General features: G+C 40.4%; 1 protein-coding gene across 7 annotated transcripts; it reads right to left on the reverse strand.

Annotated features, from left to right (window-relative positions):
• Window positions 1-4507: 4507 nt before the first annotated feature.
• On the reverse strand, window positions 4508-53061 carry Rmdn2 (regulator of microtubule dynamics 2). Of its 7 annotated transcripts, none has more exons than XM_045137386.1 (13): window positions 52170-53061; window positions 44486-44954; window positions 34541-35383; window positions 29560-29737; window positions 27364-27466; window positions 25913-25973; window positions 19296-19371; window positions 17878-17955; window positions 16111-16209; window positions 13193-13246; window positions 13031-13111; window positions 8573-8622; window positions 4508-5682 (listed from the first exon to the last, which is right to left on the reverse strand). In XM_045137386.1, exons 2-13 carry the CDS (start codon window positions 44935-44937, stop codon window positions 5643-5645), a joined length of 2115 nt encoding a protein of 704 aa, XP_044993321.1. In that variant the 5' UTR covers window positions 44938-44954; window positions 52170-53061; the 3' UTR covers window positions 4508-5642. The 7 variants fall into 7 exon arrangements, 6 of the variants coding, with proteins under 6 accessions (XP_044993321.1, XP_044993320.1, XP_044993322.1 ...); XM_045137385.1 differs by lacking the exon at window positions 52170-53061 and adding an exon at window positions 50759-51491; XM_045137387.1 differs by lacking the exon at window positions 52170-53061 and adding an exon at window positions 50751-51491.
• Between the last annotated feature and the right edge of the window lie 19028 nt (window positions 53062-72089).

A 72089-nucleotide genomic window follows, 5' to 3' on the forward strand; every position in this document is an offset into this window, starting at 1 on the left:
GAGGCTCAGGGTAAAGAGAGCCCCTTCCCTCTACCCACTGGGCTGCTGGAACTGAAGACCCGTGTGGATTGAAACCCCACAGCTCCTCAGGAAGCTTCCAGGCCTTCCGACGCCATCTGCAGCGCTGGGTATGGACTGTGGAGGCCTCTGGCCACGTGGACTGCGCAGCCGCCGGTTCCTGGATTCTCAGGCCTGCAACTGCTTTTGGACTACAGTAAGGTAATCCAATAAATTCCCTTCTTAAAATAATTCATTCTAGCAGTTCTGTTTCTTAGAGAACCCTGACTAATACCGTATGAAATAAAATAAGATAAAAAAGACAAGTTCAATTTTAGAAGTATTTATTGAGCACAGGATCAAGATGAGTTTGGTGTCTGTTTATGTGATGAATATGTGGAGTAGAGATAATTATTCAAAGAACCATGAGCGTGAATAACAAACTAAGAAGCATGGACTGTGATGTGAGAAGTCAGAGAACTTAATGTTTCAGTGTTACCAGCTCAATCTCCCTACACATAAGATTTCAAAAGGTCTGGTTTAATGACCTTACCCAGAGATGGGAGTAAAAGGAGAACTTCTGCCAAGTTGTTCATGTAATGACTAATTTAAATCCAGAATAGAAGTAAAATTTTCTAGCAACCAACAAGAACACATTTTTAAAAATTTGTTTTTATTTTTGTTTATTTATTTGAGAGCGACAGACAGAAAGAGGCAGAGAGAGAGAGAGAGAGAGAAAATGGGCACGCCAGGGCCAAGAGCCACTGCAAACGAACTCCAGACGCGTGCACCCACTTGTGCATCTGGCTAACGTGGGTCCTGGGGAAACGAGCCTCAAACCGGGGCCCTTAGGCTTCACAGGCAAGTGCTTAACCGCCAAGCCACCTCTCCAGCCCAAGAACACTTTTGACTGTAGAATTAGCAGATATGGGGGGGGGGGGCACTGAGCTAGTAGTGAGCACAGCTGAGTCAAGGAGGAAGATATTCAACAGGCAATGAAAGCCTGCTCAACATCACTAACCAGAAAAGTGTGAGCGACCGGCATGGTGAGATACCACCCCTAGGGGTGCACCCACTGGAATGGCCAAACCACTACGGTGGACAGTGCCAAGCAGTGGCAAGGATGGAGAGAAACTGGAATGTGCACATGTCTGACTGAAATGCACAATAGCACAACTACTTGAAAACAGTGTGGTAGCTTCCTATAAAGTTAATGTATACTCACTGCATGACAGGGCAGTGTCACGTCTGGGATTTTATTCCCTCTGCTCACCCTCTCAGTAAAAACCCACCGGCAGAAAGCCTTGCACATAAGTGCTCAAGCTGGTGATTCATAATAGCCACAAACTATGAACAACTCATCAGAAGTGAAACATTTGACAGTTTGACATTCTCAAGTCAGAAGTTGCCCAACATGGGATGAACTCTTTATAGACCCGATATCCTAGATGAACTCAAAAATTTGCTCAGCAAAAGAGCCAGACTTAAAGAGAGCACATGTGTAATTCCATTTCTATTGTTCTCTAGAAAACAATTAACTTAATAGTGACAGGAGGCAGGTCGGTGTCTGCCTCAGGATGGGGTGCAGGCAGGTGGGAGCCTGAATGTAAAGAGACACAAGGCAAGTTTCTGGGATGATGCATATATTCTGTATCTTAATTGTGTTATAAGTTATATTGTGTATAAATTTGTCAGAATTCATCAAACTGTACCATTGAAACATGAGCATTTTGATGTTCATAATTTATAACTGAGTAAATGTAATGTACAAAGAGACAGCCTTTTTAATAAGTGGAATATATGGAAAATCTACCAGAAATAGTAGGTGAACTTAAAGGGATCACAGAATACAAGATAATTCCATTTCTGCATGCAATGAAACTCAGAAACAAAACACTGTAACTTGTAGTATCACAATGGGAAATATTTGGGTTAAGTTGGACAAAATATGCAAAAGACTTGTATGCTGAAAACTGTAGAACATGGCTGAAAGGAAGTAAAGACTTAAATAAGCATAGACATATATTATACTGAGGGACTGAAAGACTCAATGCCTGTAAGATGGCAGTTTTCTTCGGAGGTAAACAAATCTTATAAAAATATCTGTCATTTTTGATAGAAATTTTAAAAACTGATTCTGAAATTCATATAGAAATGCGAAAGACCTAGAAGAGAAAAGACAGTTAACAAAAAATAAGTTGGCTGGGCGTGGTAGGGCACGCCTTTAATCCCAGCACTCGGGAGGCAGAGGTGGGAGGATCGCTGTGAGTTCGAGGCCACCCTGAGACTACATAGTGAATTCCAGGTCAGCGTGAGCTAGAGTGAAACGTTATTAATATTGCTTGATTTCAATGCTGTGAAGCTGCAATAATCAACACATTGTGGTATTGACATTACGAATAAAATAGATCTATGCAAGTCCAGAAATGTTCTTCACTGGTTTGTGTCCAGGATATAAAAGCAATCCAGTGACGAAACAGCTTTCTCAACAAGTGGTGGTGCCAGGAGAGCTTGGTGTGCAGATATCAGAGAAATTTCAGGCTTTAAGCTCTAGGTGTAGACAAACATCTTAATTTAAGTAATAGGGAAAATCTGAGTACACACATCAGACAAGAGGTATGAATTGCAGACAAACACACAAAGACAGGCTCTCCATCCTTTTCCTTTAGGGAAAAACACATTAAGACCTCAACCAGGTATCACAATATACCTGGTCCAGTGACTAAAAGCAGTAATTATGCCAAATGTGGCTAAGAGGCCACCCAAGGAGGACTTTTCTATGCTGTTGGTCAAAAGGTAAAATGGTGAAGCTGCTTTGGCAAAATTTTGCAGTTATTAAAATGATATGGATGTTTATCAACCATGCTTTCTACTTCCAGTTTATTCAACAGAAATGAGAGTATATATCAATTCAAAGATTTTATTTGCTTACAGATTTATTTATAATTACTCCAAACTGGAAACGGCCCAAATGTCCATCAACAAGTTAATTGAGAAACAAATTGGTGTATGTACATAATAAAATACAACTCAGATGTAAAACGTGAATATGGATACGTCTCAAACAATCACAATTTAATAGGCCAGACAGAAAGGGGTGCATGATGTGTGCTTAGGTTTACATGAAATCGCAGAAAATGCAGCCTATAGTGAAAGAAAGCATGCCACCAGTAACTGCAGGGATGGAGGCAGGGGAGTAAGGGGCATGAGTAAACCGAGATTTTTGGAAATGTTTTTTGATCATGGTGGTTTCCCAGGTATACACATCAAATATGTGCAATCACACCTCAGTGGACCAGTTTTAGAAACTCGACTGTAATGCTTTAGCTTCAGGCACCAGAAACAAAATATAGGTTGGGGAGCCCCAAAATCAGAGAACTTCAAGATATACTAACTTTGGGGCTGGGAGACGGCCCACGATTCACATGGTTACTTGCAAAGTCTGCTGAGCCGAGTTCGGTTTCCCAGTGCCCACGTAAAACTGGACACAAAAGTTGTGCATGCATTTGACACTTTGCAGTAGCAAGAGATCCTGGTGTGTGTGCACATGCTTTCGTGTGTGTGTGTGTGTGTGTGCGTGTGTGTGTGTGTATACAAATGACATTTTAAAGATACTAAGTTTATTTGCATCTAAATTATGTCTAGGCTGTAAAATACGTAGTGCGTCGCTCTCTCTCTGAACCAAATAGGTCAAGTCATGAAACCCAGGCTTCACCATTCTCTCCTACTGCTTTTCTCTAATCTTGGCAGGGTGTGTGCATATTTGTACGTGTGAAGGTGAGCATGTGAGAGAGACGTGCTGTATGAGAAGGCACATGCATTAGATGCTCTCTGGTTGCTGGGACCAAATACCTGACAAGTAGCAGCTTAAGGAAGGAGAGGTTTGTTTCAACTCCTAGCTCAAAGGTGCAGTTCATCATGGTGACAGGAACTTGAACCAGCAGGTCATACCACATTCCAAATCAGGAAGCCTGCACTCTCCTTTTTATACAGTCCCGGACCCACAGCCCATGAAATGATGCCACCCACAGTGATGGTGGGTCTTCCTACTTCAATTAACCTAATCTAAAAAAAAAAAAAAAAATCCTTGGGCTGGAGAGATGGCTTAGCCATTAAGCACTTGCCTGTGAAGCCTAAGGACCCCGGTTCGAGGCTCGATTCCCCAGGACCCATGTTAGCTGGATGAACAAGGGGGCGCACGCGTTTGGAATTTGTCTGCAGTGGCTGGAAGCCCTGGCGCACCCATTCTCTCTCCCTCTGCCTCTTTCTCTGTCTGTCGCTCTCAAATAAATACGTAAAAATAAACCAAAAAAATTTTAAAAAAATCCTTAACACATATGCCAAGAGGTTTGTTTCTACACTGATTCTAAATTTTCGAGCTGACAAGTAGAGCTTAGCCATCTCCATGTACAAGATTGTCAGAAATGGACGATGTGAAATGAGGAAATACATCTAGAAAATGCTAGAGATCCGAAAACCCAATGTAACTATTCCCTATCTTTTCTTTTTACCTTCCCCCCTCTCTCTTTTTTTTTTTTTTTATTTCTTCAGGATACCTCTCTACTTTTTCAAACCTTTTCCTCTTTTCACTTTCCTACACTGCTCTTCTGCTTTTTAGGGGTTCAAGGTAGGGTCTCACTCTAGCCCAGGCTCCCGGAGAACTCACTCTCTAACCCCAGGCTGGCCTCAAACTCACGCTCCTCCCACCTCTGCCTCCCAAGTGCTAGGACTAAAGGTGTCGCCCCCACGCTACGTTTTGTCTTTTATCCCTGCTGCCTCCATCTCCCCCACTTGCCACTGGTATTGCACAGTGGCCCAGACCACAGCATGGACTCTGGAGCCATCTCCCAGTTCTCAGTCTTTTTTTACGCTGGGCTAAGAATACCATTTAACACCTCAGCTTTTAGCTTCCCGATCTGCACATGAGGTCAAGTCAAATGTTCCTTCTCCAGAGTTCCTGTGAGTGTGTGAGGATGAAGTGACGTGATAGAGGGAGAATACTTAATCACTATTCTATGCCCCACTCTATGCCAGACGTATTAACTCCAATCAACAGAATGTAAAAGTCTAGGCTCAAGGCGAATCTCAGAAGACAGGAGGTGCCAAGGCCTGGAGCCAGGTTCAGGCTTGACCAGTACAAATCTTTGCCCCCAATCATGTTCCTCACACACCAGAGCTTACACTATTTAAAGGCAAAATGAGAAATTTGGTGAAGATTGTATTTATGGTCCCTTTCAGCTTATACCATTGCTCTTCATAAATCAAAAGTATGAAAATATCAAATAAAAAAACATTTTTACAACTTTTGGACACTGACAAGTGACATGGTTGTTCAAATTACAATGAAAGCCATTTTTTTTTTAATGTAGTAAGAAGGCAAGCTAACAATGCAATAATAAGGTCTATCATAATTGTTAAAACTGTAGTGTAACACTCGGTTACTTCTTTAATTTTCTTTTGAGAATTTGTAACATACAGTTTGGATTTTTATCTTTTGAAGACATTCAAAGTTCTGGATCTGAACTCCCGTTTTCCGGGGTTGTCCGTGAAATCTCCCAAGAGGTCAGCAGCTCGAGTACTTTGTCAGTGAGTGGAAGGTGTCCTGTTAGCCTGGCCTTAGTGGTCCGCCAGGAGCAGTTCACATCTTAGGAACACTCTCCTTTGCTGTATCCAAAGTCAGGCCTCCTGAGTGGTGAGTGAAGCAACCACAGACAATTAGAGTCCACACAGCTCACTTTATGTGAAATCCCCTGGGTGGGGTGTAATATTTTACATATAATGCTATCATATAAGACAATTACTCAACTTTTTACAAGACAGGAAAGTTTAATGTGGAAGCTCCTTAGTTGCCTTGATACACATACTTCTTGGATTATGTGATTTGGTGAGTACTGCAGATGTAACCTACTCTGGAACTGAGCAGTGCTAATTTGAGGAGGCATGTCCAGGATGGGATGAGGGGGGAACTCCCTATGTTAACATTCTATTAGAGAACTGCACCAAGGGTCAGAAATTTCCAATACCCTAATAACTGAAGTATTCCATCCCTCTTTATTAGGTTAAGTGTGTATCTACAGTTATACTTATTATGCAATCAGTGGACACCAACTAGTCCCCTGAAAGCATACTGACTACAAGAATCAGCCACGGTGGCGCACGCCTTTAATCCCAGCACTCGGGAGGCAGAGGTAGGAGGATCACCGTGAGTTCAAGGCCACCCTGAGACTACAGAGTTAATTCCAGGTCAGCCTGGACCAGAGTGAGACCCTACCTCAAAAAACCACAAAAAAGAATCAAATAGATTTTTTAAAATATTTTATATATTTATTTGAGAAAGAGAGAATGAATATGGGTGTGCCAGGTCCTTCAGCTGCTGAAAATGAATTCCAGACACATGCTCCCCTTTGTGCATCTGGCTTACATGGGTCCTGGGGAATAGAACTTGGGTCCTTTGGCTTTGCAGGCAAGTGCCTTAACCACTAAGCCATCTTTCCAGTCCCCAAACAGAAATTTTGTTAGAAAAAATGAACAATTATGGGGTTATAGAGATGGCTCAGCAGTTAAAGGCACTTGCTTGCAAAACCCGATGGCCTAGGGTTCGATTCCCCAGTACCTATGTAAAGCCAGATGCACAAAGTGGCACATGCATCTGGAGTTTGTTTGCAGTGTCAAGAGATCCTGGTATGTCCATTTCCTCCTTCTTTCTCTGCTTGTCATTAAATAAAAATTTAAAAGTAAATAAATGAATATTGACTATGATGTGAGTCCTACATCTTTCTGTCAGGACTATTGTATATTTCTCATAGTTCCCAGCAAAAGTCATTGTTGTTTTTCTGCTAGGTTGAGCTGCTTCCATAAAGTCTACAGTGTGATTGATTATGTTGTTTACTAGCTAGAAGAATCTGCTTCAACTTGTATATTCTTACTCAGCTGTTTAAAGCCATCCAGAGGTATCCACAGCACTGTGGACTCTGACAAATTTATGACGGGGCTCATAGAACGCTACCCCATCTGGCCAGCAGACCCGTTGTAGAAGAAAGTGGGGAAGCGTTGGAATGGTTCAGTGCCTCTATTGGCAACTATAAAAGATGAGAGGGGAGAAACGGTTTCATTTGATTAACCAGTATCTCCAAGTCAGGGTTTGAAAAGTTTGAGTTTATGTGTATGTGTATACGGTATATGTATTGGTGCTAGCAAGCAGGAAATTCAAGTTTTACTCTAATTTCCTGGATGATCAAAGAATTCCAGGGAATATTTATAGATCACTTCTAGCTAGGGTAAAAAATTTAAATTGTGTTTATTATTAAAAATTGGGAAATACAGTAAATAAAATACAGACTTACAGAAACAAACTATAATTACGTAAGTGTACTCCTATAGGTATTTTTCTGGTGTATTTTCAGAGTTAAAACTATATGTATATACTATTTTGTCTTATGCTTAAGACAGTCTGTGCATTTCTCTCTACTATTTTAAATTTTTTTTGAGATAGGGTCTTACTTTGTAGCCCAGGCTGTCCTGGAACTCATGATTTTCCTAACTCTTCCTCCTGAGAGGATCACAAGAATGTGCCACCAGGCCCAGCATGTAATTTTTTTAATGTCAAAATTATGTTCTATTATAATCACTAATATGATTAACTGTTCTTCTGTTGTGTACACAGTCTTATATTGCTGAAAATACACATAAACCACTTGTGCTTTTCTCTTTTGTGAAATTCCTCTGAAAGGGAATTGCAAGATTAGAAGTTAATATATTCCTAAGGTCCTAGATAGAAGGATTGTAACAAAATACCCACTTATTAAGGGTATATAAAAACACGCAATCTTGGGGCTGGAGAGATTGCTTAGTGGTTAAGCGCTTGCCTGTGAAGCCTAAGGACCCCGGTTCAAGGCTCGAATCTCCAGGACCCATGTTAGCCACATGCACAAGGGGGCGCACATATCTGGCGTTCGTTTGCAGTGGCTGGAAGCCCTGGCATACTCATTCTCCCTTTCTGTCTGCCTCTTTCTCTGTCTGTCTCTCTCAAATGAATAAATAAAAATTGAATAAAATTTTAAAAAACACACAATCTTATGGCACTCTTGCTAATATTGAATGTCCTCCCTTTTTATTTTTTGCAAAGTTAATAGTAAAACAGTATAATTTTATTCACATTTCTCTGGTTAGTTGTTATACATCTTCTTTTTCTACTGACAATTTTTGGCATTGTTACCATTTTAATCCATACTAATGAAATTACTATGGTTTATAATATGTTGACTAAACAACAAAATAGTCAGTAGAATTAATTTTATTAGACTGAGTTCAGTATATATTTTTTACAATTTACTGACAGAAAATATAAAGTACACATGTTCATAGCTCATTATATACTGACACCATAGAAAGGAGGTTCTACAAATAACATGATTTTTTTTGGAGGGCTACAGTGGGATACATTCTCTAGAAATATGATTTAATTTGAATATAAATACATTACCTTTACATTAAAAAGGATATAAAAATACGGTTCTGGTTAATTTAAACTTTAGTAGACTGCACGGGTTTGTTGACAGTAAGTTCTTGTATTTACCTCTTCAAGGAAGTGATTATTTTTTTCACCTCTTTTTGTGCATCTTTGTCCTATAAAGACAATGCAAAAATATAATAAAATTCCACACACTTATTCTGATCATCTAGATACTTTAAAGTAGACTGTTCGTGACAATGCAAGCATATGTTTTGAAATGCCAGTACGAGGCAAGTGTGGGCTGCACAGGCCAGCAGGACGCAGGTCTAGAGTGGCGGTGTAAGAAGCTCTGTCCAGGCTCTCCTTCGCTGAGGCTTAGACTGGTGGGGATCAGTAAGGGGAAGCCTTTCATGAACACTGATGCAAGGGGCCCCACAGTGTGTTAACAAGTAACAGATTCTTCCTTCGCTGAGAGGTGTGAAGCAGTTCTAGTTCTAGCAGCAAGATCTGAGGAAACCAGAGAATACTCTGCAAATTATACCTGTGTGACATAAGTGTCACACAGGTTTCATTAAATGGCTCATGTTAGGGATTACTATTTCACGAGTATGTCATAGCAGCATGATTTATGTCACTTTAAAATATTACTGCATTTTTGGGCTAGAGCAACGGCTTAGTGGTTAAGCGCTTGCCTGTGAAGACTAAGGACCCAGGTTGGAGGCTCGATTCCCCAGGACCCACATTAGCCAGGTACACAAGGGGGCGTACATGGTTGGAGTTTGTTTGCAGTGACTGGAGGCCCTGGCACACCTATTCTCTCTCTCTCTCTTTCTCTGTCTGTTGCTCTCAAATAAATAAATAAAAATGAACAAAAAATTAAAAAATATTATTGTACTTTTAAAATACAGTTTTTCTCTTTAGATTAGTACATCCATTACTATAAAACCACAATATTAAAGTTTTTCCCTATGAGCTTTTTTGGTTTACTTTAGGCCACTGAATTTTAATGCTGCCTCTAGGCAAACAAATTCTACACTACTGTATAAGTCAGTATTTCAGTCAGCCATTATTTTACATTGGCTTGGTCATGGGAATCTGTTACTGGATTTGTTTTTTAAAAGAAATGTTTCTCAAAATCTGAGATTACCTCCCACAAGTCAGGAAGAGTTCACACAAATAATCAAATTGCTACAGTTTCAAATTCTGGGAACATAAAGCTGTCCACACACATGCATCTGAGCTCTAGAGACCTAACGGCTGACAGTCCCCATACCAAGTAGATAAGTGATATATTTAGAGTCCCCTGCCAGGGGACAAAACACATCCTACAACTGTGATGATAGAAAGAAGTCACAAATGCACAAGCAGCAGGCAAGTATGCTATGAAGGGTCACATGCAGGAGAGAGAACTAAAGGCTGGGCTGTCTTCACTGGAACTAGTGGTATTGCCAGACATGTTGGCAATGGATAAACTAGCAAGCAAAATCACAAACTGGGCATGTCTACACACAACTCACTGTCTCCTGTGTTCTCAATGCAGAAGAAATTGAAATATTCCTGAGAGTATATTTACTACTTGGAAAAACATCTTCCAATAATAAAAGTGGAGGTATCATTTTAAAGAAAGAAAATAATGTGGCAACTTTGTTCAGACTATTTTTTAAAAGATTTTATTTTTATTTATTTATTTGAGAGAGGGAAAGAGAGAGAGATGAGATAGAGAGACAGACAGAGAGTGCGCACCAGGGCTTCCAACCACTTCAAACAAACTCCAGATGTATGCACCACGTTGTGCATCTGGCTTACATGGGCCCTGGAGAATCAGAGGTCCTTTGGCTTTGCAGCCAAGTGCCTTAACCATTAAGCAATCTCTCCAGCCCCAGACTATTTTTTTTTTTAGAGGTAGGGTCTCACTCTAGCTCAGACTGACCTGGAATTCACTATAGAGACTCAGGGTGGCCTCGAACTCATGGCGATCCTCCTACCTCTGCCTCCCGACCAGACTATTTTTAAAAAACGTATTTTATTTTATTTGAGAGACAGAGAAAGAGGGAGATGGGGACATTGGGCATGCCAGTGCCTCTAAGCTGCTGCATATGAACTCCAGACACGTGCACCACCTTCCACATCTGGCTTATGTAGGTAACTGGGGAATTGGATCTTGGTCCTTAGGCTTTGTGTCTTAACCACTCAGCCATCTCTCCAGCCCCTCAGACTAATTTTTATTACAAAAATATTTTTTAGGGCTGGAGAGATGGCTGAGTGGTTAAGCGCTCACCTGTGAAGCCCTGGCGTGCCCATTCTCTCTCTCTCTCCTTCTATCTGTCTTTCTCTCTGTCTCTGTCGCTCTCAAATAAATAAATAAAATATTTTAAAAAATGTATATTTTTTAAATATCTAAAATTTTTAGCTAAATATATCACTAATTCTGCTTACTATCACAGTTCATAGTGCTGTTTTTATGTCTGTGGAGTCAGTGTTTTGATTCCTCCTAATAATATGTACTGAGTGGTATAATCTGGGTGACATATTCAGCACTAGGAACAGAGTGTGAATGACAGAGACTTGATGCTATTTTAATAAACAACCACAGTCAAGTACCTACTCACAATTGTGCTCAACGACAGAAGGATGAGTGTGAGGGGATTTCTTGCTAGGGAGGGTCAAGGGGGATTTCACTCAAGAAGTGGCATTTACAGCCAGGTGTGGTGGCATATGCCTTTGATCCCAGTACTTGGGAGGACTGCTGTGAGCTTGAGGGCACCTTGACACTACATGCTGGATTCCAGGTCAGCCTGGACTAGAACAAGACCCCACCTCAATAATCAAAAAAACTGGAGATGGAGACAGAGATGCTGGTTGGGTCTGAGATGTTTTCAAGAAGAGGAAATGATATGTGCTCTGGGTGAAGGGCAGAGAATAGAGAAGAGAAAGGAAAGGGGAGGGTCTGTGAAACTTGAGAGACTTCTAGGAGCCGAATCAGAGCCTTTAGGACACAGTAAAATGTTTGAAATTTACCCTAACGGCAAAGGGTTTTAAGTAGGGATAGTGACAATTGAGGCTTATGTTTAATCTGCTGCTTCGGGAGCCAAGCATGGTCTAGTGGGAGATGAAACTCTGTGGAGGCAAGCTAGGAGGATCTATGATTAGACTGGCCTCAAACATACAGCAATTCTGCCTTTGCCTCTCAGGTGCTGGAATTATAGGCGTGCAGTCCTGTATGTAGCTTGTTCTGCATCCTTTATCAGCTGATGAAATCCCCTGAGGATCTGAGGCACAGCGCCAGGACCCCTGTGGAATTTCAGGGACCCAGAAAACACACGAGCAGCCCGCGACCTTGATCCTGTCACTATGGAAGGGACCCAGGGAGCCTGGCTGGCCTTCACTGGAGATGCATGCCTCTGCAGCTCCAGAGTGCCCTGACTTCTCTGTGTACCCTTCCATCCCAGGCCGTCAGCTCTGCTGCCTCGGCTTGTGCCTGTCCACCTGACTGACGCCCTCTGCCTCACTTCCACACTACACAGATCCGCAAAACCTCTCTCTGCTATCTCCTGGTATCTGCTGGGAGAAAATGATTTCCCCCTTTTACAAATCTCCATAATGGATTATTTGCACAGACTTAGCACTCCTGCCCTCTAGCTCACACCACAGACATCTAGACAGAGCTGTCGGCGCTCTCAGCAGATAGGCTCCTGGAGGGCAGCAGACCTGTCTAGATGATAACAAGCAGTGGGAGCTGCAGTCCTCCAACACAGAAGAGGAGGAACTTTTTACTTTAAAAAAAAAAAATTTTATTTATTTATTTACTTTTATGAGAGAGGATCAGCAAGCACATGAGAGAGAAAGAGAATTGGTACGAGATGGCCTCCAGCCACTGCAATGGAACTCCAGAAGCATGCACCGTCTTGTGCGCATGTGCGACCTTGCACACTCGTGACACCCTGAGCATCTCTGGCTTACATGGGACCTGGGGAGCTGAATATGGGTCCCTCAAAATGGTTAAATGGCGTGAAACTCCAGCTGAGCTCAGTTCTGGAGATCCAAAGTACCAAGTGGGGACTACAGTTAGTAATATAGCCTCATGTGCTTGAAATCTTCCAAGAGAATATACCTTGGTGATGTAAGGATAATTTTAGCAGTAACAGTGTACCACTAGTGATAAACATGTCTATTAGCTTGGTTGTGGCCATTTCGTGGTATTTACATATATCAAAGCATCAAGTCATACATCATCTTAGATATAACTTTTATCTGTCAGTTATGCATCAATAAAACTGGAAGAATAAATATACATAACTAATTTAATTAAGTTAAAAAAAGACAACTGCAAGTCAACTGAGACAGTTTCTCATTTAACTTCGGGTGGCAGTGCTCAGTTACTGTTCAACTCGCCCCTCTGGGAATAACAGGGAGTACTAATGCTGAGTTACGGTGCTCAGTTACTGTTCAACTCGCCCCTCTGGGAATAACAGGGAGTACTAATGCTGAGTTACGGTGCTTAGTTACTGTTCAACACACCCCTCTGGGAATAACAGGGAGTACTAATGCTGAGTTATGGTGCTCAGTTACTATTCAACTCACCTCTTTGGTAATAACAGGAAGTAGTAATGCTGAGTTACAGAATTTCCAAGCATCCTGAGTTTTCTCAAGATCTATGTGACACTATAAATGAAAACATATTAAAATATCAAAGTTGCACTCAATGTTATAGCATCAAAGGCATCTTCAAATGGTCTTTATTACCTTGGCCAAGTACATGTAGTTGGATATAGAATAACCAGGTTTTAGTTCTTCAGCCTGATTTAAGAGAAGGCAGACAAGAGGGTGTCAGAGAAATATTGTAACAAGAACACTGGTCATAACAGAAGGGGAAATAGCTCAATAAATCTGATACTATTAAAAAAGTTCCTCAAGAATTGAGGTTGTTTGTTTCACATTGGTACAATTTTACCAGCTTAAGTATCTTTTGGTTACAAGCATAACTTTTACACTTAGCCATTAAAGTTAAATTGATTACTATGGTCAACAAGTTTCCAAAACAAGGTGATTCTTTTATATAATCAGTTCTCTGACTTCTCCTTCTGTTCCTTTTTCCTTTTTGTCTTTGGATAACAAAACAGCCGACAGCACACTCTCCCCAGGGCAGGCCCCACACACCCCGCAGGGGGCTTAGGAGGTGAGAGGAGTAGGGCATGACCCACACTTCTTGGCAAGTATCTTCCACAGATTACGATTTGATTGCTTATGAACAGATTTCCTAGGAGCCAAAATATCTGAAGCCCATCACCTCCAGGCTCCAATACTCCTAAGAAAAGATATTGGTGGAAGTAATAGTAGATGAGTCACAGATAGAAGTAGGTGTCACTATACGAAGGACAGCAGTATTCAGCATGATGTTTTTCTGAAGGGGGCGTTTCTAGAGGGGCTTTTAGAACATTCTCATAATACCAGCAAAAGAATGTTGGAGATGTGTTACGTGATCTTAGCTACTCTGGTTCCTTGAAGGCGGGAGCCACGGTAGTCATTTCTGTATTCTCTAAATTTAAAAGTGTGCTTGGCATTTGGTTGGTGCTTAATAAACACTGTTGAATAAAGAAGCTGTGCTCTAATATCTCAACCTCTAGAAGGAGCTTTCTACCATTTTAGGGCACAGAAGAAAGCTCTGCAGCTGGTGAAACAGCTAGTAGAGACCAGCGGTAATATAATCTCCCTAGATATTGTGAGGCTGTGGAGAATCAGTTTCCATTACAGGAGAAAAATAACTAGGGAAGATTTGTATTTAGTTAAAATGTTCACTATGCTAGGCACTGGACCAAGACAATTGCATAGATTATTTTATAGACTCCTTTCAAAAGCTGTATAACACTTGTATAACAGGTGTTACTACGCATGGCTTCACAGATGAAGATGGAGAAATAAAGAAATATGCTCAGGTTATACAAACAGAAGAAAAGGCTCAGGCCCCAGCTTCGCCTGTCTGACTCTCTAACCATTGTTCTTGATGCTACAACACCCAGCCGGATGACTCTGGAGTCACCTTCCTGGTCCTGTGATGTCCATGGTAGGATGGACTAGGGGTATGAGCTCCCACAACATGGCCTTCTGTGTGGCCCAAGAGCTACAGCTCTTGGAAACTAGGAAAACTAGGGTGGACTCTAGGCCTGGGCTCTTTTTGTGCCCTCCCCTTTACTTCTTGGATTTGTTTATTTATCTGCAGCCTAAACTCTCTGGACACCAGGTCCTCCGTGACCTCATCTGCTGTTGAAAATTCAGGGAGAAGTATTCTTGTTTTCTCACTTCTTTTTGGTAAAAATCACAATACATTTTCAGACACAATAATGTAATGTTCAACTGGTAGAGACCCCAACATGGTTTGCCAAGGTGTTTATAAAATTTACAGTTTTGAGGTTTTATTCTTTCCCTTTCCTTCCCCTTCTCCTTTTCCCTTCTCTTTCCCCTTCCCTTCCTTCCTTCAGCACTCACTCGGTGTTAGGCACACTCTAAAACATTTACTTGCATTAATGCATTTAATGCTCACAGCATCACTATGAAGTAGTACGTCCATGTGACCAGTTAGGTTACGAGAGGAGTTAACTAACTTGTTCAGTGTTAACCAGTGTGGCAGAGCTGAAAGTGAACCAGGCAGTCTCATCCTAGAATCTGTATTCTCTACCTCTACATTATTGTGTCACTGACCACATTTTATTTTATCTGTGTATTACTTCAGACATATTAGCATGTTAAGAACTTTTGTAGAGTATTCTGAAAGCCCAATCTTTTTATTTTATTTTATTTTATTTTAATTTAATTTATTTTATTTACTTGAGAGAAAGAGGCAGGTGTAGAGAGAAAGAGAGAATCGGCAGTGGCAAACAAATTCCAAACGTATGTGCCATCTTGTTCATCTGACTTACGTGGGTCCTGGGGAATCAAATCTGAGTCCTTTGGCTTTGTAGGCAAGTGCCTTAACCACTATGCTATATCTCCAGCCCTGAAACCCCAATCTTTAAGTATAACTTTGATATTATAAGGAAACAAGTTTCAAGTTCAAATAGAATTTTTTCTAATTAACTTGGCACCTTTTGTGTAAATTATTTATTTTAATTATACCATGACCCATTTTCTAATAGAATTTACATGAGGAAAATCATTTTCCATGGCAAAGAAATAGGGTATAATGGTCTCAGACTTCACATCTTGGTTGTCCCTGTGTGAAGCTTTATTAGCTAGTTCTTTGATTCTTTTTTTAAAATTTTTTTATTTTTATTTATTTATTTGACAGCAACAGACAGAGAAAGAGACAGAGAGCGAGAGAATGAGAATGGGTGCACCAGACTGATAGGACTGAAAACAAAGCAAGTCTCGCTGCTTGGATTTGGTCATCAAGACTGTACTCAAACCTTCATTAGGCTGCTGATGTACTCTAAAAAGAGTAGTATGTGATTCTTAGGTCTAAGAACACAACTCCTGATTGAAAAGGTTTGTATTGGGAGCATAACCTGAATCCTGAGAGGCTTAAAATATAACAAATGTAACATTATCAAGACGGATTCAAGCTGGAGCTCCATACATGGAAAGGAGAAATACTTCTTGGGCAAAGGATAGCAGGGACTGCTACAGATGGTAGCTAATCTGATGCTAAAATAACAGAAAAGATATACCTTAAGGAAATGGTACAAAGCTTCATGAACAGTTGCAGATGGTATTTTTCCAAATAGAGTAGCGGCCATTTTCTTCTCAATCCAGCTGAGTTTTGAGACCTACAGATACAAAGGAATACCACTCTAGAAAGCTGTTTACCTTATGAGTGAATAATCTACCTCCAGTACCATGTGTACATATATCTGTATATTTCTAAGTACAGAACCAGATTATAAACACATACAGATATAACATTAATAAAATGCCAATAAATATCAATTGTCACTCTTATAGTAATAATATATTTTTCCTTTTTTCATGTATAGTGTGTGTGTGTGTGTGTGTGTGTAGTATACGCACATGTATATGCAGATGCACTTGCAGGCAAGCAAGGTCAGAGAATGTCAGGTACCCTTTATTTCTCACACATGTATTCACTCGAGATAGAGTCTCTGAACCCACAGCTGCAGTTTTGTCAAGACCTCACAGTTCTCCAGTCGATGCTCCCCACAGGACCGCTGTTACTGTCATATGTGGCCATGTCCAGCTACTTATTGGGTCCTGGGGAATGGAACTCGGGTGACTTAAGGTCCCCTCAGGTCCTCATACTTGTGGCAAGCATTCTTAACATCTGAACTATGTCCTCAACCCCTTCTTTGCTTTTAATTCCTGAAAATCTGTGTTTGAATCCCATTCTACTGCTTATTAACTATGTGGCTTGTAAGACTGTTGAAAGAACATGCTGCATATGTGTGTACTATATGAGATGCTTATAAGAGCCATCATCGCTATTACTTTCTCTTTTCTTTTAAAAATATTTATTTCATTTATTTAAAAGAGAGAGAGACAGAGTATATGGCCACACTAGGGCCTCTAGCCACTGCAAATGAATTCCAGATGCTTGTGCCACTTTGTACATCTGGCTTTACATGGATACTGGGGAACTGAACTCAGACTGTCACGTTCTGTAACTGTTTAACTGCTGAGCCGTCTCTCCAGCCCCGTATTCTCCATCTTCAGTACTGTTTTCTTTATTTGTAGTGAGTCATCTCATCAACACACTCGTGAGGAGATGCTTATCTTACGTGCAGAGCACTGAGCTGGCTGCTGAGAAGAATACAACATAGAGGTGCCTGAGGATGCTTTTCTCAGGAGCCTTTGGACAACTTGACATCAAGAGAAAACACATTGCAAGTGAAAGATATGAGTTAACGGAAGATAGTACTACCAGTGCAGTATTTCAGAGAATGGAGGCATTACTGTATACTTTATAACATATACATTACTGATGCAGTCAGACTCAGATTCACATTGCTGGCAGAAATCACCTGACCAAGAGCACATTGTAGGAAAAGGTTTAGTTTGGCTTATAGGCTCGAGGGGGAAGCTCCATGATGGCAGGGAAAACGACAGCATGAGCAGAGGATGGGCATCACCTCTTGGCCAACGTCAGGTGGACAACAGCAACAAGAAAGTGTGCCAAACACTGGCAAGGGGGTTCTGGCTGTAACATCCATAAGCCCGCCCCCAACAAAACACCGCCTCTGGGAGATGTTAATTCCCAAATCCCCATCAGCTGGGAACCTAGTATTCAGAACACCTAAGTTTGTGGGGGACACCTGAATCAAACCACCACAATTAGGTGTGGAAAAAATACTATTTTTACAATATTCCCTATAGCAGGCAACAGGTCAATAAATGAAAGAATGAATAGCTTCCTAAAAACACATCAAAGACCCATATTGTATTCAAATAAGAATCATAAATAAATAAAAGCTTCAACTTACAGTATAACAGTATCTTCCTTTGAGGTAATACAAAAAGGGTTCTTCCGGTAAAAGTTGGATGGCTATATCTAGATGATCCTGAAAGAAACACCAACACAAAAAGTCATTTCTATATTTATAACCCTAACCCCACTGAGCAGGGTCTCTAGGGTAACAGGAGCTGGGGTGAGGAGATAAAAGAGAAAAATGTATTAAAATTAATATAAAATAAAAATTAATATAAAACAGCTGGAAATACATTTCACTGGGAGAATATTTACATGGGACCCTAAGTTCAATCCCTAGTATTGAAGACATAAAAACAAAATTTACACAAATAAATCTATAATATCCCAATGGAAAAATGAGTAAAGGCTGTAAAGAGAAAATAGCAAATGAAGCCGTGGGGAGATGGATCACGGGCTAAAGGGGCTTCCTTACAAGGCCTGACAGTCTGGGTTCAATTCCCCTGTACCCAGATGCACCAGTGGTGCATGTGTGTGGAGTTCAGGTGCAGTGGCATGCCCATGCTTTCTCTCTCTCTCTTTGCAAATAAATAAATAAAATGTTAAAAATTGAAAAAGAAAATAACAAATGCCCAAAAATAATATAAAAATGTATCCAAATCTCAATACGAATCAGTAAAACTCAAATGACAACAATGAGTTTTCCCACTAGAAGTTCAGTATTAGTGAGAGCAAAAGGAAGTGTATACTCTTATGCATTTGCTGATAGTATATAAATTGAAGGCCAACTTGGCAAGAGTTGTTGTTTTTGGTGAGAATACAGTTATTGTGGTAGTTTGAATAGATGGCCCCCAATATATTCAGTGTTTTATTACTCTGTAGTTTGCATTTACAGCCACCTGGGTGGATCTTTGGTGTGGTGGTGGGTTTCAGATTTCAATCTAAAGATATGCAAAGTGTGCCTAGCTGGAGCTCCTAAAGTGTGCTGTGTGGCTTTTGGCTTTTTGGCTTGTGCTTCTCTCTCTCTGCTAGGTCCTGTGAAGGCAGGCCAGCTTCTTCTGCCATTTATGGAACTTCCTCTGGATCTGTGTATATCCCTTCCTCCATAACTGTGCCTGGTCTGGAAGTTCATCTCAGTGAATCTGAAGCTGTCTGCTACAGAACTGGGTACCAGGAGTGGGGTGACATGAACCTGCATTTCATAAACTTCTAAAGTAAAGTAAAGGAAATAGCTTTTGAAAAACAAAACAAAAGACACTCATCTAGATGTGAGTTATTGCAGGGACTGGGATAAGAACAATATTCAACCATCCAAACAGTTTGACTTCTTTTGCACAGTGCTATTTAGAGTGCTATTTCATTTCTTATTGTCTAGGTGATAAAATAAGAAAATTCCTAGAGCTTAATTGTTGAATAATCTCATGTCTGTCAGTGAAACATACAGATATAAACACTTTGAATATCAGAAAATACCTTGAAGCAATGTCCATAGTTGATTTTATTTTGTAAGCCCTCAAACTCAGAGACCTGGCCACACAGAACTGCATACCTGAAAAGGACAGACACAGTCATATGTTGATCAAATGTAGGACTTAAAATACATTACTAAAGCACTCATTAATATTTTGCCTTTTTTGAGGCAGGTCTCATCTTAGCCCAGGCTAACCTGTAACTTACTCTATAGCTCAGGCTGCCTTTAAAATCACAGCAGTTCTCCTACCTCACCTTCTTGAGTGCTGGGATTAAAGGTATGGGCCACTCCCTAACTCATTAATATTTTATGAGTTTTATTTTTAATATTTTTAAAAATATACTATTTATTTGAGAGAATATGTGTGTGTGTGTGTGTTAGCCTGTTCCACATCCTCCTGCCACTGCAAATGTATTCCAGACACACATGCCAGTTAGTGCATCTGGCTTCACATGGGTACTGGGGAATCAAACCTGGGCCATCTGGCCTTGCAAACAAATGCCTTTAGTTGCTGAGCCACCTCTCCAGCCCGAAGGTTTTACTGCAGATGCAAGGCCCTAGGCATTTAGCATTACCCTTCCTTACCCTAACTGAGCATGTTGATATATCTGTTCCATTTGTATGTGGGGAAGAAAATGAGCCACAATATATAATATGCTTTGACCTTTGCCTCATATGTAGAAGGTTCAGTAAATAATCTGACACCATCAGTATCCTTATCAGCATCAAAATGAGGGCTGGAGAGATGGCTTAGCAGCTAAAGGACTTGCTTGCAAGTCCCGACAGCCCAGGTTTGATTCCCCAGTGCCCACATAAAGCCAGATACACTAAGTGGTATATGCATCTGGCACAACCATGCTCTCTCTCTCTCTCTCTCTCTGTCTCTCTGTCAAATAAATAAATAAATTACTACAAAAAGAAAAAGTCTAATCATGTATAAAATTGGAAAATGTCATCAGATTTACAAATTTTAAAAAATACTGAAATCAGTATTTAAAATACATTCCCTCTTTAAAAATAAAACAAAAATATCATCATCTCCTTAAATGTCATAGAACACAAAAATAAATATGATTACAACCAAATACAGCCCCATCTCTCTCAGCCTTCCTGGAGATAGTGCCGTAGCACAACCCATCCTATGGATCATTTTTTTTTTCCCACTGAGAATACAGACGTGGTCATATGACTATAAGTTGGATGTAATATTCATTTAGCTACTTCCTAATGTTGTTTCTCATACAATGTTTCTGTCTATGCAAATTTTCAGAGTATTTCAGAATCCTTTTGTCTGGGGAAACATATCAAAATTTAACTATTTCAAAAATATATTATTTGGGGCTGGAGAGATGGCTTAGTGTTTAAATGCTTGCCTGTGAAGCCTCAGGACCACAGTTCGAGGCTCGATTTCCCCAGGACCCACGTTAGCCAGATGCACAAGGGGGCGTATGCATCTGGAGTTTGTTGCAGTGGCTGGAGGCCCTGGCGCACCCATTCTCTCTCTCTCTCTCTCTCACTGTTGCTCTCAAATAAATGAAAAAATAACCAAAAATAAATTTAAAAAATTATTTGCAGCGTCAAGTTAACTGAGGCCAGAAATATGAATCTGATATTAGTGCAAATGTTTCTGTGAATACACAGTAACCTCCAAGTATGAAAAGGAAGTGAATAATCTCTTAATTTGAAACAGGAAGACCTCTCCTAGACACAACAGATGATGTAATTCCATCACCCATACATACAATGGCCACTTTTTAGTTATTACTTTTAGCTCTCTTAATTTTCAGTTCCTATATAACCAATAAAAGCCACTCTAAGACGGGGTGTGATGGTGCACACCTTTAATCCCAGCACTCGGGAGGCAGAGGTAGGAGGACTGCAGTGAGTTCGAGGCCAGCTTGAGATTGCATAGTGAATACCAGGTCAGTCTGGGCCAGAGCTAGACCCTACCTTGAAAAACAAACAAACAATCAAAAAGCCACTGAAGCAAGAGGAACAACTAAGTCAACTTATTACAACTTACCTGAATGGGCTGAAGAGATGGCTTAGAAGTTAAGGTACTTGCCTGAGAAGCCTAAGGACCCATGTTCGACTCCCCAGGTCTCACGTAAGCCATTGTGCAAGGCGACACGAGCGTGCAAGGTCACATGTGCACACAAGGTGGCACATATGTCTGGAGTTCTAGTACAGTGGCTGAGGCTCTAGAGCACCAATTCTCTCATTAAAAAAAAAAGTTAAAAAAAACTTACCTGAGTATTTTGGATTAGAATATACTACTACACAGACCGAACTTCACATGGTTCTTTACAATCTCCAAAGCTTGGGCATTAAGGAAACAGATGCCCAGAAAAAGACTCCTGAGTTCCTATGTGAAAACAGTCACTGTGGTCTACAGGGCTCCTTGTGTTGTTGCCTCTTCTTTCTCGTTCTCCTCCACCCTCTTCTCCCTCTATCCTCCTCTTCCTTCTTTGTTCTTCTCTTTTGTTAATAAACTTTATTGTAAAACACATTTAGCTTACAGAAAAGATGAACTGAAAGGACAGCTAAGCTCTCAAGTATCCCATCTGCCTGGAAGCCCTCCTCCATTACTGACGTCCACATGTAAAGCAGCTGTTACGGTCAAGCAGCCCACAGTGACACAGCACTGCACCCAATGTGCACAGTTGACATGAGGGTTCATGCTTGTGCTGGAGATTCTGGGGACTTTGACAAATGTATAATGACATGTATTTTCCACCACTATAATATCATAAAGAATAGCTTCCCTGCCCCTGAAAAAATAAAAAACTTTTGTTCTCTATTCCCTGACTCCTCCCATCCCCTAGCATTAATTCATTTACTGCCTTAATCATTGGACAACCTCCAGGATGATTAGCTAGACTCCCACAGTATGCAGGTTTTTATAGAGTGGTCTTTCTTTTCTTAGCAATATCCACTTAAGTTTCTTCTGTGTCTCTCTCTCTCTTTTTTCTGTTTTTTTTTTTTTTTTGAGGTAGGGTTTCACTCTAGCCAAGGCTGACCTGGAACTCACTATGTAGTCTCAGGGTGGCCTTGCCTCAAACTTTCGGCCATCCTACCTCTGCCTCCCAAATGCTGGGATTAAAGACGTGCACCACCACACCCGGCTCTTCTGTGTCTTTTTATAGCTTGATGCCCCACCCTTTTTAGTGTTGAACATTCATACATATCCCACAAACTGGATGTACCACGATCCAGTTATCCATTCACCTACTAAAGGGTATCTTGGTTGCTTCCAAGTCTTGACAACTGTGAGTCAAACTCTGACACAGAATTTTGTGTGGAAGTAAGCTTTCAGTTCCTCTGGGTAAATACTGGAGAACACGATTGGTGGGTACTATGGCAAACGTACTTTCATAGAGTTCCCGTTGCTCTACACCCTTACCAACGCTCCACACTCCGTGCAGTCGGGGTGTTGGCCATTGTGGTGTGCATGGTGTCTCCTTTTGCTTTAACTTAGTTTCCTGATAGCAGGTGATGTTGAACACGTTTTCATACGCTTACTTGCTCTTTGCTTTGTTAAGCAAGCTGCGTAGGCCTTGTTCTAGCTTGAACACTGTGCTGTGTGTAGTCTTACTGTTGAGTGCAAAGTCTTTTTTGCACATTTTGGATAATAGCTCTTTGTTAGATACAGTTTGGAAAATATTTTCCCATAATCTGTCTTTTTAGTCTCTTGACATTTTATTTCTTTGGAATTCTTAATTTTTAGTAAAGTACATTTTATGAATTCTTTCTTTCATGCCATGGATCTTTGGTGTTGTACCTACATTTCCATAGCTACAGCTACCCAAATTTTCTTCTATGCTATGTTCTATGAATTATATTTATTTATTTTAAAATATTTTATTTATTAATTTGAGAGCAGGGGAAGATAGACAGAGAGACTAGGTACACCAGAGCCTGTAGCCATTGCAATTAAACTCAAGACCTGTGTGCCATCTTGTGCAGCTGGTTTTACGTGGGTACGGGGGAGTCAAACCTGGGTCCTTAAGCTTTGCTGGCAAGTACCTTAACCAATGAGCCAATCTCTCCAGCCCTTCTGTGGATTTTAAGGTTCTATAGTTTCAGTCATTTTGCATGCAGATGTCTAGCTGTTCCAGTATTTAGTTCACAGCAAACAGTGAAAACAGAAAGATAAAGACTAGGGGACGGCAGAGTAGGCAAGCCGCAGGGTGAGCACACATGAGTTCAGGACACTTGTGCAGCTCTCAAAAGAGGCAAACCGTCCTCTACAAAACCTGAAAACCCGTGCTCATAAATGTCTTCAAATCGAGTACTAATAGCAAAGGTACCTTTTTATGAGCTTCTTCAAAGGCAAAATGAATGTAATGGAGAAAGATGAGAAAAAGAGAGAAAGAGAAGTTATGGAGGAAGAAAAAGAGGGGAGGAGGAGCAGGGGCAGTATAAAAAGCTCAGTTAAAGTTGAAACATGGGTGTCTGTTCTGAATTCTAATATGCATGAACAACTCCTAGACACCTTCAGTTGCAAAGAAGAGGAGATGGAAGAAGAGCTTTCTCAATACAAATGTACTCTAGAATTTCTAAAAGTGAAAGAACAGAAGTGCTGTGACACACACACACATATATACATATACATATACATATACATATACATATACATATACATATACATATACATATACATATACATATGCTGGATTTATCTATATTATCTATAATATAATGTAGTATAATATGTATTATACTATATTATAATATAATTATATATTTATATATTATATTATATATAATATTATTATATTATATTTATATATTATATATAATATAATATTATTATATTATATTATATTATATTATATTATATTATATTATATTATATTATATTATATTATATTATACGGGATTCCTGCCCGTGTAAAGTGAAAGTTGGTGAATGGTGCGCCCCCTGCTGGTAGTAGAATAAACAGCTCTGCTTTGGGGAAATAGTTTGAATTATATACGCTGCTGTAAGCAATCCTTAGGGAAGACTGTGGTTCTTTGAAAAATGAGCTGTTTTGAGAGAGATTTTGCCTAATAATGCCTCTAACGGAATAATCTAACCTCATAGTGGGGCATACTTCTGGAAACCTGAGGCTGAAGAAAGGCTCATCATTTACTGCTGTATTTTCTTAGTATAAGGAGACCTGCATGGCTGGTGAGAAAAACAAAACCAATGACAACAAACAGTGCAGGGTCAAAAACTATTGGAAAAATGTGTTTAGAAGTATAAAATGATAATTAAGAAATCAAGTGCAAATATGACTAGAAGTAAAATCATAATTTAAAACTGTTTTTTTTTTTTAAAAATGTTTTATTTATTTGAGAGAAAGAGAAAGAAGCAGACAGAGAGTGTGTATGGGCATGTCAGGGCCTTCTGCCACTGCAAACTGAACTGCAGATGCATGTGCCACCTTGTGCCTCTGGATTTGTGTGGGTACTGGAGTGACCCTAGGTGGTCAGGCTTTGCATGTAAGCACCTCTAAGTATTCTTCAGCCCAACATCATATTTCTTATTTGTCTTTATAATTTCCAATGTACAAAGGGTCCAAAACAAAAAAAAAATTGGGAATACTTTCCTCCAACAATATTCAGCCAATCCAACTAATTATTCTCCTTTTGTTTTCACTTTCCTATATGCAAACTGGCCTTTCCTTGACCTTTGGAATTTGCTTCCCCATGACTGATCAAGTTATAGAAAATAACAAGCATATTAAAAAAAACCATTTATTTTTATTTATTTGAGACAGAGAGGATGGGTGTGCCAGGGCCTCTAGCCACTGCAAATGAACTCCAGATGCATGTGCCACCTTGTGCATCTGAACAAGCATACTTTTTAAAAAATATTTTATTTGTTTATTTGAGAGAGAGTGTGTGTGTGTGCATGTGTGCCAGGGCTTTTAGCCACTGCAAATGAACTCCACACACGTACCAGCTTGTGCATCTGGCTTTACGTGTGTACTGGAGAGAAGAACCTGAGTCCTTAGGCTTTGCAGGCAAGTGCCTTAACTGCTAAGTCATCTCTCCAGCCCCCTTTTTTTTAAGAAAAAAATTATTTATTTATTTACTTGAGAGAGAATAGCATAGTTCTATTCAGTGAATCAGTTTCTACATTTTATTGAAAAACATGGTGTCACTTCAGTATGTTTTCAAACAAGCACCTTTAACTGCTGAGCCATCTCTCTATCCAGCCCAGTGTTTCAAATCAAATGTTCTATCTAACTAGATTTAATTCTAATATATCATCAAAGTCATGAGACTTGATAAATTCCATATCAAGTATTTATATTCAAAATATGCCTAGTGAGAAGTACAGGAAAATAAATGTAACAAAATCTGTCGCTATACTATCCTTCAGCCACTGCAAGCAAACTGCAGACACGTGCACCCCCTTGTATACATGTACAACCTGGCGTGCTTATGTCACTGTGTGTCTGCCTTACATGGGTCCTGGAGAGTCAAACGTAAGTCCTTAGGCTTCACAGGCAAGCACCTTAGCCGCTAAGCCATCTCTCCAGCCCGGGTGATATACTTTTAAAGATCCACTGCAATGAATAAGAGTCCTACTAGAATTTCTAGGACTGCATACATCCTGCAAACTTACCACAGGTGGCAGTATCCATTCTGAGGTGCTCTACTAACAGCTCTTTCTCCTAAGGTTTTCCCTGAAAGATAAATATTCTTCCAGTTAGTACCTTCATATGAGTTAGTAGGAGCTATATCCTTAAAGTCAGTCAGTGATTCCTAATGATGGTCACAAGCCCAAAGCATTAGCATCACCTTGAAACTTGTTAGGGAAGCACATTTGTGCCAGCTGGGTGAATTGCTCACTTTTGGTTGGGACCCAACAACCTATATTTTACTAGATTCCAAGGACACTGGCATATGTCACATTTGAAGCCCACTGATTCACTGCATCTAGAGTCCCAGAGGTGGGGAAGCAGAGATAGCAGATCCCTAGGGCTTACTACCTAGCTAGTTTAGCCAAGCTCTAGGTTCAGTGAGAGACTTCCTCTAAATATGAATGAATGAATGAATGAATGAATGAATGAATGAATAAATAAATAAATAAAAAGTAGAGCGGGACTGAGGAAGATACCCAAAATCAATCCCTGACCACACACAGGCACAAATATATATGCATATCTGCACATATGTGTACCACATACATATGAACACATACATACATATACAAAGATACATTTTGAAAAATCAGAAGTGTGAGGTTATCTGTGCTTCCTGGAGTTTAACCATACAAGAAGTTGGTTTAACTGTAATAAGTTACTATTGGTTATAATCATCCTCAGCCTAATATTGTTCTCCAAATACAACCACTAATTCTTACCGGTCTGTGATCTTACAAAGTTTAAAAAGTTAACTCTGGCCAGGCATTGTGGTGCACACCTTTAATCCCAGAACTCAGGAGGCAGAGGTAGGAGGATCGCTGTGAGTTCAAAGCCACCCTGAAACTACATAGTGAATTCCAGGCCAGCTTGGGCCAGAGTGAGACCCTACCTTAAAAAGCAGAAAAAAATAAACAAACAACAAAAAAAATTAACTCTGGGCTGGGGAGATAGCTTAGCAGATAAGGCACTTGCCTATGAAGCCTAAGGGCTCATGTTCGACTCTCCAGGTCCCAGGTAAGCCAGACGCACAGTGACACAAGTGCCCATGGTCACATATGCACACAAAGAGGTGCATGCATCTGGAGTTCAATTGCAGTGGCCGGCTGGAGACCCTGGCACACCAATTCTCTGCCCCCTCCCATCTCACTCTCATATTTAAAAAAAGGAAGTCTGTTGGGCTTGCCTCAAAAAAAAAGGTTAACTCTGAGGTTTCCTTCAGTTTTTTACTGTAACATGCTCAAATATTTTAAAAGAACAAACACATTAGTACTAAAAGTCCTCTTTGTTGTGAAGCTGCATTTTTCAGCATATATATTTCATACTGAAATGGACTAAACATATTGACTTTAGCTAAGATGATTTCACTGTAGTTGAAATTCATTCATGCTTTGTTGTTGCCACGGAGAATGCATCTTGACAGATGACTCACCAATATTAGCGTAGTGCTTCTTTTCTTGTGTGTCTGTAGATTCCTCACACATGTCTCCATAAGCTCGAACAAGACGCCACATAAACTCTATTTCATCTTTAAACTGAAAAGATAGGTTTTCACATCAGATCAACTCAGTAATTTTTCCACACTAAACTGTTTTCACTGCAACTTTAAAAAAAAATAAAAAGTTAGGCAGACACACAAATAGTTTGATCACTGAATTGATGCATACTCATAGTTAATATTTTAAATCCAAATATTTATGGGTAAGAAATGTGCCCTAATACAGCGTTACATTTAGACCCTGTGTGCGCGTGTATGTTGTGTGTGTGTGTGTGTGTGTGTGTGTGTGTGTGTGTGTGTGTGAATGCAGGCATGCACTTGCCAGGGCACACACACAGAGATCAGAGGACGACCTCTGGGGTCAGCAGCTGCCTTCCACCATGTTTGAGCCAGGCTCTCTGGGACTCTGCTGCTTGCTGCTGGGCTGCCCATGAGCTCTGGGGACTCTCCTGTCTCTGCCTCTCCTCCTGTTGATGGAGCACTGGAATTAGAGACTCATGCTGCTGCATCTGGCTTCACATGGGTCCTGGGGATTCAAACTTAAGCCCTCACACTTGCATAGCAAGCATTTTACACACATTTGGGTCTTAAAACCAACTAATATTATCCAGACACTAGATCTACCTATGTAAAATCATTGATAGGTGTCAAAATGTGGGCACTCTCCCTGTGCTATGGCATCCTCTTTTTTAAGCTCCTTTCCACATTATTTACTATATATACAACAGCTCAATGAGCAGTTTAGACAATATCTCTATAATATCTCTGAAGTGCATATACTCGAAAGAGAAGTTACAGGGCTGGAGAGATGGCTTATCAGGTAAGGTGCTTGCCTGCGAAGCCTTAAGCACCCAGGCTCGATGCCCCAGGACCCATGTAAGCCAGATGCACAAGGTGAGGCATGCACCTGGAGTTCACTTGCAGTGGCTAGAGGCCCTGGTGTGCCCAGTCTCTCTCTCTTTCTCTCTCAAATAAAAAAATATATATATATGTATATATATATATATATTTTTTTTGGTTTTTCGAGGTAAGGTCTCACTTTGGTCCAGGCTGACCTCGAATTAACTCTGTAGTCTCAGGGTGGCCTTGAACTCACGGCGATTCTCCTCCTTCTGCCTCCCTAGTGCTGGGATTAAAGGCGTGCACCACCACGCCCGGCTTTTTTTTTTTTAATTTTGTTTATTTATTTATTTGAGAGTGACAGACAGAGAGAGAAAGAGGCAGAGAGAGAGAGAGAGAGAGAATGGGCACGCCAGGGCTTCCAGCCTCTGCAAACGAACTCCAGACGCGTGCGCCCCCTTGTGCATCTGGCTAACGTGGGTCCTGGGGAATCGAGCCTTGAACCGGGGTCCTTAGGCTTCACAGGCAAGTGCTCAATCGCTAAGCCATCTCTCCAGCCCAAATATTTTTTTAATAGCAGTTATGTTTCATACTTAAATCACCTACTATAGTACTGAATATTTTTAGTTTTAAAATATTTTTATTGACATAATACTTTTATATCTTTATAGAACATAGTGTGATGTTTGAGTATACTTACATATCAAATGTCAATCAATGTAGGACACACAGGTTTTAGGTGATGTGTTTTGAGTTGTTAAATCCACAGACAAAGGTTGGGCTTAAGTTGCTCACAGGGAAGAAATTTTATTTCTCCTTGGGATATTGCAGCCCCCATCTTTTTTTTCTGAGGCAGTGGCAAGAAGGATGGGCTTTTTAATGCAGGCCCAACATTATACACTAAAATGACTACCAGTTTAAACAGCTTTAATAGTGAGAGCTAGTATACTGATAAAACAAAAATGTAATAATTTTCCTTCTCTCCAGAGAAAATGGCATAATATCAGTCTTTACTGGTTATAAAAGATGTTTGAAGTATAAAATGTTTCATATGAAATATAAAAATAATTTTAAAACTCAAAGTAAAATTTATATGATTCTAGATCTGGTTCCTGTTTTTGTGATCTCAGACTGAAGTCTAACTCAAGTTAATTTCTAAAACTTTTGGTCATTTTATAGAAAATTGTCACATCAATCATTTATTTTGTTTAAACTGTGACACAATTATTTACAGTCATTAAATTAAAAAAAAAAAACTACATGAACATGTTGCTATAACACAGCACTTACCTTTTCTTTGTGGTCACAAAGTAGTTCAAAACTCCGCATTTTGCCAGACTGATGACTTAAACGTAACTGATCTACCTTCTGAAGGAGGACGTCCAGCTTTAATTCTTCGATATGTGTGTTAAGTGCCTGAGACACTGGAAAACTCTGTTCTTCGGTGTCAGTATTAGCTGTGATATACCTGAAATTGTAAGAACCACCAGCTCCTTTAATACTTAGGCATAATGGTCAGGCATCCTCTTAAAGAGCATGTCGAGCCGTGCCATGCAGGTACTGGCAAGCGCCGTGGCACCCGTCACACAGCACACACTCCAGTCCTGAGGGCCTTTAAGGCCCTGTGCAGTTTACACTCTAACACAAATACCTCTCTGATGTAACCTCCGGCCACTCTTCCTGTTCAGCCAACTCTTTCTCTGGCCTCTGAGCTGTCCTTTAAGCCTACCCAGCATGCTCCTACCTTGGGATCTTCACTTACTTTCTCTGATGGCATGGTCTTCTCTGAGACAGCTACGTAACTTATATTCTGGCCTCCTTTAAGTTTGAACTAATATCATTTTCTTATTGTGGACCATATCGACTGCTCTGTCTAAGGCTACAGTGCTCCACTCTCCTCATCTTCACTCTCATTTATATTATTGACTCCCCCACAAACATGTATTATCTCTAACACGTCATCTGCTCCACTAGGATGCATTTTTCCTGGTGTTAAGGCTCATTTGTTAGAGTATAAGCGCCCAGAATAGCACATGTAATATAGTATATATTCACTGGATATTGTTGAATGTATGGCGTAGAGTTGTGGAAACTCAGTAGGCATTCAGATATGTGTGTGCACATATCTACAAACCAAGTAGATTTATCTATAGTTGAAAATTATGTTCCAACTTTTGGCTTTAACTTAGTTTTTAAAAATGCATACTATCACGTTTTACTTTTGGTGGTACACAATGCAAACTATTTTATTTATTCAGACCTCTTGAGGTCAAAAAAGATATATAACATAGCCAGTAGTGGTGGTGCACGCCTTTAATCCCAGCACTCAGGAGGCAGAGGTAGGAGGATCGCCGTGAGCTCAAGACTACCCTGAGACTACATAATTAATCCCAGGTCAGCCTGGACCAGAGTAAGACCCTACCTTGAAAACCAAAAACTACATAAAATATAAAATATAAATAAATAAATAAATAAAATATACATATATAACATGACGGTAAATCAGAAATAGTATGAAAAGATTAAACACAGGCCAAATATATCTCACTGGAACTAGCTTTGAAATCTACTTCAAATCTAGTTGTTTCTCACCAGCCTTCCCTCCTACTACCCTGGTTTAAACCACCTCCATCTCATCTGGATTACTGCAATCATCTCTTACATCTCCCTGGCTAGTCCTTGATCTTTATAGTCTATTCTCAATGTAATGACAGAAATGTTTGTCAAAAACTTCAGTCAGATTCTGTCACTCCTTTGCTTCAAAGTTTCCAATAGACACTGAAATCCAAGCAAAATCCTCATCACACAATAGTCTAGGAGGCCTTCGTAACCTGGCCCAAGGCCCATGATCTTTTTTCTACCACCTGCCTATTTGCTCACAGATTCCAGCACTCTGACTCCTTGAACACATCTATACTTTCCCACTTTAAAAGTCTTTGTATTTGCTCTTCCTTCTGCCTGGTGAATTAATCCTTCGATACCCATATTGTTAATTTACTTGATTATTCCATATCCTCACTTAGTTGTAATCTTATTATTGTAAGTGGTATTATTTTCTGTTGTTGTTTTGTTTCTCAAGGTAGGGTTTTGCTCTCGTCCAGGCTGACCTGGAATTCACTATGCAGTCTCAGGCTGGCCTTGAACTCACAGTGATCCTCCTACCTCTGCCTCCTGAGTGCTGGATTAAAGAAATGTGCCACCATGCCTGGCATGTAAGTGGTATTACTTTCTATATAGGAAACACATTATGAAATTACTAGATTAACCAAGTGGCTAGATATAAGATTAACATGGGAAAGTCACTTTTATTTCTGTGCATCAGCAACAACAAAAAAGCTCTAGAAACCATAACTAATTAAAAAACTCTATCTACAATGATCCCAGGGAATACCAAACATTTAGGTAAAAATCTAATAAAGGTAATGTGAAAATTCAATGGAAAGTTATTAAAACTCCCATGGAGGAAAATTATAAATGTTATAGTAAAAGATAATTATAAAATGACTTAAAGTCATGGAGAAATATGTCATGTTCTGGGCTAGGAATACCAAATATCATAAACATAGAACTTTTGCTCAGAGTAACTTACAGATGCAATGTAATTCTACCTTTATGAGCTTATAAAACTTACAAAAACAAGTCTAAAAGTTATATGGAAAAAGTCTAGAAAAATCAAAGCACTCTTAAAAAAAAAAACAGAAAGAAAAGACTTAACCTATGAGAGAGTAGAACCTATTTTGAATTTGTAACTCAATTTTTTGAGGCAGTGTCTCATTATGTGGCCCAAGCTATCTTAGAAAGTGCTATTTGGCCCAGGCTAGAATTGAACTTGCAACCTTCTTACCTCAACCTCTCAAGTTTTGGGATTACAAGCATGTGCCACTATACCCAGCTTATAAAGCTATTATAATAAATAATATTATATATTATATAATCATATATACAATACATATTATATATTATAACAAGTTACAATTATAATATTATCAATATATAAATTATATATTAATATATAATAATACAATATATAATATATAAATTATATTATAATAAATATAATTATAATAAATTGATACTGTGGCTAGATTAAAAAGAATGATACAATTCTGTATAGACAAAAATCCTAGGAATACACACATATGTACACACACACCTGTTAGAATAAACAAACTGAGAAGGTTGCAAGACATAAAATCAACATATACAGCTGGAGAAATGGCTTAGTGGTTAAGGTACTTGCCTGCAAAGCCTAAGAACCCAGGTTAGATTCCCCTGGGCCCACGTAAGCCAGATGCACAAGGTGATGCATGTATCTGGAGTTGGTTTGCAGTGACTAGAGGCCCTGATGTGCCCATTCTCTCTCTCTCTCTATTGTTCTCAAATAGTAAATAAATAAAAATTTAAAAATAAAAATATTTAAAATCAACATATAGAAATCCATTGTATTTCCATACAGCAATAAATAATCCAAAAATGAAAGAAAAATACTTTGTGAGATATTTTAAAAGAATATACTTCTTATAAATACATCTTCCGGGGACTGCAGAGCTTCCTCAGTGGTTAAAGCACTTGACTGCAAAGCCTAACATGAATTCAGTTACCCAGCACCTATGTAAAGCCAGATGCACAAAGTGGCACATATATCCAGAGTCCATTTGCAAAGGCTTGAGATCCTGGCACAACCATTCTCTCCATCTGTCTCTTCTTTCTCTCTCTGCTTGCTAATAAGTAAATATTTAAAAAAACTGCAAACATAAGTATATCTAATAAAGAAGTGCAAGAGTTACCCTACAACTACACACTGTTGAATTAAAGAATATTTAATACATCTACGTAAATGAAAAATAAGTGTCATGTTCATGGATTAGAAGACTGAATAATGTGAGAATTGCAATATTCCTAAATGTACCTGTTCAAAGCTAAAATATCCAAAATTAGCCAAGCATGATGGCACATAACTTAATCCTAACACTTGAGAGGCAGAGGTAGGAGGATTGCCATGAGTTTGAGGCCACCCTGAGACTCCATAGTGAATTCCACATCAGCTTGGACTAGAGCAAGACACTACCTCAAAACAGAAAAACAAAGCAAACAAAATACAATTTTATGAGACCATTATGGACATTTTTTACTTGTTTTAATAGTTCTTTCAGTCCCCAAATTTGTGCACATGTAAATGTATATTTAAATTACTTAGTCAAAATATCCAGTTTCAAAATAGTCTACATATTTCCATTATAACACTATTTACTTATATTTTATTCTCGTGTTGATGAAAATACTTAGTGGTTGAGGTGCTTGCCTATGAAACCTAAGGGCCCTGATTCAATTCCCCAGTACCCACATAAGCTAGATGTACAAGGTAGCGCATGTATCTGGAGTTTGTTTGCAGTGGCTAGTGGCCCTGGTGTGCCCATTCTATCTCTCTTCTCTCCCTCTTTCTCTCTCTCACTCAAGTAAATAAAATACTAAAAAACACAATCAACTGGGCATGGTGGTGCATGCCTTTAATCCCAGCACTCAGGAGGCAGATATAGGAGGCTATCCTGAGACTCCATAGTGAATTCCAGGTCAGCCTAGGCTAGAGTGAGACCCTACCTCAAAAAAAAAAAAAAAAAAAAAAAACAACCCACAATCAGTGGAATGTCTGGCATGAGAAATATGATAGTAAAGCTGATAAAATGAAAATGTATGAATTAATTGCCATAGCTCTATACACTATGAAGGAATACTACCTCCAATAGAGTAAGGTGAAGGAAGAAACTATGCTCTCAAACAATGAAGTACATTCAGATATTTCACAATCAAAATGATGTCATTTTCAGAGCATAAAATATTATAACAGTCACTGAAAAATTGAGGACATGGGAGGCAGAGGTAGGAGGATTAACAAGAGTTCGAAGCTACCTTGACACTACACAGTGGATTCCAGGTCAGCCTGGGCTAGGACGAGACCCTACCTTGGAAAAACTAAAAAGAAAAGGGACAAACCAATCTCGAAACTGTATAATAACAAAAGCCTGAAACAGAGGAAATCACCTATAGCTTCTACTTCCAACACCTATAAACTAACTTTCACATGACCGCCATGAAACTGAGACAACAACATAGGACACGGGCATTAGCTCTCTCTCCCGCAACACAGAAAGCTTAGTGAAGGAGCAGATTTCATGGAGAAATGAAATAGTAGTGATGCCTGCATTCTTTGGGATGTGATTGTTGTGGAAACCGACTTGAGCTGCTTTTTTAAGAGAGAGGAAAATTAGGTGACCTTATCTCAGCAACCCCAGTAGCAGATGATTTATTGCCTTCATCTTGAGGTGAAGCACCAATGTTTTCCTCTCCATAGAAGTCTGGGATAAGTTCAGGATGAGCTGTCGTAAAGCTACTGGCCTTTCTGTAAGATGAAAACAATCTGTGATGATGAAGGGAATCTTTTGAAGCTCTATTTAGTTGGTGACTGTCTTGAATATTAGAGGCAAGTGTATTTGCTTGATTGGAAGAAGAAATATCTTTTGGGAGAGAATAGAAGGAGGACGTGCTTTGTTGATAAGAGGCTTTGTCAATAGTGTTCTGTTGACTTGGAAAAACAGCTTTGACATCAAAAGTTTCAAAGCCTTTACTGTTAGGTTCAGGATGAGAGAAGCTTATGTGCTTTGGTGTAACACTATGATTTGACTTTTCAGTAAAGGCCTTAGTTTCCTTTACACTAAACAGGTCCTGATTACTTGATGGGAAATCAAAGAAAGTGGCACTTCTGTAGTAGGAAACTACACTTAGTTTACGGGAAGAGCGTCTTCGGAGTCTAGTGGCATCTGAGGAAGACTTTAGATCACTGGTAGGTAATTCTTCTTGAGAATCAAAGTTAACTCTGCTTTGCTGTCTCCAGGACAAAGTACTGTTGCTTCGAAATTTTGACAGTAATGACTGTCTCCTCCCAGAGAGACATGAGTGAAAAGATGTATTTGACTTATATATTGAAGAAGGACGTAACGTTATAGTAGCACGATCTTGTTTGGGGTGCAAAATGAATGTGCCTTTATGATGCGTGTGGTCTTCAGTAACATGATGTTCAGTATTATTTGATTGGAAGTTCTGATCTTCTTTGCAGCAGCTATAGTGAAAAACAAACAAACAAGAATAAAATACCCATCAAGATTCCTTAGGAATAATATTTCTTACTAATAGAGAAACAAGAGGAAATAAAACTAGGGATGGGTGTAGTGGCTCATGCCTTTAATCTCTGCACTTGAGAGGCTGAGATTGGAGGACTGTCATAAGTTTCAGGCCAACCTGGGTTACAGAGTCAGCCTGGGCTAGAGTGAGACCCTACCTCAAACTCCCCCCCCCCAAAAAAAAACAGAAAGGAGGAAGGGAGAGAGGGAAGGAAGGAGATGGGGAGGGAGAGGGGGAAGGAAGAAGGAAGGGGAAGAAGAAGAGAGGAAGAGGAAAGGGAAAGGAAAGGAAGAAAAAGTGGCTCAAGTTAGTGACCACACATATGCATGCAGAAGAATGTGCGGGGTAGATTATGTACCCCTACAAATGCCTGTCCACTCTGTTAAAGCTTGGGGAAGAAAACCAAACTTGAGGAAGCAGGCAGAAAGATCAAGGCAGACATGTAATAAAGGGACATCAATATTAATGAATCTCTAGAAAGAAAAATAGAATATCTGCTTTTTAAAAACAATAAATCACACTATCTTTTTGAGACCACTGTTCTATTTAAAGGCATTAACTGAGATAAATTTATATTCAGTTGGCGAATTGCATTTTAAAATATTAACCATGGGTAAGCAAAATCTCTTGGGGGTGGGGAAGTACTTTGATATCCAGTTACTTTGTTTCACATGTTTTCTTCTAAAGCATACCTTAAGCATTTTCCCATACTGAATTTAATCCGAAGCAAGTCTTTCCTTCCCTCCTAGGCCATCATTCATAAGCCTTGAAATGCCCTGTGTAGGTGGAACAGGTCAGGAGACTGAGTACTTAAGCTGCATGTGGAATTACCATGGCAAAAACACAGAATGTATGACAGTAGATTCTAGAACCAAATGACATCAGTTTAGAATCAGACTGTTCCGTCGCTTACCTTTCTGAAGAGTTATTAATTCCTGAGGCTGGAGAATGAGTGTTCTCATTTCGTTATATTCATGGAGTTAGCCAACAAATCAAGGATGGTGGGATACAGTTGGGTGCTGGCAGTTACATATATGATATCTGCTCAGTTCTTTTCTTAGGACTCTCTCTCACCAGCAACCTTAGGCAGCTCTGGCCTACTAATTCTTTCACTTAAGTGTTCTTTACCTGAGGTTTTTACATCTAATAAAATGGTAAAGTGACACTTCAGAGTATATGGACTGAAGGTACACTGAGATGAGGAGAAAAAAGTTTTAAAAACAGCAAGTGCCATGGTCCTAACCCCTCGAATACCACCTACAATGATAGTCAAGCATGCGACCTGACTGTCTGGGCCACGACTCCAGATGCTTTCTGCTTACTGTGTCCTATAGATATCTAAGCCTCCACTTCTACTATAACCACTCTATTCCTACCAAGACCAATGCTCCAATATTATAGCTCATGATGCCCAGTGAGCATGCTTGTCGATAATCATAAGGGCTACACTTTAACTACAATTTCATGGTTATAGCTCAGCTGAACATTAGAAAATCTTCCAGTTTCTCAAATTTTGGGGTACATCAGTGTCACTGGGTCCTGAGAATGAGCATTTCCAGCAATCTCAGCAGCCAGGTGGGATGCTGATGGTGCACAGACCACACTTTGAGTAGTTCTGTTTTAGAGCATGTGGGGTATTAATAACACCAACAGTCAAGGTAGAAATGCTTTCTGAGCCATTTAAACCAGATTGTCCTAAGAACAGCGAGTAACCCCAGGACTGGCATGCCCTCCCCTGGTACCTAGAGAAGTAACCTCAGGGAATCTATATTAGACCTTAGGAGAAGTTCACGGGGGGCGGGCCTATGGAGGCTGTAGCTACGCCTCTGGTTCTAGCTCACACTTGCTCGCTCTCTGCTTCTTGGTCTGCTAGTATGTCAAGAGTCTCTGCCACATGCTGCCACTACCACAGATGCCATCATGACTTCCTCACCATGAGGAACTGAAACCTTCAACTAGCCTTTGAAAAGCTTATAAAAAAAAATGACCCTTAGTTCCCAAATCTAAGAAACAAAGGTCGGTCTTATTTTACTTGACCAAGAGCATTGTAAGTGAAAGGTCACTGTTAAATGCATCTTTCAAGTTCTGTGGTTAGCTCAGACACAGGCACAGAACTTCCCACAGGTTCCACAGCCTCCCAATATAGCACCACCATTTGGGGAGCAAGCTTTCAAACCACACACCAAGTGGAATCTTCCACTTGGGAGCCCAATCCATCTGCCAACTGTTTCTTTAAACAAAATTTTCTTCTTGTGTTTTGAATCACACGTCCTATCTATATTTTCTATAGCTTCTTTCATTACTCCAGTGGCAGAGACAGATACTGTGTGGTCAATACCTAAAATTCCTACAGGAAAAAGTTGCCTTTATCTTTGGGCTACACTGGTCATTTCCTTTCTGTTTTTCTTTTTAGCTTATGGTGTGGGGCTCTAACCTAGGGCTAAGTACTTTACCAGTGAGCTTCATCTCCAGGTCCATTTCTTTCTTAATTGGTAAAATGAAACAACTTTTACAGAATTTATTCTTGATTAGACAGGGTGCAAAACACTTTTCCATATAATCTCACTTAAGACTTAGAGCAACACAAGCCATGTTTGGAGAATTGATGCTATGTAGTTAGTTAAAAGCTAAGCCAGGGTTCATACCTGCATCTGAATGATTTCAACCCTGATGGCCTCCATCACTACTCTTGGAACCTTGTCTTCCTTGCTTTCTGTCTTCTGGGTCTTTTCCCATTCACTTCACCAGCAATGCCTTCTTTTGCAGGCATGCCCACTCTAGGCATTCCTGCAGTATTTGTTCCAGAGGGCTGCGCAAACCATCCTCTTCTCTCTTTCCTCACTGCCCATTCTGCTTGGGCAACCACATCCATTTCCACAGCATCTGGACTTGGCACACAGGCTGGTAGGATGTCCAGCTTCCAAACAGCTTTCCCTGAAGAGAATCTTCTCTCAGGCTCTGGCAGCCTCCTTTCACAGAAAGCACCCTGGTGAGAGCAGCCACAGGCAGTGGCTTCAAGCTCTTTGAAGGTTCTTCCTTGCTGGAGGTTCCAGAACCTAGCTTTAGGATGCTCAGGGACGTGACACTTGCTTTGTCCTTGGCCTTTGAGTTTCTGGTTAAGTGACTGAGATCATACCTCTTCACATCCCGTAACCCTTTAAAGAACAGTTATTCAATTTATGAGACTGTGTTTTAGTCCAGGCTATGCATCTAGAGCTCAGACAGAGCCTGGCACAGGGTAGACACACTCAGTGAACAAGGAGGACGTAGCCTCCCTCCCCATCCCCGTCTCACTTTTTATAGAAGCTTGTACAAGAAAAAGCCTATTGGCAAACATACTGGAAGAGGTTGCTCAATATTACTAATGTTTAGGGAAATGCAAATTGGAAAATTATTAGTTAACATTTTATCTCTGTCAGCTGGCTATAATTAAAAATAATGCCATCACAAGAATGTATATATGGAGATAACAATTCTTATGCACTGGTTATATGATTATGGACTAGATACACTTTGAAGAGTGATTTAGGAACACACATAACAATCTACTTGGTCTACAAGTCAGCAACTCAAGTATATGCTTTTAAGAAATTCTTCAACATGCACCTAAGGAATTATGAAGAAGGGTATTCAAAAGCACTGCTTATAAAAATTAAAAAAATGGTAATATAAACATTCAGCAATAGGGAAACAAGGTATAACTCTTCAGTGAGATGATGCATAACATTTGAAAGGAAGGAAATAATTTTACATGCATTAACATGAAAAAAAATTCAAAAATAAACATCTAAAATAAAAATCAACAACATACTATGTATTATATAATTTCATTTGTGGAAATTTTATAAACAAAATTCTGTTTATTCCTTGTTTACATAACAAGAACATGTAAGAGTGAAACTGAGTGTTAGGATTTCAGGAAAGTCCTTAAGCCCAAACCCTAGGTTTGCATTTGCATTCAAAGAATTGTACAAACCAAACTAAGAAGAATAATTACTAAATTATTATACTTATTGAGGGAAGTACAAAACCAAGAGAAGGAAAATGAATATATTCACTGGTCTGATAGCCCACATGGTAGGCCTGGAAAACCTGTAAAAAGAGTCAGAGAGGAAAGGAAAGAAAGTACACAGAGCTCCTACCACGTGGAGCAGGGCTGATGTGAGATGAGGAGAAAAGCCATAACCCAGAGGTTCAGGAGTGGTCAGGCCACCCAGGGAGCCTGCCCTCCTCTTGTAAATGTATTTATAACCTTACTGTAGCGGCCTAACCTTCTGGCTCAGGTAAACCAGAGTGAGAGTTGACTGGTCTGGGCTAGGGGCTGGCTCAGGAAGAGGGCAGACATGCCACCAAGTTCTGGGGGCTGAATTTGACCAACTACAATGTTAGGATTAGATTTAAATTCTAGGAAAGGGGACTGCTCCCCCAGGAGGGGCTCAGGTTTTTTGTGGAAAAATAGATTTAGGGAAGAGATTAAAAACTCAGATCATACTTTGATCTCTAGCAAAGCAGAGACTGCAAAGAGTCCCAAATACATTCCTGCCTTTACCTGCAGTGGCCCAGTCATCCTAACTGCCTAAAAAAGCTACCTAACTCCTTCTCAGGAGAAAAATTAGTATTTCTTAAAGACTGCATGCTGACTTTAAAGTAAAAGCTACCTCTGAGAGAAAGGAGTGGGAAGAGGATTTTAGTTACATATAAAAAGTTTCATTAAAAAAATCTGATAAAAAACTTTTTTATTACAAATTTAAATGGCTACAAATTACAGTATACAAAACTGCCATACACTGATTATCTAAATCTATGTAACTCAATGCCTTGAATCAAATTTCAACACCAAAACTAATTTGACAGCCGTAAGTAACAGTTAAGGGTAAAAATTCAAAACAACAAGAGCAAGGTCTATAGTTTGGCTCATGAAGATCAAAGTTAAAAGACTTTCAAACCAGCCCTCAAAGGCGTGCTTTTGTCTGTAGACTCACTTTATGAGTTAATCCTTCGCAAAGTACTAGGCACTGTGCCTTGTGTTATGTTGGTATTCTCCTAGGATAAGTTCTTTTCCTTTCCAAACAGTCATTACCATTTCTGTTGATGCTATCTGAAGTAATCCAGTGAACCTAACACCTAGCAAATATCTAGGTCAAGAAAGAAAGCAACGAGTCACATGATCACTATGTAATTTTATGTAAATTTTGAAACACATCTATTTTTCCTAAGGCCTACAGTGATAAGGAAGAATATAGAATTTATTATTTTAAGATTTAAAAAGTTAAAAGAAGGTTTCTAAAGCTCTACCTAACATTCTCACTTAAGCAATAATTTTTAAACCCACAATTTGAAAGAAAATATAGGTCAGCTATGGTACAATAAAAAGAGGTGGGTAAGCTAAGAGAAAAAGAAAATGAAGGAAAACATATTCAGAAATAATGACTTAATTTGAAATTGAAAATGTGAATGTGAACTAGAGGCCTTGAAAAGATTTTTAAATTTATTTTTGATATACCCTCAAACACCAAAATAGTCTATAATATTATGTTGCCTAAAAGCAGTATGCATCCGTAACTGATTTTTTTGTGTCTATGACTGTGTTCATGTGAGGAACTAATGCTACCAAGGTGAGAGATGATTCCATGTCTTAGAGCAGAGATAAAAACAAGATCAGTCAAAATGTGTTAGTGCCAAGAACCAATGATGCCTTCCAAGATACCTGTGCTATTGTTAGAGAACAAAGACACCACCTTAACAAGCCTGCTGGAGGTATAAGGTAAGAATGGAGGATCAGTCACCATCATCAGCACAACCTAACAGACGAAATTAGTTCAATCCAAAAAAAAACATAACCAATAAGGCCAGAAGATGCTTGTATATTGAGAGAAAGCATGCAATAATTTGTTTTCTTTTCTTTTCTCCAGGCAATGTCTCACTCTAGCTAAGGCTGACCTGGAGTTTATTCTCTTGTCCAAGCTGGCCTGGAACTCATGGTGATGTTCCTACCTCAGCCTCCCAAGTATCGGGACTAATGGTGTGCACCACCACACACAGCTGGGCATGTAAGAAATTCTAATAATAGTTACAGAAAATACAATCCGCTAATTTTTGTTAGGATCAAATTTCATGCCTCTTTTTAAAATTATTTATTTATTTATTTATTTGAGAGAGAGAGAGAGTTGGCATTCCAGGGCCTCCAGCCACTACAAACTCCAGACACATGTGCCACCTTGTGCATGGGTACTGGGGAATTGAACCTGGGTCCTTAGGCTTTGCAGGCAAGTGCCTTAACCACCAAGCCATCTCTCCAGCCCTCATGCCTCCTTTAAGGTTTTTTGTTTGTTGGTTGGTTGGTTGGTTTTTTCGAGGTAGTATCTTACTAGCCCAGGCTGACCTGGGATTCTTTATCCTCAGGGTGGCCTTGAACTCAAGGTAATCCTCCTACCTCTGCCTCCTGGGTGCTGGGATTAAAGGCATGTGCCACCATGCCTGATTTAAGTTTTGACAGCTAAGTATATATTTCCTTTCTTCTGTATAAGAAAGAGAATAATATTAGAAAATTGGGACTTGTATCTACTTTACTTGAAAAATTAAACTCAGGGCTAGAGAGATGGGTTAGCAGCTAAGGCACTTGCCTGAGAAGCCTAAGGACCCATGTTTGACTCTCCAGATCCCACAAACATAACACAAGCACAAGCTCACACATGTACACGAGGTGGCACACGCATCTGGAGTTCAATTACAGTGGCTGGAGACCCTGGTGCAACAACTCTCTGTCTCATTTCTCTCTCATAAAAAAATATTTAAAAAAAGTAAAACTTGGGCCAAGGAGATGGCTCCATGGGTAAGAATGCTTGCTACATCAGCATGAGGGTATGAGTTCAATTTCTGGAATCCAATAAAAAGCTGAGCATGGCCACACACGCCTGTAAGCCCAGGCCTGAAGGTAGAGACAGAAGGACTGCTTGGGCTCACTGGTTAGCTAGTCTAACCAAAACATGAACTCCAGGTTCGGTGAGAGAGCCTGTCTCAAAGAAATAAGGTGGCAGAGTGACAGAGAAGGATATTCAACATCTTCCTTTGGCCCACAGTCACAGGCACATCCATCCTTACACATACATCTGAATAGACATGTGTACCACACACACACACTCGCACACAAAGAAAAAGAAGTAAAACTCTAAGCACAGCAGACATATTTTACCAGTGGAACCTATAATTATCAAGTATTAACTTTGCCATGAGGGACACTGGATAAAGAACATATTCTTTTCGAAGTTAGGATGCTGTATCTGCCATGGCCAGCCTTCTTCATAATATGGCAACCTGAAACAAACTTCACAAAAACCTTGTTTTTAAAAATCATTTATTCAAATTTTACTTTCCAGAAATTTATTTAGAAATATGTATTAAATCTATGTATTATTATTTAAAAAAAAACAAGTATGAGCTTTTATTTTTTTTTTTCTAAAAGAAGGCTAAATAGAAAAAGCTTCTTTGCTGTTACTTAGTTGCTCTACTGCAGTCTATCATTAGGGCTGTATTATAGCTCTCTTAGTATGATATTGCTAGCAAAGACACCCAGGATCAGTGAAGAAGAGGGCAAGATTTATTATTTACTTGTTTATTTATTTGAGAGCAACACAGAGGGAGAAAGAGGCAGAGAGAGAGAGAATGGGCACACCAGGGCTTCCAGCCGCTGCAAATGAACTCCAGATGTGTGTGCCCCCTTGTGCATCTGGCTAATGTGGGTCCTGGGGAAATCGAGCCTCAAAACGGGGTCCTTAGGCTTCACAGATAACAGATAAGCCATCTCTCCAGCCCAAAGAAGAGGGCATGTCTTAATGATGCTGTCCTAATAGCTTTGGTACGTCTAACTTTTCACACTAGTTGTATGTGGCCATCTTTCATAACTTTCACAAATCTTTCTTATGCCTACTTTAAATGTATACCTATTCCATTATTTGAAGTTTAATTAAGTACTATATTTAACTCTGTATCTAGCATAAACTTAACAAAGGCTGAGTCTCTTTCTAGAATTTTGGAATTTCCTTAGCCAGCAAGCCTATATCCAGTTAGGGTTTTAAGAGCCATTTGACCTAAACTCCTATAACAAGGCTTCCAGTTCTCAGTCTACTAGACCTCTGGCTGGTCCCTGACTCTAATATGTCCTTGCTATAATATGATGACTAAGTCTGTGCAAAGCACTTCGAATGCGGGAATGCCTCGGGTTTACCCACAGTTTGGGTAACCAGCTGGCTGGCGCTATGGCACAGACATAACCTACTCCCGTTCTCATGGGGCTTTCTACTAGACAGCTTCAGTCTAGGAAGGGCTTATCTAAAAAGCCACACAGTGGGCTGGAGAGATGGCTTAGCGGTTAAGCGCTTGTCTGTGAAGCCTAAGGACCCCAGTTCGAGGCTTGATTCCCCAGGACCCACGTTAGCCAGACGCACAAGGGGGCGCACGCGTCTGGAGTTCGTTTGCAGTGGCTGGAGGCCCTGGCGTGCCCATTCTCTCTCTCTCTCTTTCTCTCTCTCTCTCAGTCTCTCTGTCACTTTCAAATAAATAAAAATGAAACAAACAAAAAAAATTTTTTTAAAAAGCCACACAGTGACCACATTTTAAAAAGTTGTCCTAGCCGGGCGTGGTGGCACATGCCTTTAATCCTAGCACTTGGGAGGCAGAGGTAGGAGGGTCGCCATGAGTTTGAGGCCACCCTGAGACTACATAGTGAATTCCAGGTCAGCCTGAGCTAGAGTGAGCCCCTACCTCGAAAAGCCAAAAAAAAAAGTTGTCCATTCTGACTCTGCTGCATTTTCCTCAATACGTTCAAGATATATTACTAGTTACTTAAATTCCTTTCATCAGTGCAATCTAAATGATCTAAATACTGAGAATATTTAATGTGAATTTAATTATAATCTATGGCAAAATAACCACACCTTTTGTGAAATATATTGTAAATACACATCGAAACTATTGAAATAATAGCAATATAATGCAAAAGAAACTGTCAATGCCACATGGGAAATATCTTAGGGAAACTTACCCGCCTTCACTTTCTGCTTCCTCTGAGCTATTGCTTGTTGCTGAACTTTGAACTGTCGCCAGCTTTCTCTTTCTTGCTCTGTGCTGAGGACTTATCTTATGAACCATTACCTTCCCTCCAAGTTCATCTTGTATATATTCCTCCAGCTTTGGAATCGTTTCTTTAAGAAATCTGATTTCCTCCTTGAGTTCTTCCATATTTGTCAACAATTCATTTAACTTTTCCAATATCTGAAGTTGCCTCTTTTGAAATATTATCCCTGTTTCCTCATCATTATGCACTTCATCTGGCAAAGTTATTGAATCAAATGTCTTGTGAAGAGAAAGACATCTTGGTAAACTGTAAGCTGCCCTTGGTTTTCGGGCTCTATGGTACCACAAAACCAGCAAGCTAATTCCAGCAGTTCCCACCATAATGCCAAGCATCAGTTCTTTGTTCATGGAATGAGGCATCTCTTGGTTTTTTGTTTCTAAAATTAAAAAGCAAAAATTTAAATGATGTTTCCTTGTCCAAGAAAAAATTATTGATGTTTTGTCAATCAATAAAAGCAAAGTCTTCATCATTAAAAACCTTGATAAGTCAAAAGCTAAAGAGCAAGTGCCTCTATAATATATATTGCTTAAGGGAAATGCATTAAGGATATTACTGAAGGCTAGAGCAAATTATTGAAGTTAATTATGATTTATATTCTCCATTACCAACCTAATGTTTACCCTTGACTCATATCTTAAAAAGTTTGATGTACAGAAGCAAAAGTATCATTATCCGTTTCTGAAAAATTAAGAATTCACATTGTTTTTAACTTTCTCAGATATTTTATTTGTATTCAGTTAATGGCCTAGATTTCTCTGTCTTATATAGTCATTAGAGAAGGAAAAGAATATGCTCTACCTTATTATTTATTTCACATATTGACCTAAAGTTACAGATTCACATTTTTTATGCCCAGAACTTAAGAAATATAAAATATACTAGAAAGACATGGTGAGGTGATAACTCACCACATCTCTATTTTATTCAACTTGGAAAGCCAAAAACATATAGACCAGTTTCATCCCTTTATTCTGACCTAGAATTCCTCTGCATGTTACATTTCTACTTAAATGTGTGGTCTTCCTGTTTTGTTTCATGTTAACTTTTCACTTTTTTAAATAATAAGGCATCGTCTTCACTCATTCCTTCATCTTTCTCACCTTTCACCTTTATATTCAAGGCCCAAGATATGGCCGACCTCATTCCTAATCAACTCAGATGCTTTGACTAAAAGTACCACAATCTCATTTTACTAGTACTATTGCCTCTCCCTTCCCTTAAAGTCAGAAAACAATTAAAGTAAAACATTAGTATATTCTCTTCTCCTTCTTAGACTAAGACATGCCAATAAATATATCAATAATATAGCAAACTTTTGTAATTAGAGTAAAATATACTGAAGTTTTTAAAAACTATACTTTGAAGTTCCAAAATTTGGTTTCTCTTCTGCATTACAAACAGGAAAACACTTGTCTTAGATTTTGCTAGCAACTTGGGAGAAATGTTACAAGTGGTAGAAAATTGCCCATTTTGGGAACAGAATATTAGAACACAGCCACCTATGGCCCAGAAAAGAAAAAGACAGAGAGAGAGAGAGGGAGGGAGGGAGGGAGGGAAGGAGGGAAGGGGAGAGAGAGAGAGAGAGAGACTCCCCTTAACGTCTACTGGTTTCCAGCCGGAGGTATTTTCTGGACTGTCACAAAGAAAAAAAGAAAAAAAAAAAAAAAAAACAGCCTGGTAGTCCTGTTGAATTTGTGTTGTGGAGTACTGAAGTATGAAAGAAAGATCTCCAGAAATGCATCATTAAATCCTCTCAGTGCTCACAAAGAATGATCTCCAGGAGAAAAATAATCACTAGGAAGAGCTATCAACTAAAGTATTCCCAAAGAGTATGTAAAGTTAGGCTGGATAGAGGACTCAGTGGTTAAAGGTACTTGCCTACAAACCCTGATGGCTTGAGTTCCATTCCCCAGTACACTCATAAAGCGTACTCACAAAGTGGCACATGCATCTGGAGTTCACTGGCAGGGGCAAGAGGCCTTGGTACACCCATTACCCCCCCTCAAATAAATAAATTAAATTAAATTTTAAAACAAGATTGTATAAAGCTTATTCATATTGCAAAGAATACAGAATCCATGAGGCTTTTAGCAGAGATCCCAGAAGATAATGTGTTGGTCATGGAGTGAATGTAACCCTCCAGTTAAGACCATTTAGACTCTCCTTAAAATTGATTAAGCCTCCAAAGGATTAAAGTGATTCACATACATTTTAACTGCCATGAAGATGAAGTCTATTAATACTTTAAAGAGATAGAATAAAAAAGCAGAATACAAAGACATAAAGCTGAAATGTCTAACATCCAACAAAAGTTTACCAGACATTCAAAGAAGCAAGAATATTTATAGAAAAGACATAATTGGCAAACAAACGTATTAAGACAGTTCTTAAAAATGTTTGCAATTTACTATAAATATACAAATATAGTAATGATAAATGCCCATATGATGAGAGGAAAAGAGGGTCTTAAGCCATATATGATTTTTCAAAATTAAAAAAATAAATAAAAATATGAAATGGAATTGACAGTGAAAAAAAAAATCGCCATGGAACAACAGAAATCAGTGAACTTGAACACATAACATTACAAACCATCTACAAATGAACTATACCAAGAAAGAAAACCAAGTAGAGCCAATGATGTATCATCTAGCAATACAGAAAAGACACAAAGTCAGTTAGAGAGGGGAAATGGTGACCAAATATTTTCAAATCAGACAAAGGTCTACACAAACCAAGCATATAAGAAAAGCACACCAAGGTACAATATTATTAGATTAATTTTATTTTTTTTTATTTTTTAAAGTTATTTATTTATTTATTTGAGAGCGACAGACACAGAGAGAAAGACAGATAGAGGGAGAGAGAGAGAATGGGCGCGCCAGGGCTTCCAGCCTCTGCAAAGGAACTCCAGACGCGTGCGCCCCCTTGTGCATCTGGCTAACGTGGGACCTGGGGAACCGAGCCTCGAACCGGGGTCCTTAGGCTTCACAGGAAAGCGCTTAACCGCTAAGCCATCTCTCCAGCCCTAGATTAATTTTAAAAAGCCATGAAGACAGTATCTTAAAAGCAGTCAGAAGAAGACAGGGAAGGAGGAGGTAGTGGAGTATTACTGCTGATGTCCTCAGAACTATTTTAAGTGAGAAAACAATGACCTCTTTAAAATGCTGGGGGGAGGGGAAGCTTTCAACTTAAATTTCTATACTCAGTGAAATATTTGTCAAAACTGAAAATGTAAACTAAATTTTTTGTGATGTAAACTAAATTCGGTACCAAGAGACATGTGTTATAAGCAATGTTAATATAAGTTCTTCAAGCAGAAGAAAAATGTTGAGAGAAAACAATTGACACAAAAAATGAAGAGCGTCAATAACAGCAAGTATGGGGCAAACATGTCAGTTTTCTCATTTAAACATATCTATATATTAAGCAGGGCGTGGTGGCGCACACCTTTAATCCCAGCACTCGGGAGGCAGAGGTAGGAGGATCACTGAGTTCGAGGCCACACTGAAAATGCAGAGTGAATTCCAGGTCAGCCTGAGCTAGAGTGAGACCCTACCTTGAAAAAACAAAACAAAAAAATAATAATAAAAATAAAAATATCTATATAAAATAATTGCTTATTAAAGCAAAGGTGAAGCTGAATGTGGTAGCACACGCCTTTAATTACTTGGGGAGCAGAAGCAGCAGGGTTGCTGTGAGTTTGAGGCCAGTCTGGGACGACAGAATGAGTTTCAGGTCAGCCTGGGCAAGAGCGAGACCCTACCTCAAAAAACCGAAACAACAAAAATAAAGCAAAGGTGATAACATACCATGGGGTTTATAACATACCTAAGAAGTTAACATGTAAGACAACAGCCCAAAATACAGAAAGGGACAAAATTAAATTATATATACTATTTGTAAATGTTTTAGATTATAATGTAGTTAAGGATGTTATTTGTAAACCCCACAGTAGCCACATGAAAAGAAAGGAAAGGAGGGAGGGATGGAGGGGAACAGGGAGAGAGAAAGCCACAAAAGTAAAAATAAGCCAGTATGGGGAGAAAACTGGAATACTAAAGATATGCATTGTGTCCAAAAGAAGGTAGGAAAGAGTGGGGAATGGAGACAACAGATGGGTAAATGGAAAAGAAATAGAAATGATGTTGTAGCTATATGGAGAAAGCATGCTGAAAGATGAAATAAAAACCTTTTTGAATAAAGTTCTAACTGGAAAGGAAAGTTCATGAAGTAGAAGAAATATTGGACAATTGTACAGTAATCAATGAGAAGGCAAAGGGGATAGGCTCCAGCAGACCATTCACAAACCATTCACAGTAATGAAAGCAAAGGCAAAATATGTAAGCAGATTCGGGTACAGTGGGTAGACATGGGAGTTTATGGAAGTTCTCCGACTGCTTTTTGTCCAACACAGTTACATGTGACAGACAGGGCAAGCATGAGGAAGATATGGATTCTGAATTAAGTTGCATACCTGATTATTGGTTTCCTATGGTTCCTATCCTACTATTTTCCACACAGCAAGACATTATTGTTTCCTAAATACTAAATAACCAAGTAAAAGTGATGTTTTAAATGCCCTATGGAAGAGGGCCTCAAAGAATAAGGACCAAGGATCTATTTCCAAGAAACTACTTTAAAAAAAAAAAAAGAAACTAATAAAAAAAAATAGCCCATCTTTAGATTCCTGTTGTGTTAAATTATATGTAGGAATTATTTGATTTAGAAGCACTACCTCATTACAGGATATTATTAAAGATTATTATAAATTGTATTCCAGAAACTATTTCTGATGAAGGTGAATATTATCTCCAAGAAGTTAAGAATCCCTATTCTTAAATTAAGGATTTCAAAGAAGCTTTGGTGCTTAATCTGGCCTCCCTGAGCTCAAAGTATTTTGCCAAGGAATTTTAATAACCAAAGCATACTCTTAACTAATTGGTATAACTGGTAGCTGCAAATCTAATCAATTGCTCACTCCCACCCACTCGGGAGATGTGCTACTAGTAAAAGAATACAATCGGACTGGAGGGATAGTTTAGCGGTTAAGGCGTTTGCCTGCAAAGCCAAAGGACCCAGGTTTGATTCCCCAGGATACACATTAGCCAGATGCACAAGGAGGCACAGGTGTCTAGAGTTTGTTTGCAGTGGCTGGAGGCCCTGGCACACCCATTTTTTTTCTCTCTTTCTCCCTCTCCCTCTGTCATGTAAATAAATAAAAATATTTTTTAGGGCTGGAGAGATGGTTTAGCGGTTAAGCGCTTGCCTGTGAAGCCTAAGAACCCCGGTTCGAGGCTCGGTTCCCCAGGTCCCACGTTAGCCAGATGCACAAGGGGGCGCACGCGTCTGGAGTTCGTTTGCAGAGGCTGGAAGCCCTGGTGCGCCCATTCTCTCTCTCTCCCTCTATCTGTCTTTCTCTCTGTGTCTGTCACTCTCAAATAAATAAATAAAAAATTAAAAATATATATATATATATATTTTTTTTAAAAGAATACAATCAATTTGTAAGTTCAGTTAAAGTTATTTCCACAAGATATTATACTATATCATAAAACTAAATCATCTTGAAAAATTGTCACAAGAATACAGTAGAAATAAAAGTTACTATACATCTATGACTTACATTTGCACCATAGGTAAATCATACATCAAGCTTGATCAGCTTCTTCTTTCTTTCTTTGTTTGTTTAATTGACCAGTGAAAATATTAGGACTGGGGTATACCTCAGTAGTAAAACTTTTGTTTAGGATACGTGAGGCCCAGGATTAGATTTCCAAATCACACACTTACACACACGCACACAAACACACACACATGCACTCAGTGCAGAACGTCCACATGCTGACCTAGCTGTCTATCACAAAGAATCTCCCTATGTTGACTGTTTGGCCCATTCCTGCTACGTCAACCTTGAACATTATATTAAGAAACAGTCACACTTGAAAATTTTTCATTTAGTGAGTAAACAAATAGAACCGAAAATCTACCCAAAAGAAGACCTTATCCTCAAGGGAGAATCAGATTTTGACACAGGAGAAAGAGTCCTACTTTGTTTAATCTTTCTTTAGGAAACTACACAATTTCCGAATTATCTCTCTGCAGCATGTCAAATCCTATTATTGTTTTTTGGACAAATAAAACCAAAGCACATAACTGTCAAGTCACTTACCTACTTACCAAACTAAAGAAGTGAGAAAGCTTGCCCCGACACCATTCCTAAATTCTGGAAGCAGCCAGCTGCATGCAGAATATTCAGAAAGCAGCAAACAAGGACATGAAGGAGAATGCTGACTGGGCAGAGGTGTTCAGAGGTAAACTATGGCTTCAGAACTATGAAAATTACTGAGGAAGAACTAGACTCAATAGAGCTGGCACTTGTTTTTTTTTTTTTCTAATTAGAAACAATAGATAAGGCTATCCTTGAATTTCATGTTAATATGAAACAAATGTGTTTCTATGCCAATATTTTGAAAAGTAATACATTGAAGTAGTGCAGCATAATACTAAATATGTGCTTGTGTGACAATGATTTGAAAATGACTCTGACTAAAAAGTGGGCTACAAAAGTAATAATTCACAATATTTGCTTGCTTGCAGTATAATTTCAAAGGTTATATGAAGTCTTTTACAGGTTTTGTACTTATAGTTATATTAGTACATACCTATACTGAGGTAGCATAGAATGGTAATCAAAAATTTATTGACCAGACTTTAAAAGTCATTTTTAATAACCAGATGGAAAATACTGTGACAACTTTTCTTTTGTAAATTGCTTATCCCAGTGGAAAATGATACATTATTTTTAGTGTAAGTTATCTAAAATTAATGTGTGATAGATAAAGGTAATTTATAGAAGAATCACCTAGTGAAATATAATTCTAATGAAATTGAGGCAGAAAAAAAAAAAAAAAAACAGAAATTAGCCGGGCCTTTAATCCCTTCCCTTGGGAGGCAGAGGTAGGATTGCTGTGAGTTTGAGACCACCCTGACACTATATAGTGAATTCCAGGCCACCCTGGGATACCTCAAAAAACTAAAAAAGTAAGTAAGTAAATAAAAGAAACTGAAAGTGATGAGGATATGGGAAGGGAAAGCAGCCACTCAGCCCAAGAATTTGACTGACGCCTCTACCAGCAGAGAATCAAGAATTCCAACACAATCTACATTTGTTTAAGGCCTTTCTCGGTTCCTAGCTGTAAATCTGCAATGTTCTAGTACTCTCATATTATAGTAAAAACAGATGACCTAACTCTTTATGCAACCCTAGAGGATCATGGTTTTATCTTAGATTGTGTTTCCATCCAAGGCACCTCCAGAGCCACAGTATAATATCCATTATTAAAACGGTGAATAGTGGGCTGGAGAGATAGCTTAGCAGTTAAGGCATTTGCCTGCAAAGCCAAAAGACCCTGGTTCGATTCCCTGGGACCCCACATTACTCAGATGCACAAGGGGGCACATGTGTCTGGAGTTCGTTTATAGTGGCTGGAGGCCCTGGCATGCCCATTCTCTCCCTCTCTCTCTCTCTCTCTCTCTCCCCCCCCCTCTCTCTCTGTCAACTAAATAAATAAAAATAAATAAAGCTTACCAGCAGTAAAGAAGTTTGGCACCCTTGCCTGACTGATGTACTCCCCTTAGCCTAGATGGCCTTGAAGGATCAGAGGCCTTCTGAGTGTCCTCCCTTAGACAGTCCTGGCTGAAGAAGCCTATTCTGAACAAGGACACAAAGAGCCACAATTTTCTTATCAAGGGCACCTGGTCCCAGTCTGTTTTCCTTAGGATCCTCCTTATAAGCTTACACCCTAGCCTGGCTGTTTTCTCTAAATAAAACAGTCTTGTCTGTAGAGATCAGATCCGGTGCTCTCTCTTGCTTCTCTCTTGCACTTTCCTTACAGAGCCAGCTTTCTCTCAGGGGAGATTAAGGTTTCTGTGTAGGCTGCTGTGACAAAAGCTACCTCTATCCCTTGCCCAAGCAGGGGGGCGGAGGGGGGCCCTCCTACCTCTGGTAAAAGGAAAAGGATAAAAGGTTGATTCTAAAGAAAACTGGCACATGCAAATAATGGTTTCCAAAGATAACCTATTTGATCATCGCTCAGATATGCAAGTCGCGCTTTACCAAATGAGCAACGTTTAAGAAGCAGCCCAGAGGCAGCAGTCACCATAACCAACGGAGCACGGGAGCAGAAAGTTTTGCAAGAAAGGGTAAAAGGGACACTGTGGATTACAGACAAGCCTGAAGTTTCAGGTTCCCAAAGGAACTGTTCTGCGACCTTGGAGGGGGGGGGGTTAAAAAAAAAAAAGAAAAAAAAGCAGATTCTGAACGGCGATGCAGAAAACCTGGCGTTTTCAAAGCGAATTCTAACGTTCATAGCTCGTCAGATTTTTCTCGAGTTTCCCGACGCGTAATTCAGATTGAGGTAGGAGTTGGCTTATCCAGGTAGATAACCCCGAATTTCCACCGACACGCGGCCTCGGCTCGAGGCTCCGGGCTCGCCGACACCGCCGGGGGGCGCCCGCGGCCCGGAAGTGCACTCGCTGCCCCCGGAAGTGCTTCCGCGGCTTCCGCGCGCGCCCCCGCCCTCGCTCCTTCGCGCGCGCGCACGCGCCGGCGCCCTCCTCCTCTCTCCCTCCCTCCCCGGAGCTCACCGCTGTGTGCGCGCGGGCCGGGGCCGGGGCCGGGGCCGGGGCCGGGGCCGGGGCCGGGGAGCGGGGGAGCGGGCGAGCGGAGCCCCGGAGCCCGCGGTTGCCGCCGCTCGGCGTCGCCGCCGCTCGCCGTGGGCCGACGGCCCGGGCGCGGACGAGGCGGAGCTCCGCGGAGCGCCCGGCCCGCGCTGGACGCGCCCCGCCGCCGCCGCGCCGCCCCGCCCCGCGCGTCCCTGGCCGCCGCCGCCCGCCGCCCGCCGCCCGCAGGCCCCGTGGCCCGGTGCCCTGCGCCGCGGGGCTCCTCGGCTCCCGCTTGGTCGGCGGTCACGTTACGAAGCTTTCCCACCATCCCGGGCTGCTTACGGCGTTCTCGGCGTCTCTCGTCGTTGCCACCGCCCTGCGGCTCCTCCGCGTAAAAGACAGCGCCTTCCGAGATGATGGGCTTTCAAGGTTGTGTCCAGCTGCACGTCCTGTGTGTTTTTTTTTTTTTTTTTTAAATGAGGATAACTCTTGGCAATTTCTTAAAAACTGCTCTTGTACAGCCCCATCCGTGCTGGCCTCACCTTGAACGCGACTGGTTTAAATTCAGGCTTTTGTATAGAGCGTTTGCCTTAATTGCCAACTTCTTGAGCAGAATTTAAGATGGATGCAACACCCCTGTTTACAAAAAACTAAAAATCAAACGTCTTTGCAAGGAACCAAACCGAAGTGTGCAATCTATATACCACTCTTTCCTGGGCAAGGTTTAGGGATTATATCTTCATAGGGTTTCATTGTTTTAACTTCAGCCGAGTTCATGGGAGTCTAGCGACATGTTATTAAAAGTAGAGGGCTGGAGAGATGGCTTTGTGGTTAAGGCACTCGCCTAGGAAACCTAAGACCCGAGGTTCAATTCCCCAGCACCCATGTAAGCCAGATACTCAAGGTACCACATGTGTCTGGAACTCATTTGCAGTGGCTAGAGGCCCTGATGCACCCATTCTCATTCTCTCTCTTTTGCTCTCTCTCTCTTTCATAAATAAAAATTAGAAAAGAAAAAAAAGTAGGGCCAATACGCCAGGCATGGTGGCGCACACCTTCAGTCCCAGCACTTAGGAAGCAGAGGTAGAAAGATCACTGAGTTCAAGGCCACCCTGTCGTTACACGGTGAATTCCAAGTCAGGCTGTGCTAGAACAGCATCCTACCTTGAAAAACCAAAAGATAAAAAGTACAGAAAGACATACTTTACGTTTCATACCAAAAAGATACTAAAACTTTTAATTCGTTATAGTTTTCCAAAGATAGTACAGTAAAACATCGATGGCTTTACTTACCCAGATTTTATAGAGCTGTGTTGCAAGGTGGTAAGCTTCTTCCTTAACACGATTTGGGTGCCAGAGAAACTTAACTGGCTGGGGAGAGGCTTCTATAAAAAGCGAGTGTGGGCCCAGGTCAGCTGAAAGACGACATTTGTACTGACTTGGCCTTTGAGTTCAAAAAATGGGTTAAAAAAAAAAAAACTGGACTCTTCTTGTATTCCAACATATCTGTCATCCGCTGTTACCTGTCAGTAATACCTTTGGTTCTACATCCTTGGGCAGTAAGGCGAGGTGGAACCTAGATGGTAACAGTTAATCTTGGCCAAGTAAAAATTAAAGAGCTAGGAGAGGTTCTGTCCCTGCCAGGCACTGGGATAGGGGTGACATAAAATATAAGTGACCCTGCCCCTCCTAGGAGCATTTGATCTAAACATCTGAAGGAAACCAGCAACACAGCATTGCAATCATCTGTCACCGGTATTGACCGGCCTTTGCTCTTTTGTCTCCACTTACTTTGGCTTCCCCACACCACTTCCACCAAGCATCCTGTGCTGGGGCCAAACTCACTGATCTCTGCAGACGCTGTGCCCTTCTCATACTGTCCGTGTGCTTAGAACGCCCTGCTCTCTGCCTCGTCAAAAGCAGTCTCTTCCACTTTAACAGTGTTTCCCCTGAGAAGCTATTTTACACACTGTCTTGTGTCCCCAAGTATTCGTCTATGCTCGCAGCCAAGCCTTTGTCAGGGAATAAAGACTTCAAAGGAATATGAAAACACTTTCCCACTGCCCTTGAGCACACTTCTGATGCCCACTGTGTAATTACCACTGGCCAGTAACTTGTATTCCGATGCTATTCATCCTCCCGGCAAGGACCATAGCTCTTCCCTGTTTCCTGGTGCAGGCAGTGCGCACTCACTGTGTTAGATACACGCTTGGAAACGCCTAACAGTAATATGTGCAATTGAGGGAAAAGCAATTAGGAAATTCATAGTTCTTCATACAGCAGTAATATGTAAATGGTAGCTATTTTGTTTTTGTTTCTTGGGTTTTATCTGAATGGTTTGATTTCCATGAAGTATTTGAATGACAACGCTACTTTTATCCCTAACACATACTAGTATACCATATAGCTAAGTATTTTGTTTTATGATTCCTTGCTTAATTATTTCCAATTCTTTAATCGCCTGTCAAATTTCCCAATGAATAGACCATTGAGGGAAATTCACTGTTAAAAGACAAGTAAGAGCTCTATCTCTTATTTCCTTGAACTGATACACTTTTCTTGTTGTTAGAAACTTGATGGTGATTTTACTTTAAAATTCAATTATTAGTAATAATTAGATATTGCTACTCCCATTCCATTTTTGCCCTTCAAACTTTTTTTTTTTTTTTTTTTTTTGGTTTTCTGAGGTAGGGTCTCACTCTAGCTCAGGCTGAGCTGGAGTTCACTATGTAGTCTCAAGGTGGCCTTGAACTCATGGTGATCCTCCTACCCCTGCCTCCCAAGTGCTGGGATTAAAGGCGTGTGCCACCACGCTGGCTTCCTTCAAATTTTTAAGCTTACAGCCTGACCTTTATTTGTAAATAACATCTCCAGTGAGGAAACTAGCCTATAAGAGGTGAAGAAATGTGTCCCAAGCTATACAGCATTAAAAGCAAAATTAAGGGCTGGAGAGATGGCTCAGTGGAGAAAGGTGCTTGCTTGCAAAACTTGAAAGACCAGGTTTGTTTCCTCTCAGTACCTTCATAAAAGCCAGACGTAAAAAGTGGACCAGCGTCTGGAGTTCATTTGAAGGAGGCGCTGGTTTGCCCATTCTCTCTCTCTAATAACAAATAACATAAAATATTTTTTAAAAAGTACAAACAAGGGCTGGAGAGATGGCTTAGCGGTTAAGCGCTTGCCTGTGAAGCCTAAGGACCCCGGTTCGAGGCTCGGTTCCCCAGGTCCCACGTTAGCCAGATGCACAAGGGGGCGCACACGTCTGGAGTTCATTTGCAGAGGCTGGAAGCCCTGGCGTGCCCATTCTCTCTCTCTCTCCCTCTATCTGTCTTTCTCTCTGTGTCTGTCGCTCTCAAATAAATAAATAAATAAATAAATAAGTACAAACAAAATCAAGTCAAGGTGTGTCTAAGAAGCTTTTCTCTTTGCACCCTCTGTGAACCTCTCAAGCACATCCAGACCTTGCTTGCCTTTGAGAGAGCCTTTGGCTAGGGACTCTTGCAGCTCCTTTTATATGCATGCCACAGCATGTCTCACATGACAATCAGTCAGCATTCCTCACTTCAGCTAGGTAAGGCTCAGCCTTTACTGCTCTCACCGGAAGAGGGAGTGAACCCCCAGCTTTTTGAGTACTTTGTGGCCGGGAGGATGAACTCTGTAAACTCCAGGGTGCAAAATGGCTGTCTGTGTTCACTGTCTTCAGGTTAGGTAAGGAAAGGAGTTGGGAGTGAATATTGTGTCTAATGTAAACAGGTATTTAAGAAAATCTAGGGGATCTTTTAAACTCCAGAAAATTACAACAGAAAAATTCCTGAAGAGATAACTGTGACTGAATTGGAATTCCTGAGGCAAAAAAGCTCTCTATGAAAAATATGCAAGAGGCTGGGCATGGTGGCACACACTTTAATCCCAGCACTCAGTAGGCAAAGGTAGAAGCATCACTGTGAGCTCGAGGCCAGCCTGAGATGACTACATAGTGAATTGCAGGTCAACATGGGCTAAAGCGAGAGACTATGTCAAAAAACCTATATGTACAATTTTTAAATACTTTCATAAAATTAGTATAAGAAATTATTACTTCAATACAATAAAATGGTTGACCAACAGTTCTGCAGTGAAAGTATACAGAATGGCACTTTAAGAAGGTAAGTATGAAAGACAAGTTAGTATATACATATTAACAATTCAAAACTAACTTGTTAAAAATATAATTACCTTATTAAAATACTGAAATCTTTTTTTTTTTTTTTTTTTTTTTTTTTTTTTTTTTTAGGTAGGGTCTCTCTCTAGCCCAGGCTGACCGGGAATTCACTATGTAGCCTCAGGGTAGCCTTGAACTCACAGTGATCCTCCTACCTCTGGGATAAAAGGCATGCACCAATACGCCCGGCCAGATACTGAATTCTTATTAGACATTTTTTTTTCCAGAAAAAAATGCTTTTATGTAATGAAGAAAACATTCTCAGGAAGGCATAATAAGTACTGTGTCTGATTGATACTAACCTTGATTCGTGGTTATCAGCAGTTTTTCTGGGTTATTCCAAGGCAGTTTCTTCAGAAGTTTCAGGGGAGTGCTCATGTCACGTTCTTATTCTCCAAGCGCAGCCGTGGTCACATGGAGTTCTGACTGCAGCATGGACTCCAGCAGATCCCAAGTCAAGTTTTCTCCTTCCTCATTCTTTCAGCTTGAGAGAAAATGTTGAAGGACATCCTTGACCATATGACGTCAGCTTTATAAGCCAGGGTCAGTTTCATAATTTGGGCAGATTCATTTACTTGTAATAAGTAGAACAAAATATTCCATTTTCATCTTGGGTGGTAAGTCAATCGTTTTTAATGTTCTGCTGGGAAAAATTGGGGCTGATAGCTTTCTAGATCTTTTTCCATCAGCCTATGCAAAAAAAAAAAAAAAATTTCCCCTTTAGGAGCAGATCTTGCTCAGGAAATTGTTTGGGGGGAAAGAAAAGACCCACCATATATAAATAAATCAATAGAGTAGATCTACTCTTCTAAGGTTTTAATTGAGGTTCATTAACAACTGGTGTTAAAATATTCCACATTTTATAGAACTTGCCTGTTTATTTGGACTCTCACTGGGAGAAATGAATCTAGAAAAAGATAAACCCTGAAGTCTACCACTATAATGATTTTAGAAGAAAGTATATTTCATAAGACAAAGAGCCAACCCATATGTTTGTAACCAAATAGTCTAGTTTCCTGCTTAGAACATGTGATACAACTTATCATGAAAGCTATGTCATCTGTGGTTGTTAATCTCCAAAATAAACCAGTGGAGCCCTTTCTAGCCCATGTGATAATGTACAATATGTTTTTCTCAGCTAGATTCCAACATGCCACTGATGTCAGAGAATCAGAGGTTGTTCTGGCCTTGACTGGTCCCATTTGGAAAAATAAAGTGGAACTGTTGCTGGCTGCTACAGTAGCAGCTGAGAACCGTACAGTGTTCAAGGCAAAGAGAAACTCCACTCTAACTATGCCATCTGCCTACCCGTTAGAATAGAAAGAATTCTTTCATCTACCAGCCACAGGGGCTGCGTGTGCCAGGTTTTCAACCAAGAAACCCATTCAGCCAGAGGGGTCATTGACTTTGTCACATGAGGCAAAACAGCCCCTCAACACTCCTTAAAAAAAAAAAAATTAAAAAAACAAACACTTCTAGCAGTAATGGTTTCACATCCTCTGTCTTGATATTGGAAACATTCAGACAGAAGATAGGAGGAACCTTTTATTTTGGACACAGAAGAAAGAACAAAAAGTATAACTCAAGAACTATCTTAAAAAATAAAGGCAAACTAGCTTGAATAAGTTTTATATATGCAACAAAGGAGAATATAATAGCCTAACCATTTTTCTACATTATTCAGTTATAAGAATTCAGCTTTAGCTACCAGGATACTTGCATTATTTTTCTTTATTAAATGTTTGCAATTATGAGGTAGGAACCATTATTTTCTCCCCCTTTAAGATGTAAAACTGATAAAATAATGTATTGCTACTATGGCTTAGGTTATAGTGTCAAAGGCATCATATATCTAGATGAAAAATAAAAAAATTCAGGTGATTCCAGTAATTATTTAAAACCTGCTACTGGGCTAGAGAGATGTCTTAGCATTTAGCTGGGGAGATGGGCACTTGTTTGCAAGGCCTGATAGCCCAGGTACAGTTCTTTAGTATTCCCATAAAGCCAAATGCACAGAGTGGCACATGTGTCTGTAGTTCATTTGCAGTGGCCAGAGGCTCTGGTGTACCCATATCTCTCCTCTCTTCTCTCCTCTCTCTCTGCTTGTAAGTAAATAATAAATAAAAAGACAAAAAAAAAAAAAAGTCCTCTACCAACAATTAGCCTTTCACTGAAAAAAATAACATCATGGGGCTAGGAAGATGGATCACTGGGTAATGGGCTCTAGTCAATGAGAGACCTTGTCTCAACGAATGAGGTGAAAGCAACTGAGGACACCCAGCGTTGACTCTGGCCTTCACATGCATGTGTACAAACTCCCTAATACATACGTGCACCCACACCTACAAACACACACACACACACAATCTTCCAGTAGCCCTGCCTCCCCTCTTGTGTTACTACTTTGGCTCACATCCCTTCACTACCAAGAACAATTATTATAAGGAAAATTCTATGATGTAGAATGTTTAGCAATATCCCTCTACCCACTTGCAAGTTGTTGGGAGTTGACCCAAAGTTGCTGAGACACAAATACAACCAGACACAGTTTATGGCAGGAATGGGTTTACTCCAGGCTTCCAGAGTCCAGGGGAATACCATCGATGTCAGAAGGTCAGAAGGGGTTGGTGCCTTTTCATAGATCCAAGCACAGAGAAACCACCAAAGCTGGCTCTACAAGCAAGCATGAACCACCAGAGTTCAAACTGCTCTGCACACCTTTGGGCTGGAATTCAGATCTCCCCCAAACATACTTCAGGGTTGGACTCCAGGATCTTCTCCCAGTGACACCTCCTCCAGCCACACAGCTGGAGATCCAAGCTACAATTTTAATTTTAATACAAGACCTGAGTCTATGGGGCCTGGATTTTTTTTATTTTAATTTTTATTTATTTGAGAGTGACAGAGAGGCAGAGAGAGTGAGAGAGAGAGAGAGAGAGAGAGAGAGAAAGAATGGGCACACCAGGGCCTCCAGCCACTGCAAACAGGACACCAGACATGTGCGCCACCTTGTGCATCTAGCTAATGTGGGTCGTGGGGAATCGAGCCTCAAACCGGGGTTCTTAGGCTTCACAGGCAAGTGCTTAACCACTAAGCCATCTCTCCAGCCCCTGGCTTATTTTTTTTAGTTCACTAATTACAGAGGAGAAAGACCCACTGTGAAACATGGAATTGTAGGGAAGCTGAGAACAGAGAAACAGATGTAAACTTTTGAGTTCACATTGGAAGCCTAAACTTTGCCTAAAGTTAATCCTGTGTATCAAACTAACTTTTCTTGTCAGAATTTACTATTCAGTGTTTGGAAATCTTTCTCAGTGTGTGCTTTCAGATGCTTTAGTGTCATTGCTTCTGCTTTGTGAGGCCTACAGGTTCTTTTTCATAGCATTTGTAATTAAGATAGCAAACTGAAACTTGTATGCTTATAAACAAACTTGATTGTGCTGATTGCCTGAACCCATTGACCACTAAGCCTTTGGGTTGCTAGTTTATTTAACAATATTTTTAATAAGCTTTAAATTTTTTTTTATTTATTTATGAGAGAGAAAGAGGCAGATAGAGAGAGAATGGCCACTCCAGGGCCTCTATCTACTGCAAACAAACTCCAGACACATGTGCCTTGTGTATCTGGATTTATGTGAGTACTGGGGAATTGAACCCTGGTCCTTAGGCTTTGCAGACAAGTGCCTTAAATTCTGAGCCATATCTCTAGCCCTCGTATTAAAAAATATTTATTTATTTGAGAGAGAGAGAAAAGGGCAGATCTATACAGAGAGAGTATGGGCGCACCAGGGCCTCTAGTCACTGCAAATGAATTCCAGACATATGTGCCACTTTGTGCATTTGGCTTTACATGCGTACCAGGGAATCAAACTCGGGTCCTTAGGCTTTGCAGACAAGTACCATAACCTCTGAGCCATCTCTCCAGCCCTGGATTGTCAGTTTTGATGTGGGCCTTTGAAGTTGCCTTTCAAAAGACTCTCCGCGGTTGGTTTTCATGGACCTCTCTTTGAGAAACTCACCTTTCCAGGTGGTCATCTTCTGATGAATTCCAAAGTGAAACAGCTCAGGCTACATGGCTAGAGGAGCCACTGAGTGCACTTCACTCATTTCATTGTCGTATGACGATGGAGTTGACCACATGAAAAAGAACAAATGAAGTTTTATTTTGTAATCTCATTAGGGGTTCTTGATTACTTTAAAAATATTTTTATTTATTTGCAAGAGAGAGAGACATAACAGAGAGACTGGGTATGCCAGGGCCTCCAGCCATGGCAAACAAACTGCAGACACACGTGCCACTTTGTGTGTCTGGCACTGGGGAATCAAACCTGGGGCATTAGGTTTTACAGGTAAGCACCTTAATTGCTGAGCCATCTTTCTGGTTCTTGAAATTTTTCTTCCAACAGAGTATTATTTGGTTTAAGGGTGCTCCACAAAATTCACATTGAGATTTAACCCTCATTGTGCAGTACTGGGTAAGGCAAGGTAAAAAAAAAAAAAAAAGAAGAATGTAGGAGGTCATTAGATCATGAGGGCTCTGCTCTCACATACAGACAAATCTTTTCACAATGCTAATTAATTTTATTTATTTACTTATTAGAGAGGCAGATAGACAAAGAATGGCACCTCAAGGCATTCAGCCACTGCAAACAACTCCAGACGTAAGTGCCACCTTTTACCTTTGGCTTATGTGGGTCCTGGGGAATTCAACCTGGGTCATTTGGCTTTGCAGGCAAGTGACTTAATCACTAAGTCATTCCTTCAGCCTGTAATTAATTTTTGATGAACAAAATAAGAACCTTATTTTCAGTATTCCCCATGTGAATTATTTATTTAACTTCAAAGAAGAAAACAAAAATATTAAAGAATAAAACATCTGCCCTTCATTAATAAATGATTGGCTATAGAGATGCCAAGATTTTTGGCAATGTCTTTAAGGTTTTGACCTTAAGGACTGATAAATCATTTTCATTATCTTCATCCCACATCGATTTCAAATTATGCTCAGTCCAGTGCTTTTCAGAAAAACAGTTTGTTCACCCCTTGGTTGTAGTAGTCTATAAGGTGGTTCTTGTAAATTCACAGACTTAGAAACTATCCAAGGAAGTCACTGTTGTCTTTTTACCTTTTTGTTTCTGGGACCGAGCACCTGGCCAAAAGCAGATGATAGGAGGAATACTTTTATTTTGGCAGATGATCTAGAGGGAAAGCTTTATGACAGCAGGGGCAGCATGGCATGAGCAGAGGCTGGGCACCACCTCTGCCACAGCAGGTGAAAAACCACAGCAGAAGAGTGAGCTAAGCTCTGGAAAGGGGAGCTAGCTATTACAACCCTAAGCCTGCCTCCAATACCACATCTTCTCCAGAAAGGCTCCACCTCCCAGATTACCACAGCTGGGGATCAAGCATTCAGAACACAAGTTTATGGAGCACACCTGACTCATACCACCACAGCTATTTACTTTAAATACCTTAAGATGATACTTGGAGTATTCACAGGGTTCTGAAAATGTGGTGAAAGGCCTCCTCAGAATGAACGTATTTGTGATTATTACTTTCAGGACTTCACAGAAAAAAATGCCCCCAGCTAAGCATTTATAATTCCAAACGAAAGCTTGGAATAACTGACCCAACATGTAAGTCTGTGGGTTCAAAGCACTTAAGCAATTAGGAATTTACTTTCTATAGTAGTGTCTCCATCTATAACAATTGTCTACACGAAAGTATGAGCCCCTTGAAGCATATTTTGAGAATAAGACAAAATGTTAAATTTGTTAGCCTTTGAATGCATGTACACATGATCAGTTAAGAAAGGCCCACATGACTGGAGAGATGGCTTAGCGGTTAAGCGCTTGCCTGTGAAGCCTAAGGACCCCGGTTCGAGGCTTGGTTCCCCAGGTCCCACGTTAGCCAGATGCACAAGGGGGCGCATGCGTCTGGAGTTCGTTTGCAGTGGCTGGAAGCCCTGGCACGCCCATTCTCTCTCTCTCCCTCTATCTGTCTTTCTCTCTGTGTCTGTCGCTCTCAAATAAATAAATAAATAAAAAAATGAACAAAGAAAGGCCCACATGAATTGCATGAGTCGCTGAGGACATGTTCTCAGACTACAGTCAGAGGGACTAGGTGGCTTTGGTTCTTACTTATCCAGGACACTGAAATGAGTGCCTGTCTGAGATCATCATGTAGATCACTGAAATAAATAATATGGGCAGACATCGCTGAGATTTGTGGCAGAAAGAAGAAAAATGTGGGCTGGATAGATGGTTTAATGGTTAAGGTGCTTGCTTGCAAAGCCTAAAGACCCAGGTTTGATTCCCCAGGACCCACGTAAGCCAGATGTACAAGGTGGCGCATGTGTCTGGAGTTTGTTTACAGTGCCTGGAGGCCTTGGTATGCCCATTCTCTCTCTTTCTGCCTTTCTCTCTCTCTCTCTGTCTCTGTTACTCAAATAAGTCAACAAATAAATAAAATACTTAAAAACAAAAGAGAAAAGAAAAATGTAGAAAATGCAAATTTCAGTGAAGAGGGAAATCACAAAAAACCAGTACCAAGGTGTTGCCATAAGGTTCACATTGCTGGCAGAAATCAAGAGCAGCTTTCAGGGGAAAAAAGGGTTTATTTTGTCTTACAGACTTGAGGGGAAGCTCAATGATGGCAGGGGAAAGCAATGGCATGAGCAGAGGGTGGACATCACCCCCTGGCCAACATAAGGTGGACAACGAAACAGGAGAGCGTGCTAAACACTGGCATGGGGAAACTGGCTGTAACACCCATAAGCCCGCCCCCAATAATACACCACCTCCAGGAGGCTTTAATTGCCATTGCTGGGGAGACTAGCATTTAGAATACCTGAGTTTATGGGGGACACCTGAATCAACCCACCACACAAGGCCACTTACCCAATCCATGTATATGTTTATAATATCTAAGAACCTGTGGTGCTAAATACATCCTTTATTTGATACATCATGGTACTATCCAAGAAAGCCATCTGAAGACATGGTAAATGGCACCAGAGAGCCCTGCATCCAGACCACAGCTAGACTTGGAAGCAGTACGCTAAGAAAACGGTTGGTAGTGATCAGACAGAAGGGAAGAGGAGGCCTCCTGAAGCCCCAGAAAGAACAAGAACGTGAAACAAGATTATGCTCGTTTTTCTTGGGATTGAAGATGGAGCCTTTAGCTAGAAACAAGAAATACCAAATAACCCATCTCTAAACTGAGTGAACACCGCTATTTCCTTGGGCTGTTTGTGAAGAAGGATCATCTCTTCCAGCAGCTCCCAACCCTCCATCTTGTTTTTAAGAGCACTTCAGGAAGAAATAACCTCTGGAAGACTTCAGGACTTGCAAAGAGAGGCCAGATCTACCTGCCCAGGTCTAAGATAGAGTGATTCCATCAATTAGAAGGGTTGCTATGGTAGAAAGAGGAGAATGCCTTCAGTGACTGCTGCCATCACATGCTGTTCCTGTGGAGGGACATCATAATCAAGCAGGGAGAGAGCACAGAGCCTCAGGAGGAGCCTCTGTGCCCACCACCCCCACACGTGCTCTGGTGCCAGGGGAGCAGGAAGGAGAGGTGGGGGCAAGGGCGGAGAAGGACAGCAAGTCTAGGAGGTGAGGCAGGGCTACTAGATGGAGAGTGAAATTGCTGGTGGCCGCATTTCCTCAGACAGGAGGCAGGGGAACTCAGTCTACAGTGGTACGTAGTAGACAGCAGCTTACAGAAATAAGTCTATTCCATATTTATATACCAAGTTGGCATTAGCAGAGCCTACTGTTGGCTACTAAGAAAGACAGATAACCTTCAGGGCCAAATTTATTATATTAATGTACCCTGAAAGTGTCCCTTTCCTTTATTTTCAGCTAAAACTTTTAAGGTGCAAGCTGAATATGCTGGAATTCCTGCCTGTTACTTTAATCTTTGAAACATGAAACTGAGCTAAGCACCTCCAAAATGTGTCTCTTTTTCTTCTTAAATTATGACCTAAAAGAACATTCTCAGAAATGTACTCCTTAACTGAGCATGCTTAAGAATGGGCCAACCTTCATAGGAATATGGTTAGGATGCCTGAATAAAATTCTATGCTTCTAAACTGGGTGTGGTGGCGCACGCCTTTAATCCCAGCACTCGAGAGGCAGGGGTAGGAGGATCGCCATGAATTCAATGCCACCCTGAGATTAGAGAGCAAATTCCAGGTCAGTCTGACCTCGAGTGAGACCCTACCTCAAAAAACAACAACAAACAAACAAATAAATAAATAAATTCTATTCTTTTGTTCAAGGAGAGCATCACTTGGAAAGTAATCCCTGGGCTCTCCTTGCCTGGTGCAGGTAATGCATCTATTGCCACTCTTTTAGGTCTTTTCTGGCTGTGCTTATTTTGGCTTTGAACTCATTAAGATGTGAGTCCATTTGGTTACATTTATGAGCTACTTAGAGCTCATTATGAGAACTTACTCTTCCTAGTTTAGATTCAGTTCCTGTTAAAATCTATATGTTCCTGGGTTTGGTGGCACATCTCTTTAACCCCAGCACTTGGGAGGAAGAGGTAAGAGGATTGCTCAAAGTTCGAGGCCACCCTGAGACTACATAGAGAATTCCAGGTCAGCCTGAGCTAAAGTGAGACCTTGCCTCAAAAAACAAAACAAAACAAAAAAACTACATGTTTTGGTTTTCATTTTACAGGACTATTTATATTCCTCTACATAGGAAACAAATGGACCCTCTTCTACATTTAATATAATGCAATATCAGTTAGTCACCTTAGTGATTTGCAGAAACCCCAATACTACTATTCCAACCAAAGGAAAGAGAGAAACTTAATTACCCAGGAGGCTTTCTCTGGGAATTGTTATCCGAATCAAACAGATCCCGGGAGGAATTGTTAAATTAGAGAAATTTATTTTTAAATCTAATAGCATTAGAGAGCAAGCTCTGGGATTGCTTGTATTTCTAATGAAGGAAAACAGCATTAGTAAAAATTTGAGATAGCCTTATTTGCATTTGAATTTAAAAATATTTCATTAAAAATGCAACATTTAGATTTTTAGAAGTACTGAAGTATATTACGACTGTCCTATCATTTCCACATCATCCCACTCTCCAAAGGTAAGATAAGACTTGTGACATGTACTTTAAATTTTTTTCATTTTCAAAATATTTTATTATTTATTTACTTGAGTGAAAGAGAGGGAGAGAGAGAGAATGGGCACACCAGGGCCTCTAGTCACTGCAGATGAACTACAGACACATGCTCCACCATGTGCATCTGGTTTACTTGGGTACTGGGGAATTGAACCTAGGCCCTTTGGTTTTGTAGGCAATTACCACTAAGCCATCTTTCCAGCCCATGATGTGTAACTTTGCATATTTTCATGGGTGTATAAACATACATGTATGTTATACATACCATCTAAACTGATAAGGACCACATTTTATCTTGGCCAAAAAGCTGAAAAGCAATATACATACTTTTAAAACATACATAATGCTAAACAGCTTTTTAATTAACATTTTAAATGTCATTTTGTGTTCGCTTTTTATTTTTGATGACTCATGAACATTTTATTGTGAAGACATCCAAGTACCATCTAAACAAATAGACATCTAGGTTATCTTCAATATTTTTTCTTAAATATTTGACTTCAAATATATTTTGAGACAGAAAATTAAAATTGCCCTTTTTGTCTAGGGGAATATAGGAAGCAGTAGGCCTCAATATTTGTATAAACCGATTAGATGCCCATGCTGTTTTCTATACACTCCTCACAGAACATCTGATACAAACAAGAAGAATGTCTAATTCAAAAGACAAACTCAGCCGGGCGTGGTGGCGCACACCTTTAATCCCAGCACTCGGGAGGCAGAGGTAGGAGGATCGCTGTGAATTCGAGGCCACCCGGAGACTACATAGTGAATTCCAGGTCAGCCTGGGCTAGAGTGAGACCCTGCCTCGAAAAACCAAAAGACAAACACTACTTTTCTTGACAAGTGACTGCTATTTCTTGACCAGATACAGCTTTATTCTAACTGTAATCTGTCCTGCTGACAGGTAATATCTATTAAGACCCAACCGTAGAATTTCTGCTGCTTCCTGTGCATAGTGGAGCACAATCTGTAAAATTATCCCCCCATAGTTCAAATCCTGAGACAGGGCATTCTAATGTCCTCCCCTTCAGACGCCTCACTGACAGCTACAGGTGTTCTTGGTGGTCTTTGTTGGAGGATTTGGACAGTTCTTTAAATGCATGGCTAACATTTTTTAATTAAATTTTATTTATTTATGAAGATAGAGGGAGAGAGATTGGGCATGCCAGGGCCTCCAGCCACTGCAAATGAACTCCAGATGCATGTGCTACCTTGTGCGTCTGGCTTGAATGGGTCTTGGGGAATTGTACCTGGGTCCAGAAGCTTCAAATAAATTCCATTTCTGGACTGGAGAGATGGCTTAGTGGTTAAGTGCTTGCATGTGAAACCTAAGCACCCCGGTTCAAGGCTCAATTGTCCAGAACCCACATTAGCCAGATACACAAGGGGGCACACATGTCTGGAGTTCCTTTGCAGTGGCTGGAAGCCCTGGCGTGCCCATGCTCTCTCTCTGCCTCTTTCTCTCTCTGTTACTCTCAAATAAATAAATAAATTCTGTCCCTCCCTTAAAATGTTTCTGATTTGGAGGTATATTCCAGCAACATGAAGCTGTTTAATATAGCTCCCAAACACACCTTTTGGGCGGTACCCCAGGATCCATCCCCAATGGCACTTCCTCCTGCAAACAAGTGGTGAGGAAGTGGGTACAACAGAGCTGCCATTCACGGCTGCCGAAAGTGTAAACTAGTCCAGTCACTATGGGAACCAGCATAGAGCTTCCTCACAAAGCTAAAAGTAGAAGTGTAGGACCCAGCTGTATCACTCCTGGGCCTATCCCTGGGGATACTTGTACATCTGCATTCATTCTGCCTATTCACAGTAGCTAGGACATGGAACCAGACTAGGTTTCATCAACTGATGAGTGAATAAGAAAAAATATGGTACATACACACAATGTAATTTTATTCAGCTGCGAAGAAGAAAGAAATTGTGAAATTTGTAAGAAAATGGATGGGACTGGGAAAGTTATGTAAACTGAAGTAACTTGGGCTCAAAAAGACAAATGCCACATGCTCCTCTTCATACATGGACCATAGTCTTGCATCTCTAAACCCAAATATACAACTTGGAGCGTCTCCACAGACCAGGAAGTTAGAAAAGGACCAGGGCAAGGGGGAGGGAGGTCTTAAAGGGAGAAGAGAGGACATAAGTGATAAGAAAACAGTAGTGTGGAGGATGCTGGGGTTAGAAAGGGTGAATCAGGGATGAGGGCAGGGAGATTTATAAGAAAAGGGGATGAGGCAGGTCAAGTAAACCTGAGGAATTATAAAAAAAGCCATTAGAAAGCCTATTATTTAGTAAACAATAAATACATGAATTGAAAAATTAATAGAATATATCAGTGACTTTCTTGTTACTTCTCACCAGAAGATATGAAATTAACAAATGTCTATGGATGGATGGATGGATGAATAAAGACATGCATGCCATATATATATACATACATATATACATATAGTGAAATATTATTAAGTCATAAGAAGTAAGTCCTGTTGGAAGTGTCATTTGTTGTTTTACTTTACAGGAGCTTATAGTTAAGAGACTGCTTTGATCTCAGAAGAGGTTAGAGTGGTATTTTTAGACAATTTTGGATCTGTAGGCCATGGAGACTTTTAAGTCAGACCGAATGCTCTACGGGATGACAATGTGTCGCCAGAAGCAGGATTTTTTGGTGTAAGCTGGAGAAATTGCTTAGTGGTTAAGGCGCTTGTCTGCGAAGCCTAAGGACTCATGTTCCACTTCCCAGGTCCCATGTAAGCCAGACGCAGTGATGCAAGTGTACAAGGTCACACATACACACAAGGGTGCTCATGCATCTGGAGTTTGATTGCAGTGGCTGGAGGCCCCGGTTTGCCCATTCTCATTAGGTTTTGCTTTTGTTTTTATTTTTTTCTAGGTAGGGTCTCACTCTAGCCCAGGCTGACCTGGAATTCCATCTGTATTCTCCAGGTGGCCTCAAATTCATGGCGATCCTCCTACCTCTGCCTCCCAAGTGCTGACACAAAAGGTATGCGCCACCGCACCTGGCTAAATAAAAAAAAAATTTTTTATAAAGAATATGGTTTAGAGGTAATGTCACTCACAGGCTTATATGTTTGAATACTTGGTCCAAACTGATGGTGGTGTTTTGAAAGCTTGTGGAAACTTTGGTGTAACCTACCTGGAGGAAGTGCATCTATTGGTGTGATGGTGGGTGGGTGGATGCACGGGCCTTGAGTCTTATAGCCTAGCTCTTATTTCTTGTTTCCTCTCTGCTTCCTGGTCATTCTGAGATGTGGGAAGAGTATGTTGTATGGTAACACCTTGCTCACATCTCAGAATGACCAAGGGAGAATTAAACATTTCGTTATGAGTGTCTCATTGATGCCCAGAAATCGACAAGAGTCAGAGGCTAATCACCTGGAATGCAAAATGAAAGCAGAGTAGGAGGTGCCACTACCAAGTACCCAACAACTGGGGGGGGTGGGGAGGACACAGGCCTATAATTATAGAACTAACCCTTGGGGTCAATTATACAAGAGTGGGTGAGCTGCTTGCTACAGCACAGCCTGAGTGGAAGGGGAGCTTACGCTTGGAATTAGCCAAGGGTAGGCTAGCTGCATCTACACAGAGCTGGAAGAAGAAAAAGAAAACGGACCTGTGGAGTGGTTTAAACCAAGGGTAAACTGCTGCTTCTGCTGTTGCTGCTGCACTGATGTTCTGTGGCTATGGCTTCTGCTGACACACTCATTGGTATTTCTACTGAACAACACAGAATAGAAACACATGAATAAGTTCAACACTGCATGAGCAAAGGGAAAGGAGCTTTTGGCTTCTGATAATCCTTAAAGTTTTGTTAGTAGAAAGGATTTAGGGGTACAACCTGTTGCACTTGGCTGATCCAGAACACACACACACTTCATTGACAAATGTAATCTTACTAAACCCCACATACTGTCTTCAACAGATCTGTGGGCAATTTGTTACTGGTCAGGTCATCTTTAACACTACAGTCAGCGATTCTCACTCATGCACACTTGTTGTGGGTCAAGAGTCTAACCAGACCACTGAGGAAGTTGGACAAAGAGCCTAGCTTAAGATCAGTCAGCATCTCTGAACATTGCTTGTCAATAGTCATCTGTGCTGGTCAGGCCAAAGGTGCACCAAGGCAGAGGAAACCTGGCCACATTGTCTTAAGTGAGTGGATTACATGGTTGTAAAATTAACTTCAGGGCAAGTTACAAGTCAGGAATTTAGAAAGCATCTCGCAGCAATATTCTCAGAAAAGTTTTTGTAAGGTCTATAAGAAGTAGTCCCACAGACCTTTCCCATAGATCGTTCCCGTAATCAAGGAGAAAAGCCATAGCCCCATCTGCAGCCTCTAGATTTGCCCAAGGCTCTGTCCTATTGGTAGTGGTGGTTGAGGCTATGTGGAGGAAAGGGCTTCCTCATTCCACAGACATCTGGGGCTATGTTCGGAAGGTCCTGTGATTCTTGGAGCAACAGTCACTCCAGTGTCCTATTTTGTCACATTTAAGGAAAGATGTCATGGGAGGATGCCTGATGTTTAGGCAATCTATCTTTTCATAACTTATGTGGTATTTAATTCCCAGCTTATCTCTTCCAGGAGAGAAGCCCATAGGAGATCCTTATTCCATGAGATTGAAAAAAAAAAAGTTTCACCTGCCTTTTATTTTCTTCTCTCCCTGGTAGCTTTCATCTCCTTTCCTTCTCAAAGTTCCTCCTCTAGATCCTAGTTATATAAAATAGAACTGGATACATTTAGTAGCTCATCACTAGGATTCTTGTGTTCTGATGAAAATTTCTGTAATTTCCTTTTGCTGGCAAAGCAGAGCTAGTGAGAAGTCTTTCCAGAGAGGTCCTTCTTCAAGGAGGTTAGTTAGAGTGTACTTTTGTTGCTGTCAAAAGCAGATTGGGCAGGCTGGAGAAATGGCTTGGTGGTTAAGGTAGTTGCCTGCAAAGCCAAAGGGCCCAGGTTCAGTTCCTCAGAGCCCACATAAACCATATGCACATGGTGGGCCATGCATCTGGAGTTTGGTTGTGTTGGCTAGAGGCCCTGGTGTGCCCATTCTCCCTTTTTCTCTAATAAATAAATTTTTAAAAAGCAGATTGCATGAAGAGTCTGTCCAGAGAGGTCCTCCTTCAAAAGAGGAGGAATCAGTTGCTTGTGAAATTTTTGAGTATGTTCCTTGTGGTACTGTGAGGAAGCAGCAGGGTTTTCATTAGACCCTTGTAAAGTGTCTCCAATATCTTCACATTTGAATATTTAATTCCCACTGGCACCGTTTGAGAAGTGTGTGGAACCTTTATGAGATAGAGACTTTCTGGAGGAAGTGTATCTCACTGCTATCCTGTCCACTAACTTTTAGTTTAATGTAGTTGCCTCCCTTCTTATCACCCAAGTCCTCAGCTGAAGGTTTTGCCTCCTGACCAGACGTGGTGGCAGTGGCTGGGGTGTCTCTGCACTGTAGTGGCCTTGGGCACATAGAACCTTGCT

The sequence above is a fragment of the Jaculus jaculus genome, chromosome 18, assembly GCF_020740685.1.
Source record: "Jaculus jaculus isolate mJacJac1 chromosome 18, mJacJac1.mat.Y.cur, whole genome shotgun sequence".
Lineage (NCBI taxonomy): Eukaryota > Metazoa > Chordata > Mammalia > Rodentia > Dipodidae > Jaculus > Jaculus jaculus.

Excerpts from the sequence above, each read along its gene's own strand:
- Rmdn2 (XM_045137386.1), bottom strand. The coding sequence starts at position 44,937 with ATGCCTCATTCCATGAACAAAGAACTGATGCTTGGCATTATGGTGGGA. Across the intron at positions 27,467-29,559 it reads TTTGTGACCACAAAGAAAAG|TTTAAAGATGAAATAGAGTT; the intron begins GTAAGTGCTGTG and ends CTATCTTTTCAG. Across the intron at positions 19,372-25,912 it reads AATGGATACTGCCACCTGTG|GTATGCAGTTCTGTGTGGCC; the intron begins GTAAGTTTGCAG and ends TGTCCTTTTCAG.